General features: G+C 33.7%; 2 pseudogenes across 1 annotated transcript; both read left to right on the top strand.

Moving 5' to 3' along the window:
• The first annotated feature begins 41,280 nt into the window (after nt 1-41,280).
• LOC149575300 (thiol protease aleurain-like) lies at nt 41,281-43,221 on the top strand (annotated as a pseudogene).
• Nucleotides 43,222-64,504: 21,283 nt separating this feature from the next.
• LOC149575299 (mitogen-activated protein kinase kinase 9 pseudogene) lies at nt 64,505-66,743 on the top strand (annotated as a pseudogene). Its single transcript, XR_016360148.1, has one exon. The product of XR_016360148.1 is annotated as a mitogen-activated protein kinase kinase 9 pseudogene (transcript).
• The last annotated feature ends 5,346 nt before the right edge of the window (nt 66,744-72,089 follow it).

Below are 72,089 nucleotides of genomic sequence, written 5' to 3'. Positions count from 1 at the left end.
TCTCTACCTAGCTAATAATGTTTCCAAATTTTTATAGGTTTCATCTTCTAGGAGCAGAGGGAATGCAACACTATCAGAATGACATAATCAATATGACATATTATGTTATAATGTGAGAGATTATGACTAGAGAGGAAACATTAATTTGTATGTTCATGTATAAAATATCAAGGTCTCTTCTATTTGTTATTACCTATATATGGGATGAAATTCCCTCCATGTGTATAAGAGTAGTGATTATTTTATTATATTATTCTTTTTAATTTTTAGAAAAATAAAACAAAAAGGTAGTGGCTATTTAGTGAGGACATTTGTTTCTTCTATATAACTCGCTAAAGTATTCCCTTTGATATGTCTAACCAGTAAATTTATTTTTTAATTTAATTAAAATATTTAGTTTCAAAGAGCATAGTAATTGTAGTATCTAATTATTGACATCAAACAAGATCATGTTACAAAGCCTATAAAAACAACATAAATATATATTTCACGCAATAGTCTCAAATTTGATGTCTTTTGTGATAATTTTTGGCAACATTTCAAATATGCCTTAATCATTTTGAAGTGTTCCTTTAATTGTGGCATCCAATCACTCCATCATTGACACTTTTATGTCGTTTACACCATGGATGAGGATTTATTTTGTATGGATGGAATGTTTCATTACTAGCATGTTCTCACTTCTAACTAGTACTTTTTCTTTCTTTCTTAGATGCACTTAGTGCAATTATCCTTATCACAATACTTGTATGACTAAAGGAGAAGATGAGGTGATTAAGCACATTCTAATGGTTTAAGTAATATTTGTTCATTTAATGACCAATATTCTTGACAATATTATACTAATAATTATGACTTTAAATTTTTTATTGTTGACAACAACTAACTATTAGGCTAAAATAATTTAATTGTGGGAAAGCATATAAGAAGAAATAACAAATTGAAAAACATGGTTATCAATCACATAACATTTGATACATGTGAAGGAGGCCTTCTAATAAACACCCGCCATCAAAAAAGACCCAAACAAATATTGTTCTTTAATAAATAAAAGTATATATAACAATAAACTTTTCTTGCATGAACATAAGCATAATCCACACCACCTCTATCGAAAGCATCTAATTTACACATGACAATTAATTTCTAAAACTAAATAGTATATAAAATTTGACCGAGTCTATTTGCCTCATCTTGTCAAGATTTTCCATGTCCTGATTTTTCCAAACTATGAGCTGACTATATGGCTTGTTCTCAATCAAAAAGCTTAGACAAGTGCAAATATTGTTTGAAGGTTGATTAGCACTGGTGTCCTTTTTGTTTGAGGAGATGTCTTCTACCTTAAGAGACTATGATCACCATCAATTCTCCTTTGCATCTTTAAAAAATCTTATATTATAAAATATTTTTGATGGAAATTCAAATGCTTTTTAGGACTCCCAAGGATTAAAATGATGCCTAATCCACCTTTAATATTTGTTGATGCATTTTTTTGAAAAAATTCTTGAGGTCACATATTTTGCAGGTGTTTTCATCTTATCAAGCATTCAATATCATAAGACTTCATTGTAATACTTGATTGACATGTAGAAGCATACACAGACACCTTGTTTTTGAAAAAAATCATAAATTGTACCTATACAACTCAATGAAAACAAAAGAAAATTTATTTATTATTCATGTACCTTGAGTCATTCTAACAATGGGAAAATGAATAAGTGGAGCAAAAATGCCTCACTCCTATCTAATAAAGAAGGAAAAAGAAGGAAAAAGAAGAGGAGAGACTAGTAGAAGAACATGCAAATGTTGGAAATACAATAGGAAAGTAAATTCTGAAGGGTGGGGGTGTTGGGGAGGGGGGCAGGGTGAGTCAACACTTAAAACTTTCAACCTCTAAAACTATTCACCACACATCCATCTCACAATCTATGCAAATAAACTAAAATACCAAATTAGACATATATATCCATAGCATGAAAGTAAATATTCAACACATGTATGACACAAGATATATGGTTACCTAGAAACCCTCCAAAGAGAAGGTAAAATTGGGGTGAGGATGACATCCACAAATCTTCACTACTGTAGTAATAAAGTATATCCAATGAAGGTTACAATGTTTGACCATGAAACATGGTCTACCTTGTGAAAGGTCTACTCTATTAAAGGATTACAAGATTGTTAGATCTTACCCTGCTAAAGGATTTTAAAACCTTGTTAAAAGTGTGTCTGGTAAGAGGACTTTAACTTACAATGAAGTAAGCACACTATTAAAGGATTTACAATAGCTTGTTAAGACTACTCTATCAAGAGATTTAACTAATTCACTTGTTAAAATGTCTCAGCAATGATCCTTTGGTTAGCAATCTATTGCTTGATGTCAGATCACCTCTATACTAATGTGTACTTGATCCTTTATGATCAGATGTACCTCTATTGTTCTCTGATTCCTTTCCTTTGTTCTCCTTTTAAGTCATTCTGCAATGTAACTTAATTCATAACACTTTTATCATCATCAATGCTCTATTTTTACATGCAAACTCTCTTCAATTCTCCTTGGCATTCCATTTCATTCCTTTTAAAGTTTAGGGTTTGTCTTCCTTAAGAAGACCAAGGTGATTTAGGGTTGGGTATGAATCAATGGTAGTGATTCACCCATATTGCTGCTTAAACCGTCCCTTTTTCTAATTGGATGCCTGTAATGCATAAGGATTCACAATTAAAATTCATCCTTATCAACAAAGATCGTAAAATAATACTTAAGTCAGCTAAAAAATGGTTTACATAGTAGATTGTGCTAAACAAACAACTATGTCAAAATTGTGTTACTCAACATTTGAAGTCCCACTCGACATATACTATCGTCTCAAGATTTGAGTGACTTGGCACTCATTGTTTACTCGGCATGCACTATCTTATATGTTATGTTCGACATATGTTACTTGTTTGGCATGAACTAAGTAAATGACTTAAGTGTATAGACACTCATTTTTCAAAACCAATCTAAGATCAACAATCTCCCCTTTTGACATGAGTGTCAAAAACACTTGGTCATGCATTAATGATCTTATCGTTATGAGGATAACATAGATAACTGGTATCTATTTGGCTTCTATACAAAAATTTCAAAATATTAAAATTTTGTAACACGACTTAAATTTCATAACTCCCTTTGAATTGATTTTTTTGTGCTATACTTTGTATCTAAACAAAAATCTTTCTCTTGTTGAGTAGATTGTCTATTTTATCTCTATCTCTGTCTCTCCTATACTCTTTCTCATTATTATTCCTCCTTTGCTCTTACTCCCCCTTTTTGACACTTATGTCAATGGGTTATACACTAATAGTCTATTTTTTCAAAAATGGTTTATGGATCTCTAGTATAATCTTTAGACTTGCATCCCAATTATCACAAGCTACCTCTAATGAATTGATTTGGATGGCCAGCTTGAAAACAAGGTGTACTAAGCCTTCATGTGTAGAAAGATGATAATCTTTCTTCATGAGAGTTGTAGCATAGGCTAGTTCCTTATGTAGTATCTCTACGTGTGAAGTCAATGTAGACTGAATGCATATCAGTTTGGCCCTGCTATTGGCTTCATCTACATGTAATGTTGTTAACTGACTTTGGAAATGTAGGAGGGTGCTAAAGTGTTTCTCACTTTGGGTTGGAGGCTTTGGTAGAGTTATGCTAGATGTATGCATAATGCTCTCCAAGTTTAGGATATGACTCCTAACTCCCCTTGTGAAGAGTGTAGTATCATTCAATTTGGTATACAAAGAGAAAATATTCTCTAGTATCTTCTTCACATTCTCTATTTTGGTTGCTAATTCAACCTATGTCAGTGTAATAGGACTTGATATCTTTTCATCAACGTTATGTTGGAAATTTCTTTCAGACCATTCAAGTAGTTTGACATTAGAATCTACGTCTGTGTCATTTAGCTTCTCCACTAAGCTGGTTAATTGTTCTATTATTGGATTGTTTTCCTTCGGAGTTGGCAGACTGAATGCATCAATAAAAATTTCTTTGATATCAATCAAATCTTGCTTTTTCCTATGCTCTTATCTGAGCAATTCTTGTTGATTCTTCTTTGCAAGGGCTTCCTAGAGTATGCCCATCTACTCAATAGTAATAGTTGCATAATCAAATTTGGGAAACTCAAATACTTCATCCAGATTTACATCACCAAATAATGTAACTTTAGATTCCTTATATTCTTGGACTTGACCTTGAGGATTATAATGGTGTAGTTTCTATGCTCGGCCTCTAAAGAGCTTGGCTAGGAGGAGTGGTAGATTCTGGTAATGTTACCAGTGTTTGTATTGCTGATTGTTCCTCTGGCTTTGTTGTCAAATTTGACTCTTAATATGTGTCCTTCTCTTTCTCTATATTATTAGTGGCACCTTTATATTGTGTTGTAGGTGCATAAGTATCTACTTAAATTGTTTGAACTTGTGTTCCTTTAGTCTTCTTTGTCTCATCTTTCTACTTTCCAACTGTCTCACTCTTGTCATGTACATTTTTCTCTATAGTGACTAAGACTAGAGTACTTTGTGCTAATGTATTGATGGTAGGAGTAGTTGTGTCATTCCTTTGATACACCACAAGGGGTAATGTTGGTTGTATCATTGTGAATTGAGGAGGGGTTGAAGGTGTAATTTATTGCTATACTTTCTCCCTTGTAGATACCTTATTTGCCTTCTCAATCTCATCAACACTCACTAGTACAAGATTCTCACAAAGTTTGCCTTAGGTGGCGGTTTCCTCTAGTATCTTCTTCAAGTCATCCTCTGTGAGGGGATTGATGTTCTGAGTGATAATATCAGAAACATCCATTATCTTTACATTATAATCTTCTATGTTCACCTCATGTGGAGGACTTGCACTAGGCACTTGTGTATCTTGTACACTTTGTTCTATTGGCTACTCATCATTAGCTAGTGTTATGTGTCTATGTTCATGTCTATGCTTTCCTCAACTATATCATGTTTAGTGCCTTCTTCTTTTTCTCCTTTTTCCTCACCTACCTTAATCGATGCCTGCAATATTGCCTAGGATGTTGTCAAACCATATAGTGATTTCCACATCAAAGTAGTCTCTTGTATAACATCCTTAATGTTATTTTGTAATATACTAAATTCCTTGTATTTTGGTGCAAATTTTCAAGTATATTTCTTAATGGATTTTTCCATTGCACCCTTACTTAGTTCTAGCATTACTTGGGAAAGTGCAATTTCCCTTGTTTTTTTTTTAGTATCCAGGCAATAGTGCCAACTCTCCTTAACTCTCTCATACAAAATCTGGGGCATGGAGTTGGCAAGTTGAAGAGGAGCTTTTTAAATATTGCCATCATGGCATATATTGCCTCTTCAACTTGATTCTTTTCAATTTTCCCAAGATTGTCAAACTCAATGTGAGAGAATCCATAAATTAGCATTATTTCTAATATTCTCATATAGATTATCCAAATCTGAAGAAGAACTATGACTTACCACTTGGAACATGATGTTATCATCAGATTTAACTAGAGCAACATATTTTCTCCTTGGTCTCTTCTGAGATTCTTCACCCTTGCTAGCTTGACTAGCTCTCTTCTCCTTTGGCTTGGCCATTTCCTTAGCCTTTTGTGTGGTGACCCTTGTGCTAGCCCTTGTTGTAGGTACTGTAGATTAAGTAGGTTTTACAACCTTCTTTGGTTTCCTTACTACAAGTGCATTAGCTTTTGTTTTCTTCTTTTCGGTAGCTGCAGATACTTCACTGGCTTCTTCTCCCTCGACACCTTCTACAATTTCTACTTCCTCTTCTTGTTGGTCCTCTCCTTGACCTTGGGTGATAGAAAGTGGTGCTTGGACCAATGCATTCTCTTGTTCTTCTTCTTCTTCTTCTTTTGTCCCTTCACCAAATTTCTTTTTCAGTACCTTCACCATCTTATTCTTCTTTCTAATGACTGAAGTAGTCTTCAAGTCCATTGTGATTTTTTACTTGGCCATATCATAGTTCCCAAAACCTATAGCCTACTTGTCCACTTCTCCTATAAGTAATGTTGTTATTTCTGCAGAGGCTTCATCAATGTTGATTCCATATACCAATGGTCTTAACCATCTAACTCTAGGAACTGTTGTCTAGACATATGTATAGTCAGTATGAACTAGGAAGCAAACATCATGAAAATGTTTCTCCACTAGTGAAACTGGTATCCTCAATCTTTTCTTCATTGTCTTCTTGAAGTCTTTGAAGTAGCTTGTCATGACTCATTGAAAATTATTAGCTAGTTGCTCAATGAATTCACCTATTTGCACTGCAATAGGTCTGTTTACCTTCCATGCAACTTTACCAAAAGTAGGAAATGTATTTTGTAAATAAAAGAATATATCCAAATTTTCATTGGGAACTTTTGGTCTTCCTTATGGCTCCCAAATTCTTAGTCAATTGTTGCAACTACAACTCAACAAGGTCACATGTATGATATTTCTTCACTATCTTGTATCCCACATCCATTGCAATACGTGGAACATTGTTAAGCCTGCTAGATTGGTAGAACTTGTGTGCTATAATCCTCACTACAATTTAAGAAATTAAGGGATTTGCAATTGTATCTATTGTCATTGCTCATTTATTCCATACAGCCCTTGTATTCCTTTCAAATACCTCTTTTTCTTCACTTCTCAATATCTTGGGCCAATGTAGGGTTGGATACCCTGTAACTCTATGCCCATTTTTCTTGGCGATTTTCACTTGTCCATTCTCTAACCATACAGAATTATCATGTATCCTACTCAAAACTATTTTTATCCATTTTGTCTTGAAGACGTTGGGGAAATCTAGGGCATGGGTTAACCCTTTCTTCTCAACAATTTTGAATTCCTTCTTTAACGCTCCATTTTCACACAATTTACCATATGTCTCCATAATTTCCATGTCTCCTATGCTTCCAACCTTAAATGTATAACATCATCTAACATCCTAAATCATCAAGACTTGCAGTGGTATCATTGACAACGCACCAGATGGATCTTGTTTATATGCTATGTTTGAAATAACTCTAAATTAGGTTGTTTAATCTCATTAGTTATTAATTGAAAATTCAAAAGTTCCTTTCCCTTGGCTACTGAAGAATTAGATGCCATTTCATAAAAGTAGGTTTTTGCAAAAATTTAAACTATGTAGCTTAGCACACGATAAATACCTTTGTGAATCTACAGTGATGGTGATGAGCGTTTATTGAATTTGTCTGTAAAAGCTCAAGACAATTTCTCCAATTTGTCTTTAGGTCTCCCTCCTCTCCTTCAAATTTGAATGATGTCAAATGAGTAGAAATTGATCATACAGACCTTAAAACCTTGTAATTAATGCTTAGTGCTTACACAACTGTAAGCTCGACTTCAATAAATATTTCAACTCACTTGGCTTGCATGAAGTTTCCTTTTCACTCGGCAACCACTATAAACTTGGTCAACACTAAAAATTTTCATAGCTCAGCACCAACTAATAATTTCACTCAACAACCATAGTGGAACTTTTCATGCTCAACAATAACATGAAAACTAACAAAACTTAAAAATTTCTTCTTGATTTTTAACAACACTTTGCATCTTTCTTCATGCATATGTAATCTTTTCATAACTAAATCCTTGGAACTGATGCAAAGTGTGTCATTTTAGATATCAGTCGCATTTACTTGTTGATTGCTTAATTAGAGGAGGTGTGATCACCTTACCCATTGAATGAAGTGATCCCTTCTACACTTGATGTGCTGCAATATTCCTTTCTCTTCCATGTCTTGTTCATTTCACCTCTAAAATTATCAACATCTACCTTTCCTTTTCCTTTGTTGAATAAAATATTTGGTGCCTTTGACCTTGTTGGACAATTTTTGCTTATGTGACTAGTCTTCAAATAGGTAAAACATGTGGTTTGACTTAACCATGTACTGTAGTCACTTCTGAAATGTGTTTTCATGCAATTTTCAGCAACATGTCCATACTCTTGACAATAGTGAAAACTATACCTTGTATTATAATCCCAATTATAAGATTTTCCATTGTGCTTTACCTTTGTCTACTTATTTGATGACCATTTAGGCTTGCATCTGCACTCATATGCTCTATGTCCATACTTCTGACAGTTATACCAATGTCCTTCAAATCTTTGTGAGCTTATGGTCTTGGTTCTACATTCATGTGCCTAATGTCCTTATTTGCTACATTAATGGCAATGACCCATTAAATTCTACTTAGGATTCTAATTTGTAATCTTTCTCCTACAAACATTAGTAGTATGACCTATCTTACCATAATTATGACATGTAGGTTTGGAGTTCTTACTTTTGTTACTTCTGTCATTGCCACTTTTGGATGATTATCCTTCTCAGTACTAGTATATCCCAATCCAGAAGTATCACTATTGGATCTAAGGGATCTCATCAATTGTTCAAAGTATTTGATGGCTTCACTAGGTTTTTTGAAACTATCAACAAACTCCTTTTCTTTTTTTTAGGTCATTTCTTAGTTATTCATTTTGCAACTTCAGCATTGTGATCTTAATATCTTTTGCATTTAGTTCATGATTTGCAGTCATCATTTGACTCAAAGTTTCCAATTGCATGTTAGCAATCCTAGTTACCTCTGATATTTTCTCTTAGAGTCTATTGGTTAAAATCCTTTTGTCATCTTCAATCATGACTTTGTTCTCTTTAGCTTTCTTTTTCTACTCAATCACCTCACATAAAAATACTGATTGGATCTCTTGTTCTCTCTTTAAATTTATGACCTCTTCGGTTAGGGTTTCATTCTTTTCCATTATATCTACAACTGTTGCATCAAATTCATTGGAGTTTCCATTTGCAAATAATTTAGTAGTGTCAATCTCTTGGTATTGTATGTCATGCTCTTGAATAGCAATTTCCTTCCTTCTCTTCAGTGATCTCTTTAACTCATCTCTTGCTTCATTCAATTGATGTAGGGCAAATTGCATTTAAATTTTTTGGTTCTCAATAGTCTTTCCCAATATGTAGACTTCCATCTCCAAGATCTTTCCTCAAAGCTACAAAGCTTTTCTTTCAGAGAACCGGGCTTTGATACCAATTTTTGGAAATACTATAGGAAAGTAAACTCTATTGGGGGGGGGGGGGGGGCGTGGGGGGTTGTAAATCAACACTTAAAACTTTTAACCTCTAAAACTATTCACCACACATCTATCTCACAATATATGCATATAAACTGGAATACCAAATTAGACATATACATCCATAGCATGAAAGCAAATATTCAACACATGTATGACACAAGATATTTGGTTACCTAGAAATTCTCTAAGGAGAAGGTAAAACTAGGGTGGGGATGACACCCACAAATCTTCACTACTATAGTAATAAGTGTATCCAATGAAGGTTGAAATATTTGACCATGAAACATGATCTACCCTATGAAAGGTATGCCTTGTTAAAGAATTACAAGATTGTTAGATCTTACCCTATTAAAGGATTTAAACACCCTCCTAAAAGTGTGCCTGGTAAGAGGACTTAAATTACAATGAAGTAAGCACCCCATTAAAGGATTTACAATAGCCTGTTAAGACTACTTTGTCAAGAGATTTAACTAATTCAACTATTAAAATGTCTCAGCAATGATCCTTTCGTTAGCACTCTATTTCTTGATGTTAGATAACCTCTATACTGATGTGTACTTGATCCTTTATGATTAGATGTACCTCTGTTATCCTCTGATTCCTTTCCTCTATTCTCCTTTTAATTGATTTTGCAATGTAAGTCAATTCATAACACCTTTATCACCATGGATGCTCTATTTTTGCATGCAAACTCTCTTCAATTCTCCTTAGCATTCCATTTCATTCCTTTTAAAGTTTAGGGTTTGTCTTCCTTAAGAAGATCTAGGTGATTTAGGGTTAGGTATGAATCAATGGTAGCGATTCACCCATATTGCCACTTAAACCTTCCCTTTTTCTAATTAGATGCATGTAATGCATAGGATTCATAATTAAGATTCATCCTTATCAACAAAGCTCATAAAAAAATACTTAAGTTGGCTCAAAAAAGGTTTACCACATAGTTTGTGCCAAAACAAACAACTAGGTCAAAACTTTATTACTCGGCATCTGAAGTCCCACTCAACATATACTATGTGCTTGACATCTTAGTGACTTAGCACTCACAATTTTCTCAACATGCACTATCTTATATGTTATGCTCAACATATGTTACATGTTCGGCATGAACTAAGTAAATGACTTAAGTGTATAGAAACTCATTTGTCAAAACCAATCTGAGATCAACAATAGAGGGAAATACAAACAAGAATTCATAAGATTCTAATTCCATTTTTTAGAGACAATTTGAAATTGTAACAACATAGGTGCATCTAGACAATGTAATATTGTATACTCATTATAGTCGTATTATTTATATGACTTGAATCAAACATAGTTGAATGTCTCTTTTCATCTCCAATTGTATTTCTAACAAATTTTGATAAGATTCTTACCTATAGATGTATACAAAATACATGCAATGACATGGTATCTTATCATGTAATAAAGAGGTCAATTTGAACATTCTAGGATCGCTTCGAAATTTTTCCATTAATGTTTGACAAATATTTAAAATATTTTGAATGTTCATCACCTTTTCCTTTAAAGAAATGTATCCTCTTATTATGTCTTGACTAAGGTAACACCTTAGATCTAGTGTTGCATGTTTTCAATAAGTCTATCTCAACTCTTTTGTACAATAGGATATAGGTACTAATCCACCACTTTATATCTTTCATAGTCCTCAAAAACAAAAAGATATATATTTAAATTTCACTTTTGCTTCCAGTGATTTATTGTGTTTGTTTCCACTTTTTGAGTTTCTAAAAAAATAGAAAGCTTAATAAAATGGTTTCTTGAATGCTTACATGGTGGTATATTTGTTTATTAGATACTTCCACTTATATATTCAAATTGACACATAGGTATATTGTTGTAACAATATTGGATATATTGTGTTGTAGGTATAAGTTTGTATTAAGGGAGTGTTCAACCAGTTTATCATTTATTGAAGTCATCTTGGGGGTCCATCCCCTTAGTCTCATAAAATCATAAGTGAAGGATGTCTTCAAAAATTTCTTACGAGGCTTTAAATATGATAAACAAAATTAGAAAGAGGACATCCAAGCTTTGATATGTTCTTTTTTGAGTGAACATCTTGTGGGTTGAATTTGTGCATTCCCTTCAATAATTCCCTTCCATAAGACAACTCTTTATGGAATATTGTCAAGTGGTACATACGTCATCTAGTGTATGACATGTCTTCAAGACCTACTACACTATAGAACAAAAATGTTTTAGTTGCTGAGATAATTTTGTAGAAATTATTAGCTATGTAATGTGAGGTAGATATGGGGAAGAGTTTTGTACCTTGATTTGTTATAGAGTTATTGGAATTGTACTTACTCTTTTATTTTCTCATTATTGTACTGGTTGTTTTGTATCTTAGCATATCTCTCAAAGGTAAATATTGGTTGAATGTGAAGGTTGTTTAATGATTTGACTTCCGATATGGTGGTGAATGCCAAGCCTCACCTCTCTATTTTGCCAATGTCAATTATTTCTTTTTGGAGTGTCAATTCCTCAAATGTGTGGATGGTTATATCCCATTCTATTGTGATTAGTATTTTCCTTCAGCTTTCCATAGATATAGGAATAATAGCTATATGTGTGGCATCATTTTGGCTCCATAACGACCCTTTGTAATTTTTAATCCCCTCTATAACATACATTGGAGCATCAAGTGGCCTAGAACCATGATTGTAAACAATATCAATCACTTCATCAAGAGCTCCATTTACAAGAATTGTGTCCATATGTTCATTGTGAGCATGATGTAGAATGTGATTTGTAAAGTAGTACATGGCTTTATAGTTGTTCTTCACTAGCTGCATTTTCTATTGAGTTATGGTTATTGGTCGGCATACTTTTTGCAACTGGATAGTTTAATAGTTTCAACATTCTTTTATTATGTAGTTTCACCAAATAATTTTTAGGAAATAGGTGCATCGAGTTGTCAAATTCTTCATTCTTACTTGATTTAACATATTTATTTATGAGAGTCATCAAGAGTTTCTAGTCTTCCTGGTGTGGCTCCACATTTCATATATTCTACAATACTTGATGAAACTATGTCTGTGTTGTATTTTCACAATTTTATCAAAACATTATTTGTAAGGTGATAATACTATTTGTCCTTGCTAGTACTGAATGAGGGGGAGAGAGGTGGAAAGGAGGTTGAGGGGGGTGAATCAATATCGAATCTAAAACTAATTATTCATCTAACCTTATTAAGTATACAAACTAACAACCACTTGAGTGCTAAAACAATTGTAAATACAATAAGATATAAAAAAGTAAATTCACACACAAAAAAATCATCAATGGACACACAAATTTTGTACGTGAAAACCCTAGATGAGAGGGTGAAAACCATGGTGAGGATAATATACCCACTAGCCTTTTACTACAGATAAAAGGCTGCTCAATTAAGAGCTAAAACTTATTCTATCTGAGAACTCATTTTGTTAAGAATGTCAGTAACTTGTTAGGATTACAATTAGCCTACTAAGGCTACATGGTTACAGGATTTAGCACTCCTAAGAGGCATATTTTTAAAGGATTTAGGATATGTTTACTGCTGAAGCATGCTTGATTAAGAGATTACAAGATGATTACAACTATTAGAGAGAAATCAAATATGATCTAAAATGGACAACACTTCTTTCTTAATATATATCCTCTTTCTGCTAGGCAAACTCTATGATATCCTTCTATATCACTCTATTTTTTCTCTTTTCTTCTCACCTTGGTCTATAGTGCACACTTCTTCTTTCAGTTAGATGTAGCTTTGCATCTCTATATTCTTCTTAGTAGCTTCCATCTTTCATTTTGTTCTTCCTTCGTACTAGCTTAGTCTACCATTCACTCCCTTCACTTTTTCTTCACACTTGTTCACCTTTTCTCACACCATCTCTTCTATTTCTTCAACATCATTCCATATATACACCAACTACATTTGAATATGTGAAGTCTCCTTTTGTCTATGGGTTTTGAAACCCTAGGAGATAAACCCTCTTAAATTAGCTATTAGAGATTTTTTCAATGCTCCCCTCAAGATTCATGGTAAGGGTTGACTTGCCTCTTGTGTACTATAAGTTGAGAGTTTGTATCGAGCATTGATAGATTAGTCTTTTGGTGCAATAACAACCCCACTCTAACAAGTGTAACAGAGCTTGGTCAGAGGTTTGAATCCTCAAACCCTTGGGTAATTCTAAGGGGGAAATTGTTGGAGATTTGTTTAGCTCTCCAGTCGGGATTTGTGACAAGGGCTTAACTACCTCCTCTATACTATACATTGAGTGCTTGTAACATGCATTAATAGATTAGTCTTTTGGTACAACAACAACCCCACTCTAGCACTAGAAAATTCAAAATTTGAATTTAGATTGTTGAGTGGTTCATGAGAAACCCATGGCACCTATGACGTAGGGTCTAGACTAGTAGTGTCGTCTGTCTATTTTGGGTTTCACCTCAATTTACGTTTCCTTTATGCACTCTGTTGTTCTTGTCAGAATACAAACCAGATTTGAGTCCTTGCCATACCTAATTTTCCATGTTATAGTGATGACTCTTCATGCTGACCGTGATAATCTTTTCCTTGTCTCATTCTCTTGTGTGGACTGATGAAGATGTCTATCAGTTCTCATGACATATTGTATTCTCCTCGATCGGTTGTCAATCAATGACAACACACTTACACCAACTACTCTTTATTATGCCAATGTGACTAGTTGGGTCAACAAATAATTATGAATTGCTCCCATAATTTCCTAGTATGTGATTGAGATGTATATAATTATAGCCTATTCCATGGTGAGTGGTATTTGCCTTCAACTTCCTAGTGATATATAAATTATCGGTACAAGTCTGGGATCATTTTGGTTCCATGACAAATCTTTATAATTTTTAAGCCTTGCTACAAAATACATTGGAACATTAGGTGGCCTAGAACCATGGTTGTAAACAATCTCAGTCACTTTACCAAGAGCATCTATTGTTCCAAAGGACTTGAGCAATACACAATACAAATCCACAAAGCCCTCGAATAGTTACATGTAAAAACCTGTCACAAAGAAGAAAAAGACAAGAAGATGCAAGGGTTTGTTCTGAAAATATGCAAATTGTATTCTCAAAAATAAAAAAGATAAAAGATAATTGCAAATGATCTATCCTTATAGAAGGAGATCAAAACCCGAAAAGGGTAACAAAAAAGGTAAAAGGGTAACCTAAAAGGTAAATGCTATTTTATAATTACTAAATAATTATTAAATGTAAATACAAAAGGTGCATAAAGTGAAACCTTAAGAAGAGAGAAAATGTAATTTAATAAATGAAATTAAATTAACCTTTTTCTCTAACACCTTTTTAAAATGAGCAACAATGCAATTACAAACAATGAAGAAAGAACAAGGAAACTACAATGCAATGTTGAAAGCAAACTTGGGTCCCGGTAACAAGGCTTGATTAGGTACCCAATCACAATCAAATCTCTATAAAATAGAGGAATAGAGAAAACCCAGTGGGAAAAAATCTACTCCAAAAAGATATAAAAAAGAATGCACAAATGAAACATCTTAAGAAAATCTCTCAAGACCATAAGTACAATGAAAGTCTCCATGATAGAAGCTCAAGACTCCATAGCCCCCATGAAATGGAAGAAATCCTTTGTTAATGAACATACCAATGTGGCTCCAATATAAAGGAAACAAAGGTAGTGGACAAGGATGATAAAACCCATGTACATAAGGTGTAGCTAGAAGTCCTAGCTGATGCGCAAAGGAGAAAGCATGAGAATCCTTAAATGGAATCTCCAATGGAGGTGGAATAATAGGTGTGTTGGATCTATTCCTCTGATATATCCTCAATAACTATAGTAGGTGGCTCAATGACTAGAGTTACAATAGTATGCAATGTTGAAGAGTAATCCTATGCAAGAGATGAAATCTAAATAGGAGGTGGAGGTCTAGATGTCACAACACTAGTCTTAGGAAAAACACATAAGTTCAAGTGACCTAACTTCACCTCAATGGACTCTTCTGAAAAAAGAGAGTGAGTCTCTGATAGTGGAGATCATGGACCAAAATGTGAGAAGGAATATAGGTGGGAAGCATGATCAATAGTCCCTATAGCAATAATATTTCCTATTTCACTATCTTTGATATGCACTGAATCCTGTGCAAACTCAATTGTCTTCCCTATCCCATTGTGTGTAATCTGATAAATAGAGAGAAGGTGAGAGAAGAAAGACAGAACACAAAGTACATCATAAAATGTACTATCATCAATTTCAATAGAACCTTTCCCACATACAGTCATAACAATGTTGTTCCCCTTCAAAATGTGTGGAGTAAGAGAAGCATCAAAAGAAGAGAACAAATCTTGAGAAGATGCCATATGGTGTGTAGCACCTGAATCTAGTAACCATCTAGAAGAATGAAGCATAGTGCTTGCACATAGCACATAGTGCATGACCCTTTCCTATATCTTTACTATCTGACTGAAATGATGATGAAGAAGGAGGTTTGTGAGAAGTAGAAGGAATGTCAATGTTGCTCTTTCGAAGGAGATCTATCAAATCTAAAACCTATTTGGCATAGCCGTCTAACTTCTTCTCATAGAAATGTGACTCATCATGATTAGGCTTAATACAATAAGCACATATTGGAGATTTGATTTACCCCATTTAGGAGGAGGTGGCCCCAATGAACTGTGAATGTTGGAATCAATTTGAGACTCTGTAGAATGAGATTTCTAAGTCTTCTCCTTCATTCTTGAAGATGGCTGAGCTACCAATGCATGACTCTATGAGCTTGTGAGAGAATCCAACTAAGAGAGCTTAGCTTGCTCTCGATTCAACCGATCGCAAAAAACCTCAAAGGATGGCATCGAAAATCTATTACCCAAAGCATCTTTGGTGGAATAGAAGGTAGAAGAAAAATATGAAAGTTTCCATGAAGCTTAAAAAGAATCAGGTAGATACACTCAGTGTTAGTCTTCATTTTCCCACAATCCTGCAATAAAGATCTTAGTTGTTTGAATTTCATCAAGAAGTCCTTAATGGAGGTAAAAGAATTTGGTATAAGAGAGGTAAGCTTTGACTCAATCTGAAGTGCCCTAAACTCATTCACTATACCAAACAAGCCTTCAAGTTTGATCCACATAGCTAGAGGGGTATTGCACCCATCAAGATGAAACTATAGACTATCGGAGACTTCTAAGGAAATCAATCCTATTGACTCATCCATCTTGTTCTTGTGTTTCATGACCTCAAAAGGCCTCTATAAAACTAGTTGTACCACATCTAAACAAGACCACAACCCTTTTGACCAGTGAAGCCTTGTCATCAAGGTCTTGCATGTGTGATAATTATGAGGGATCAAGAGTTCTAGACAAGAAGAGGTCTCAGCCATTGTTTTAGAAGTGTTGATTTTTTTTTAATGTAGTTCTAGTTTACATAAGTAAATAACATAAACAATAAGATAAAACACCCCCCACAATGCAAAACATTGAACCCCAACGTACTAGAAGGAATGTTTAAATGAGAGATTAGCAAAAAATCTTCAAAAATGAATCACAAATACTTGGTACAAAATATTGGTGAAATCATAGAGAATCTGGAACATGTTCGAGAAGAGCTTTTAGACACTTTTTTCAGATCGAAAAATAAAGCTATAACGAAGAAATTATGCCCCCGGAAGATAGAAGTCATCAATAGACTTCAAGTGCAAAAAATAGGTACCAAACTAAAAAAAATTCCAAAAATACCTGATCCATCATCTTTGTCTTGGAACCAGCTTTCTGGTGCTTCTTTTGGATAAAAAAAAGGCACCTGTATACTTGAGAGATCTCAAAAACACTAATATGGCCCCCATAACTACTTTAAAAAGATTTTTTTTTTTTTTTAAAATAAATAAAAAATTACCACCATTGTGAGCGAAGCGGTGGTGGCGGGCCGGTGGTTGGTGGTGGTGGAGCTATGGAGGCACAGGAGTACAACGATGACCACAAGTCTCATTCGACGGTGGTGAGATGCAGATTTTTGATGATGGTGACCAGAGTGGAAGTAGTGGGCTAGAAAACAAAGCGTCGGAGGCCAGAAGGCCATGACTAGTGCCAAAAGACACCTCATGCACTATAAAATGGGCTTGCAAGCTAGAAAATGGCTTGCGATCCATTTTTCGTATTTTTGTATTTTGTTTTTTTAAATCGCATTATAATGCGTGCAAAGGGTCATATGGCTCAGTTGGGCAAAAAAAATTTGCTTCCCAAATCAACGCTATCCAAAATGGATGAAATTTATATGAAAATAGGGGTTTTAATGCCTTCTGGATCCATCTGTGAGGTCTATTTGACGTCAAAGTGCTCCTAATTTTAGAGACCCCCCTATATTCACAAGAAATACCCAAAAAACTCCAAGTCTATTATGTCAAACTCTTGTTCTCCTTTTTCTCCAAATATTGAACAGGCTACACCAGATCTGGGTCTGATACCATGAAGGATTTGAGCAGTACACAATATAAATCCATAAAGCCCTCGAATAGCTACATGTAAAAACCTATCACAGTGAAGAAAAGATAAGAAGAGGTGAGGGTTTGCTCTAAAATATGCAAATTGTATTCTCAAAAATGAAAAAGATAAAAGATAATTATAAACGATCTATCCTTATAGAACAAGATCGAAACTTGAAAAGGGTAACCTAAAATGTAAATTCTATTTAATAATGACTAAATAATTATTAAATGAGAATGCAAAAGGTGCATAAAGTGAAATCTTAAGAAGGGGATAAAAGGTAATTTAATAAATTAAATTAAATTAGCCTTTTTCTCTAACATTTATGAATTTAGCATGACAATTAAGTGGCATTGCATTACCCATATGTTGTTGTTGATGAGTTTGGTATTCTTGACACATTCCTTTGTCCAAGTTTATTGGATACCCATGTGCACTCATTTTACCTTTTTGTCATTCCCAAACATTTTGAACTTCTTTACTTTTTTACAAGTATTGTTTTTCTTGTTGGGGATTGTTCTAGTTATGTTCCATTTTTTTTCATTTGCCTGCGAGCAAATATTTCCTCCTTATTGTAGGCATAGTAATCTCGACTTCTCTTATGACTTTGCAACCTCGTCAATTCCATTAGCTGGTTTTCCTCTCAATCTTTTCCACTGCAAGAGTCCATGTTATGCATGGAGGAAATGTTAGCTATATAAGTGTATATGCTAAGACAAATGTTCGAAAACACATGCACATTTCATGAATACAAGATGGGTGCAATATCGAATGAGTTCAAATTTTAATTCTAGGAAAAATAAGTGTATAAATGGAAGACTTCAAATTTTACAATTTACCAATTTAATTTTGTTTAGCTTTATAGTTAGATTGAACATTTTTATAGGTATTCTTTTATATTTTTAAATCATATTAATAGTTCCCACTTTTTCAATATAAATAGAAATTATATCTTACCACAAATAATGCTTACTCTTTTTAAAAAAAATTAAAGGATGTCTAATTTTTATTAGAAAAATAAAATGTAGATATCAAAGTAAATAATTTACAATTTAAAATTACAAACTTAATTTTTTTATATCTTTTAGTTACGTTGAATATTTGTAAAGGAAACTCTAATTATAATTAGCAATCAGAAATAATATTCTTTTTATTTTTTACTCATGTTTAAAGATTAACAATAATTAGAAGTACAAATGCCAACAAAAAATTATTAAATTTATCTATATATAACCATAGCTTCAATTAAATCTTAACCCTATCTAACTATTAGGTATTTCTTCAAATAGTTACAATATGTATTTTATGTATAACTGCTTCACAAAAATCTAGTGTAAATCTGATGTTCGAAGTCAAACATTAATTTCTTGAGCTATTTCTTTTCGAACTTTTTATTTTATCCATTAAGAAACTTCAATATTTGTGATCTTCATTTTCATCCATAGATCACTATTTTCTAGTCTACCGCTGAAGAATAAGTTTTGTATTATATTATTTGTCAATTTTTGTTTGGCAATGGTTATACATTTATTTTGGCTATTATAATGAGTTTTGGCTGTGAATTTATCTCCAACATTTTAAGGTTTTACGATTTTCTTTAATTGAAACGATCATCAATAATTCATAGCTTTCATTTCACTGTAGCACATGCAATGGTACTTTACCCCACAGATGAGGTATCATTGTAGAGTGACTATGTGTGTAAAGGACATGTTGCAAGTAGCTACAGTGAATCTCTTAAACTCTGTATTGTGCTCCTAGAATTTGGTGGATGTTTATAGTGTGAATCTCAACTTATATTCCACGCAGCTTATTTTCCTTGTTTCTTATGTTGTACATGGGATAATCTATCTAACCCCAAACCAATTTCTAATTTACAAAACACCTCAAGTTTCTACATATAACTACTCAATCAGCTTCTTATGTTGAGATTAAATTTTGTAATCCCCATCAATGGAGACTTTCATATATCATTAAAACTCTCAGGTAGAACTAGTGTATCCCATTGAATCTTATCCACATTCTTGCATTGAACTTAGATTGCAAAATTTCAATAAAAAGGCACAAGGGAATTGCAACCAGTGTAAAAAGAATAACCACATAATACATGCCCCGGTCAATTTAGAGATTAATAAACAAAAAATGATGAAACCAAGAACATTCAAAAAATATAAGTTCCTATCAATCTAGAGAGCTAAAAATTAGAAATTGGGGAAAATATGACCAAATTGGACAACATATCCGTATGAATATGAAAAACCTTCAAATTTGTAGAAGCAAAAATAATGCAAAAATAAATAAATGAATGCCAGTAGAAGATCATTTTTCAGTCATGAGTTTTTAGGGCCTCCTAGAGCAAGTACTTGGACACTCAAGAGCAGCAGCTCTCAAGGTCCTTATCATCATGGCCTTAGCCTCCATTAAAATTATTTCTCTTAGCTATATCAGATGTTTTGTAATGAAAACTATTTCTGTAGTCTTTTTATGTTTCAGATTAGCATTACAACCAAAACGATGCACTCTGATCTCTTGTACAAACTTCAATTCTTTCTTAGTGTGATGTTTAAGGGTAGGTTAAAATTAGAATATGGACCAACTGTGAGTGAATGCCACGTGTCACTCTATTGAGTGGCTTTATTTATATTTCTTTTCATAATAGAATCTTTCTTAAATTTTTACATTCATATATATTTATTGCACCAAGAGACATTACATGAGTGGAACTTGTAAGGTTTCCCCTTAAAAATTAGATATTAGCCTATCAGCCAATGAACTATGTCATAAACTGTTTTCAATCATAGTATTTTTTTTAACACATTAAAAAGAGCAAAGACTTTAGTTGGAATTCTACACAGACATGATAAGTATCTCGAATAAGTGCACATAGTGGCTTAGTATTTGGCTTTAGTTTTTATATAAATATAGTTTTAAATTAATAAATTTACTATGGTTTATAAAATATTTTAATAAATAAAATATTATATATTTATATTTTTCTATAATGATATTAATTATAATTATAATTATAATTTTATTTATTAATATAATTATTGATATATATGTTTTATTGCATATATACCATGTGATACTATTATATTATAAATAAATTATAATATCATTATAATAATAATATTTCTTAAATGATTATATAATATAAAAAATATTTATTTTAGTATTTTTAATTGAATGACAAAAATTATATTATAAAAAAATGTGATATTAAAATATAAAAATATAAACCAACTCACTTACGTTAAATTTTTTATTGAAAATGAATGACATTCATCTTTAAAAAAATCAACTATACAATCCATCAAACCCCACCAATATAAGAGTTAAATGAATTCACCCAATCAAATCTTAGAGAAATATTTTATAAAAATTGTAAAGTTAAAAAAGTCAAAACTGAGTTGTTACAAACTAAAAAAATTTAATCACTAGTTAAATCCTAAAATTCAAAATGTGTCACAATAGTACTTAGCCTACTAGAAAATACTAATAAGACATATTTCTATATTTAGCAATTAAATTAAAATAAGAATATATTAATATTTTTGATTTTTTAATATTATTATTACTAAATTTAAAGTACTGTCTTGCGATATACACTTTTGATAAATGAAGACATATTTTTCAACCTTTGTAGAATAACAAAATATATGATTGATTGACAATTTGACATATGATGACTTTTGATTGAATACAATCTTTTTTTCCTCACTTGTTAACTTGGGCAAAAACAACAAGTAGCACATCTAAAACAACATGGGCGAAATCGAGTTTGATTCTTTATTGATTTCCTTTGTTCTGTTAGCATGTCACTTCTCTCGATATATTTTTTGAATTGCACTCAACGTCTTCACTCGGTATTTTTAACACATTTTTTTAATGTAAAGGTCGAAACTGTACAAAATTATTTGATAAATCATGATGGGCACCACCATTTTTGGAGTAACCCATGCAATGAATCAATTCATTCAATGTTTTTGAATTAAAAGTAGCCAAAAGTAGGGGGCTAGCCCTTTAAACAAACAAACTAGTCAATAACCAACAGATAACCATTAACCAAAACTACCCCCTACCACTTAAGAATAAAAAAGAAAGGTTCAAAACCATAATTAAAATAGTATCAGCAAGCCTAACATACATACTACTTGTATAAAAACTAGTAAAGTACAAAAATATATAAATAAAGGCATCACAACCTTAAACCTCTTCAAGTCCAACAACCAGCAGATTAACAACATAGAAACAAAAAAGAGATAACCATTCAAGCTTCTTAGCCTCCTTCCTCCCCAGGCGGATGTTTGCCCAATCTTTTGCAAGGAAGTCAAAGAACATTTTTGTATCCTCCTTTGGTAGGTCTCCCTCCATGTCCTTAAGTAGGTTCAGTGCGGTGGTAGCTACATGTGTCACTTTGACAGTGAACTTTGTCAATAGGCGCATTCTATCCTCTAGCACATCAATTCTTTCCCACACCTCATTGGCAGCCTTCTTTGTGATCTCCACATTGATCTCCTACATATTGCCAGGAAAACCATCTACCTACATCATAGCAACTTCCTACACAATTGGGGGGTTAGCATTATTCTTGAAAAAAGCCTTAACAATGAAGGAAATTGTTATGGGGGAGGGCACTCTATCCTCCGTATCAGAGAAATGGTCCCTCATTAGGTTCACACACCCCAACCCAATGGTTGCCTAAACATGTGACACCTTCGTTCTCTCCTTCAGCCCCTCACTTGAGCCAGATCAAGAAGAGTCCAAGACCTCCTCTTCCTCCTCCTCCTCCATTCTCCCCTCTCCAAAATTTGATTCCTTCTCTTTCATCCTCTGTTTGGGATGTCCCGTGTCTTCAGAATCTATTTCTTCCTCTTAAGAGGCCCCTGCTTTAAGTTTCCTCTTAGCATTAGACTTAGCTAACCTTCCCAATCTCCTCCTATTCCCTCTCCCCTCCTCCTCCGACTCCTCTGGTTCCTTCTCTTTCCCTTTGTCCTATCTCTTTTTTTCCCCAAAGGGTTGGGCTTCAAATCCATAGAGGACCCGCTAGGAAAAGGTTGTGGGGTAGGGTCTCTGGGACCCGTGATCCTAAGGGGAACTAGTTGGGGTCAAGGGTTGGGATGGGCCAGAATATCAATCTCCACTATCCTAGGGGGGACCAAGGCAAGGTGGAACTGATACAACTAGAACATTAACCCTTGATATAAAATGGTAAAATTAACACCCTTTCTCATTTTTTCTGTTACATGAGTAACCATGTCCTCTAAATCATGTAATAGAAAGAATGAAATGGAAATCAAATCATTGTGGCAAAAATTATTTAGGAGAGGAAAGTGGTAGTAATAACAGACACCATACCTTCCTTCCAAAGTTAGGTACTTCATCAACATCAAATAGACCTTATTTCATGGCTCAAGGAGCTTCTCCTGCATAAAACCACCTTTGTGTTGAATAGGTTCCAACCCATCCAAGAAGAAGCATTGCACACTCACTTCATTGGCCACCCTTGTCACCTTTTGCCACTTCCTACCCTTCATGGCCAAGCCCGTCACCAGAGAAATGACTTCCTTAGAGATATGGAATGAAATGTCATTTATCATAACTTTGTGGTCCTCCTAGGAATTAACAAATTGCATGGAATAATTCTCATCATGCCTATTACATGCCTCCATAAATGGAACAAAATTGCCTTCCGTTAGCATATACCACACCAGTAGCTTCCTCGCATTCTCCTCAATCATGGACGGATCAATACGCATAAGGTCGCCACCCATCTTTGCAAATTTCCCTAAACCTCTCTTCTCCTTCGGAACCTAGAAACACTTGCTAAGAATGACTTCACACTTAAGCCAAAAATCCCTTAGGCAAAAATAATGGCCATTATTATTAGTAATTAAAGTACCGTCCTTAGTAGAAATTAATGTCACGTGTTGAATGCCTATATCTTCCTCCCAGTCTTTTCCATCATTCCCAATATACACTAACCATTTAAAATTTGAACCTTTTATCTGTCTGGCATATGAGAACACACATAGGAAAATCATTAAAAAACCTTTCTTCTCAAATTTCAAAAATCTTTCTTTTTCAGGCCATGCGAATTTATTATTGTACACTCAAAAGGTGTCATACTTTAAACCCTTCTCTCCAAACGATTCCATGAGTTAGGAATGCTTGGATGCCATCTTAGAGCTCCCTATCCACAGAGTGCAAGAAGGAATGATTCAAGTATGAAGGCTCTCAGCTGAGCTTTAGAGATACAATTCTTGCTAGTAAACCATGCAACATGACATTCTTTGAGACAAGAGCAAGAATGCAAGTGTCTGCAATGAGAACTCTCAAAAATGTAATACAAATGGAGACTAAGCTAGAATGAATATACAAAATGCAGCTCTGTTAACAAGAATGAAAGTGTTAGGATAAACCACAGACAGAAATAAAAACTACATGCAAATATAACCAATAACAGAAAATAATAGAACACACAAAAATGAACACAAGGCACCAAGATTTAACGTGGTTCACCCAATCCCTAGGCTACGTCCACCAAACAGCAAGTCCGATCTTATTACAATCCAGTGATTACAACCTGATTACAATCCGTAATCCCTTACAGCTCAATACCGCCGCAAGAACCAATTTCGTATCACAACATTATTAAAAAATACCCAACCCTATGCCCTTTTATACAAGTATTAAACCGCTTTAGGGTTATAACATGTCGGCCATATGTCGGCCATAATATGTCGGCTACCATGTCGGCTACTGCCCAAATTTTTTTTTTTTCGGGGCGATGCCTCAAACCCCACTATTTATGAAGTATGTACAGTACTTTCCTGATCAGTCACCACAATCTAACAGAAAGTATTACAATCCAAACTAGTTATGTTATGTGATCTTAGATTATTACAAAAAGAACTAAACTACCATGCAAGATGCTTCTAAACTAGTATGCAATGGTGATGAGAGAATGAGACAAGGAATGAGAAGTTCTCCACAAAGCTCCAAGGAGACTTGTTAGAAAACTTGTAGCATAACAATATTCAAATGAGGATGTATCCTTTGAGGGGGAAAGCTCTCCCCCTTTTAAAGTCATACGAATGGTAGAGATAAAGATGGATTTGGTGGATGATCAACGATGGAATTCGAAAAAAGGAGTGATCCATGTGCACACACAAGTCAACCAATAGAATATAAATTTTGTCATATAAGACAAAAGTCACAAAGCCTTTTCTTTTAATTTGAAAATTAGAAAAGGACTTTATGTGTGCACTTTAAGTGGGTTAGAAGAATAGGGTCTTTTATTTAATTCAAATAATGAACTTAATATACACAGTCAAACTATAGGTTATAATCAAATTAATTGATTATTAGCGATTTGGTCTAGGTAAGTGATTAATTAAATTAACCAAAATGCTGAGAAGGGGGCTAATAGTCTAGATGACCATTTTTAGGTGATTACATTTGCCCCTTATTGATTAATGTGTGATTGATCTAGGAACACATTGCATCAAAGAAAATAGAAGCCAAGTAGGTAGCGATAGATATAGATATCTGATTCTGAAGAACAAAATGCAGAAAGAGATAGCACATCTTGAATGTACAGCTTGATAGTAGTAGTACTAAGCGTTAGGAGAAAGATGATGTTAGAATTCAACAAGAACGATAACACCTATAAAAGTAGATATATCAAGAGCAAGTGAAAATATCAAACAAATGCTCCTAAGAAATAGATAGCTATAGTAAGTGATGATAGAATATTTCCTGGCCCCTTGGGATCAAAATAAAAATGAGATAAAGGGATGCAGGAATGAGTAAATCAGGATATAGCAATGTCCAAGATGACAGATAGATGATTAGAACCAAAGAGTGACTATTAAGGAAAGACCGAATGCCCCAGTTTGATTAGAGTTGTGCACGAAGGATACAACATAAAAATTAGTTCAAATCGAGTAGAAAGATGATTTTGGACATGAAAAGTGAATTTGAGTAGATATGAATCAAAAAAGTGATGAAGACATGAAGAAATGAAGATGCTCCAACAATGATTCAAAGATTAGACCAAAGAGGATCGGCTAACTGCTTAGAAGAAGGTAGAATTTTAAAATAAAATTTTGACTATCAAGATGAACTTAGATTTTGATTTCAATCCTGAAAATGGATCAAGGATGTCAAAATTAGCTAGGGGTCAAAAGGTTATATAGATTTGATGATAGGATAGCAAAGAGACGAAGCGGAAGATCAAGAAGATGAAAAGACATGATAAAGAAAGAAAAGAAAGATGTGAAAGTTGTTAGCTGATATGTCTGTAAAAAAGGATGAAGAGAGAGCTCTCCCCATATGCATGAATGAAAGACTAGACTAGAGAATGAACCTATAATGCAAGCTAAAATGCAAAGTGGTTTACCAGCAAGAAACACATAACATTTAGACTCTTATTTCATCATTAAGCATTTACTAGGGACATCATGAGATCATACAACCATCACTAGTATAATTATGAGGATATGAATATGATCAATATCAGATAGGTATGTGGAAATCCAATCTAAGAATCATAGACATATAAGTCAAGATGACTACGTGATTAGATTCCCTAAGTTTAGTATAGCCAGATTACACCTGTATTAAGGCATAAGCATTAGGATAACCCTCAAGTGTAGTCTTGTGAAAATAGTCAAGGATGATACGTTTGTGAGTCAAAGTGTCAAATAAGCCTGAATACTCAAAAACACCTTTAGAAAAATGAAGTATACCCTCAAGTAGAAATTAAGAAAATATGCCCCATGCCCCTAGTCTTCTAGTCAATGACATCCTTGAAAGACTATTAGGGAGCGAACATATAGAAAATAAATCAACATAGACATCACACAAAGAAGATAAAGTTTATCATAGCTCAGTCATTCAAATGTTTAAGTGTGTGTGTGTAAGTCACTTAGCCATTTCTTCAAGACTTGATTCTGATAGTGAGAAATATCGCGACATCAGATACCATAGGCAAACTTATCAGAAAAGTGTTGAGAAACATTTGATGTCATGTTGGGGGTAGTGTTGAGAAAAATTATTTTGTGAGTTGCTAAAGAAACCCTAATTCACAAGGAAGCCTTAATAGGCTAAGTAGCAGTGCCCTCAAGACGAGGACAAGAAACAATCCCAAGCTAGGAAATGTGTAGCGAAATGGATGATTGAGACTGATAGACATAGGTGCAAGGGTCTCAAGTAACATCTGTTTCTAGGTTTTCACCACTTGACAGATTTTTTCAAGACTTTTTTCAAATTTTTTATATTTTTGTATTTTTGATTTTTTTGGTGATACATCAAAGTGCCTATGGCTAGGTTTTCACTACGATGATAATTTGTTTAGGACATTTTCTGATTTTTAGAATTTTTTCAAGATCATAGATATGCACAAGATAGCTGAGAAGTGAGCCTCTAAGCATAGAACTTTTTCAAATGTAGGACATTGATAGGCTCTGCAAGTTCTTCGCCTCCAGGAGTAGATAGTTGATAAGCACCAAACCCAAATACTATTGTGATAATGTATGGGCCTAACCAGATAGGTTCAAACTTTCCCTTCTACTCTCTATGTTGTTGATTTTTGGGATTCTCTTTAAGCACAAGTTCACCGACTTAAAACCCATGTGGGTGAACTTTCTTGTTATATTGAGTAGACATGCACTTTTGATAAGCCCTCATGTGATCAAAGGAAATCTTACGATGTTCATCAAGAGTCTCTAATTCCTGTACTCGCATAGCTCTATGGTCTTCATCAGTTATCAACCCATGTATGGAGACTCATAAGGAGGGGATCTCGACTTCTAATGGGAGGACGACCTCCAAGCTATAGACTAGTGTGGCCCCTATAGGAGTACAAATGGTAGTTCTGTAGGCCCAAAGTGCTAGATTTATTTGTAGGTGCCAATCTTTCCCAAAGTTGTGAGCTGTGAAGTGTAATAATTTCAGCAATGTTTTGTTGGAGGCCTTAGCTTGGTCATTCCCTTGAGGGTAGTAGATAGAGGACCAATGTTGTTTGATTTGAAATTTCGTGCATAACTGTTTGAGATCCTTATTTTTTAATTGTCCTCCATTATCAGTAACAATGGAGGAAGAGATACCATAATGACAAATGATGTGGTTCAATATAAATAGGGCAACATGTTTGCCTATTGCAACAGATAATGGCACAACCTCAACCCATTTGGTGAAATGCTCTATTGCTGTAATGATAAACTTGTGACCACTAGATGAACTTGGGTAAATTTTGCCTACCAAAACAAAGGCCCATTGTTGAAATGGCCAATATGTCACAGAAGGAATCAACCCACGTCCAGAAGCACGAATTAAGTTGCCATGAAGCTGACATTTTTGACAAGACTTGGCATAACAAACAACATCAATTTGCACGGTAGGTGAGTTGTTAGTACACATATGGACCCAGGTTTTAAACTTTCAATTTCAGGTTTTGAACTTCTCTAAAGTACTTCAAACTTGGTTCAAAGTGGTTCGAATTGGTTCAAAGCAGTTTGAATTGGTTGAGTTTTTTGGAATGGGTTCAAATGATTCTATAGGCTTGTTGGTTCGATGTGGCATAACAAATGTGTTCAGAGAATAGTCATCAGAAATGCAAGGTTATAGTCAGAATCTTCAGTGCAATATTTAAGTGGTTTAGAGATTCAAGAAGTTCAAATTGCTTCAAGGTGGTTCAAGTTTTCATAAGCAAGTTCGAGTTTCAAGCTCCAGATTGTCAAATTCTAGAATGCAGATTCAAAAGATCGACATCCCAAAGCTCAAAACTAAATTCAGAGTTAGTTTCAAGATTGAAGCTAAAAATGCAGTTAAATTTTCAATCAACACAATAAATAACTAGATCACAATAATGGGCTAAACTTTGGCATCAAAATTAGTGAACCCATTCAATTTTAAAACTTTCACCAACAATGAGAAATATTTTGAATTAGAATGAGAGCTATGGTCTATATGTGGGTGTCAAGATTTGCAAATAGTGTTGAAGTCAAATTTCTCCTTCTTATGAAAATATCGTAAAGTGTTCATGTGTAAAGTGTGTAATCACAAGCGTGAAACTCTAAATGGGTTTTGAAATAATTCAAACTCTTGGCTGCATACATAAAATTCCTCAATAGGGAGCATCAAGTATGTAAGGATACATAAGAAGCGCATTTGTTGAAAACAAATTATTCAACAAAGTTTGGGGTTTGTCCCTGTTTTGAGCTCTCAACACATGCTTTTTATAAAGGTACACCAGGCGGCTTCAAATATGTCTTGAGAAAGCCGATAGCAATGGATGTATGACAGAATATATGTTTAAGTGTCAATCTACAAAGAGTGATTACACCAATTGTGGAAGAAATAGACATATGTTTTGACAGAATGCCTACGATAAGACATTGGCCATATGTTAATCGGGTTGAGAACATAGCGCTCGATGAATGAAGTGCAAATTCGGGTACTCAGGTGTACATGATGTGGTTTAGCTGTTTGTATATCGATATACCTGTTAATTATTGTTAGTTGGACAGCTGTTATTTCTGACCCGGAAATAGCAGCACTATTTATGGGTAGCTTGGACAGCTGTTCGTCCTTATCTATGAATAGCGGTTGTATTTATGGGTGGTTTGGACAGCTGTTTGTCCACTTGCCAAAAAGTAGTAAATGGTTATTATTTACTAATTTTAGAGATTCCCTTTTGGACACCTTGCAACCAATTCTATTATTGGCTGTTGAGTTGTCTTAATCTTAGCCGTTGGTTTGATTTAATCTCGGTTGTTGGTTTACCAACGAGAGTAGTATAAAAAGGGGTCTAGGGGGCATTTGGAGAGTAAGGCAGGAAGCTTTGGTGAAGCTGTTTGCAGTGTTAGCAAACAGTCTTGCAGTGTTAGGAAGGGCACAAGAGAGAAGCTTTGGTGAAGCAGTCTTGCAGTGTTAGCAAGGGCACAGAAAGGCAGGAAGCTTTTGGAGAAGCAGTTTGCAGTGTTAGCAAACAGTCTTGCAGTATTAGCAAGGAAGCTTTTGGAGAAGCAGTTTGTAGTGTTAGCAAACAGTCTTGCAGGGTTAGCAAGGAAGCTTTGCAGGGTTAGCAAGGAAGCTTTTGGAGAAGCAGTTTGCAGTGTTAGCAAACAGTCTTGCAGTGCTAGCAAGGAAGCTTTGGAGAAGCAGTTTGCAGTGTTAGCAAACAGTCTTGCAGGAAGCTTTGGATGTGAAGAAGCTTTTGTGAAGCAGTTTGCAGTGTTAGCAAACAGTCTTGCAGTGTTAGCAAGGGCACAAGGAAGAAGCGTTTTGCAGAAGGAGTTTGCAGTGTTAGCAAACAGTCTTGCAGTGTTAGCAAGGGCGCAGTGTTAGCGCAGGGATAGCAGTGAGAAATATCAGCAGGAGAAATTAGGAGGTTGTCGGAGTTCTGCCAGTGTGAGGCAAGGAATTTTGTATCTCTTGATTTGCTGAAGTTTAATATAATTTCTCATCTGTAGAACTGGTTTTCCCTTAGGGGTTTTTCCAGGGACAATTTGTCCGAAAATATTGTGTTGATTCTGTTGCGCATTTCTTTCCGTATTTTAAGTGAAGTTGCAGTTGTGTTATTTTTCGATATTAGCTGGGAGTTTGTTTTCAGCAGTTTAATAATCATTTGTGATAGGAGATTAATAATCAGTGACTGCAATAGTTTGATTTTTCACAATACCAAGCACATTCAACATAAAAGAAAAGTGCCAAGTATCATAAAAGTAACCCGAGCTTGAAGGGCTGTGGATGACCGTGGCGGTTTGATCGAGTATTTCAGCAGGAAGAACCCACAAGATATCACAAGCTTATCTCAATATCTTGATACACAAAGATGGAAGAGCACGACATTCACACGACATAGTTAGTTCATTTCGCTGTCACTACTACAAAGTGAATCGTTTTAAGACGTTTTTTAAAGACAAAAAATTATTATCGTCTTTAACTTTGCCTTCATTTTCTTTTTAATTTATGTTTTAATTTTAAATTATTATTTTTTGTCTCACATAACGCTAAGTCTGAGCGGGAAATTTATTTCATCGAAAGATGAAAGAAAGTTGGAGAGGCAAACTAATTTCATCCCGCCCAGAAAGATACACGGCAGAAAAAAATGTGTAGAAGCCAGTCATGAAAGGTGTGCGGATAGATTGGATGTTGCAGAGTTTGATGATTTCTTTGCTACATGGAAATTTGGGTTTTGAAAAGGCCTATGGATAGATAAGGCTCCGCTTTCGGCTGTTCACGCATTTTTCGTACATCTTAGTTTAGGGGTTTTTAAAAATCCAGGGGGGTTTTCAAATCGTAACCATGGTGGAGATCTAGATTTGGTCGGAGTAAGAAGGGTGATATTGTAGGGCGGAAAGTGGATAAAACCAAAGTTGATAATCCTAATTTCATCGCTTCAGCACAGAATAATAAATTTGTTAACTCAACCTAATTTTTTGAAGATGGATTTGGGGAACAATGGTGGGTTGGGGGAAAACGTCAGGAGAAAGAGAATTCTTGCGGAGGTATCTCTTTTGGGATAAAATCATCTTGGTTCTAACATTCACAAGCGGATCCACTGTAAGTAGTTTTGAATTCTATACCCCCAGATTTTTTCTTCCTTAATTTAGATATGCAAATAAGCTTTTAAAAAGCCTTTCTTTTTGTCTGGGACAAGTCTGTTATTTGCTTATCTATGGAAGCGTCATTTTCACCCTGCCCTGTTCAGAACACTTGGTCCCTACAACATGTTTGGTTTGTACTTCCCCAGTTGCCATTAGAGCCTCCAGATCTGGATATTTTGCCTAAGATCACCGGATCACAGAATTCCTGTTAGGCACTGTAAATTTGATTTTTTCATAAATTGATAATTATTTTACCATTCAGACTTGTGCGCTAAGAGATCCTAATTTTGGCCTCTAAGGACCCTGCATTGGAAATATGTAGGCCTCCAGATCTGGATTTTTTTGCCTAAGAACAGACAATCCCTGTTAGACACTGTAAATTTGATTTTTTTTTTAAATTGATAATTATTTTATCATTTAGATCTGTGTGCTAAGAGACCCTTATGTTGGCATCTAAAGACCCTGCGTTGGAAATATAGAGGTCTCTAGATCTGGATATTTTTCCTAAGAACACAGAATCCCTATTGATAATTATTTTTTCATTTAGATTTGTGTGCTAAGAGACCCTAATGTTGCCCTCTAAGGACCATGCATTGGAAATATGGAGGTCTCCAGATCTGGATATTTTGCCTAAGAACATGGAATCCCTATTAGGTACTATAAATTGATTTTTTCTTAAATTGATAATTATTTTATCATTCAAATCTGTGTGCTAAGAGACCCTAATGCTGGCCTCTAAGGACCCCGTGTTGGAAATATGTAGGTCTCCAGATCTTGATATTTTGCCTAAGAATAGAGAATCCCTAGTAGGCATTGTAAATTTGGTTTTCTCTTAAATTTATAATTATTTATGTGCTTAGAGACCCTAATGTTGGCCTCTAAAGAACCTACTTTGGAAATTTGTAGGTGGTGTTTGATGTCAAGGAATAGCACAATATTCATATAGGTTTTGTAGATCTAAGAATATCATGGATCATGGGAATTCATTTTTTGTTTTCTAATGTGTGTGCCCTAATACTAACAAAGATATTATTTTTACTAAACCTTCTTCTAAATAAACAAAATGTATATGCCCTTATGCATATATTATTTAAATTAGCTGTATCACACACTCAATTAAACAGGAGTTGGGTTTCTTTTCTTGTGATTGTTGTTATGTTTTAATCATAGATTCTTGAGACAAAGACTCGAAATGTTAGGTGGGTGGGAGGTAATTTGTAATTGGCGGTTTACCAGAAAAACCCTAGGCTATCTGCACTTTCACTATGTTTCCTCCCACCCCTGTGAGGATTTCTTATGATGTCTTACCCCAGCAGAGTATTGGATGTTTCCATGAGCCTCTTGTGCAAGAATCTAGTTGGTTCGATGAGCAGTAGATAGATGTCTAGCTCAAGCCATTGAACCAAGGACAAATTGATCAACATCAAACAATTTTTCCAATTCCTACTGTTTAGGTTGATCCAACTCCCTACTATTGAGGTTGATTCAAAGTAGTATAAGTAGGAGACACGTGTGCAAAATAGGAAAAATTATTTATGTTGTATTTACATCTTCCTTCTTACCAAGGCATATTATTTATTGATTTTAAATTTCAATTATTATCAGTTTCTTTTTGTTTCTAGATTCAATTGTGTGTGATTTTGGAACATCAATATTTCGAATCACACCTTGTGATACTTAATTAGGATGAGTAAGAGAGTTGTAAAGAGAAAAAAATGCACCCAATTGAATCTAAAAGCAAAGAGATATGACTCATATTTTACCATAGAATTGCAGTCTATTTGATTTTAATTATTCTTTTTAAATTTTCCAAACAAAATTACTAGTTGAGCTCACCATATCATATTTTACTATACATTTATTCTCAATATTTATTCTCAAAGCATAGTGACATGGAGTTGATAGCCATTTTTTTGTTATCGATATCTTGCACATGCATCTGCTATGAGTTTTAGAAAATGGATTTGTCAAGATGGAGGGCTAATGTTATTCATGTTACAACAACCACTAACAAAGTGGTATGTTGTTTAGAATATTGACACTTTCTATTTGAACAAAGAATCATGCATCTAATATTTTATGTAGTTTGTAACATGACTTAAAATATGTCATCAATTTGAGAATATCAGTACTCACAACAACTAGTAACAAGAAGCTTTGGTGGGGCTTTTAGAAAAGAAAGTTTCCATAGGATTTTGGACATGGGAGGGGGTAAAGGATAATAGAAGCTCTTATTTTTAGCTTAATTGGGACACTTAATTGGGACACTTAAAGTCTAATAAAGAACTTGAATTCTCTAATAAAGTCTAATAAAGAACTTGAATTCTCTGATCATAGACATTTCAAATTTCTTCTTCATGGATTCAACAAAGTTAACACTTTGTTTGTCATCTCCGCCAAAAATGAAATCATTCACAGAGATCTTTGTAATCAGTAGACTTGTTTATGTCTCTTGCTTCATGTATAGGTTACAGTTATCATTGGTTCTTACAAACCCAATCTTTATCATGTATGAGTATAAACTCTCATACTATGCTCTTGGTGCCCAGTTCATTCTATACATGGATTTTCTCAATCTACACACTTGGTTCTTTCCTTGTTCTTTCTCAAATCCCTCAGGTTGCTCGATGTAGATTTCCTTTTCCAAAACTCCATTCAAGAATGCACACTTTACATCCATCTCATATACCTTGAAGTTTTTGTTTGCAACAAATGCTAGGATCAGTATCCTGAAACATTCCAAGCTAGACACTGGTGTGAAATTTTCTCCATAGTCTATACCTCCTTATGCATATCCTTTACAAACAAGCTTGACCTTGTTTCTGACCACTTCTCCATCTTCATTCATTTTGTTTCAAAACACCCACTTTGTGTCAATGTCAATTTTGTCCACTAGTCCAGCCACTAAGGTCCATGTGTCATTTTCCATTATTTGGTCAATTTCTTCTTTCATGGCCTTCCTCTAATCTACATCATTCAGTGCTTCTCTTGTAGCTTTAGGCTCTATGTGTGAGAGTAAACAGATTGTCTCTCTCGTCTTTCTCCTAGTTAAGAATCCAATATCCTTGTCTCCAATAATTTGGTCTACTAAGTGATGTCTTCTTACATACTTAGCTAGCATTGGTTCCCCTTCATGTGCTTCTGTTCTGTGCTCTTCGGGTCTAGCTTCTTCTTCTTGAACTAACACAACTTCTTGTACATATTCTACCTCAACCGGTACCCTTTTCATTGTATCACTAAGTAGAATCTACTCGAAAAATTTGTAGTATTTTAGTTCCCTTTTTTGTCTTCCTCATTCTTCTTGGAGAATTCATCCACCTTGACATTGGCAAATTCTACAAATTTGTTTGTCCAAAGACTTAGACACTTGTAAGCTTTTTTGTTGGTAGAGCATCCCAAAAAGATACCTTCATCTCTCAGGCTCAAACTTTCTTTGGTATTCAATCCTCTTGATATAACACTTGCTTTGAATACATTGAAGTAGTTGAAAAATGGTGTGTTACCAAACCATAGCTCACATGGAGTCTTCTTTGTCCATTTCTTTACTTGTATGTGGTTTAAGGTCTACACTGTGGTGCTTACAACCTCTCTCTAGTAGATCTATGCAACATTGTTTTGGATTCTTTTGTGTTCTAGCACAGTCTATGATTGTTATGTTGCTTCTTTCAGTGACACCATTCTTGTGTGGTGTTCTGGGGGCTGGCATTTGCCTTTCGATTCTGCACTCTTCACAGTTTCTTTTGAATTCTTATGAGGTGAACTCACCTCCCCCATCTGACCTCAAGCACTTCAATGCCCTATCAGTCTCTCTTTCTGCCTTTTCCTTGTACACTTTGAACATGTGAAAGGCTTCTGACTTTTCTTTCAAATAAATAGTCCACATCATTCTAGAAAAATCATCAGTAAACAACATAAAGTATTTGCCTCTAGATGCAGTCTTTATCCTCATGGGACCACACAAGTTGGTATGCACTAGCTCTAATGCATGTTCAGAAGTAAATGACTTGCCTGAGAAACTTAAACTTGCCAACTTTCCTAGTTGACAGTTCTTACACATCACATTGTAAGGTTTGGTGATTGGGGGTAAACCCCTTACACAATTCTTCTTGCCTATTTTGACAATACTTTAAAACTGAACATGACACAACCTCCTATGCCATAACCAACTGTTATCATTTCTAGCTACCATTGAAGTAGTACTAGGAATATTGAGTTAGAAAATGTTACCTTTGCATTGTTCTCCTATAGAAAGTAGCTTAACGCCTATATCCTATCTATTTTAAACACCTATTTTAAAGCTATCTAGCATTCAATAAGTGTAAGTGGTAGGAATAAAGCTATGACAAGTAATTCTCGAAAATTTTGCTAACAAGCTTTTTAAATTCTTCTAAGTTTTAATGGCCCACCCCCTCTAGGGCTGCATTACTGATTTGTACCTACCTGGTTATGTTAATGTCCAAGGTCACAAATAGAGACTCTACCTAATCTAGGACTGCTCTTAATTTATTATATGCAGATTTCAGGTAATTGGTTTATGCACAAACATTCCTTGAGTTTTCTGTACTGCATATTCAATTCAGGAAATGAAGAATTGAATGGGAAACATGGTGAACGAGACCAACAAGAAAACACACAAAAAATCTACGCTTGCCTTGGTAAAACCTAGAATCGATTGAAAGTCCAACAAATAGAGTAGTAAAAATTCTAGGTTAGAAGCTCACCAAACTATTTCCATCTACAACAAATCATCTTGCTTCTTTTGCATTTAGTTTTCTATACCCTTCATAGATAACATGTCCTAAAGCTGTCATTGCATCAAAAGAATGTTCACGAATCCTGATTGGAGCACTGAACATTTTTCCAATAATGTCCCCTCAACGTTACCCAATAGTCTAAGAATTCCCCTTAGCATTACCCGATAGTCTGAGGATTTGAACCTGTGACCGAGCTACGATACCACTTGTTAGAGTGGGGTTGCCGTTGCACCAAAAGATTGATCTATCAATGTCTGATACAACCACTCAACTTATAGTACACAAGAAGCAATTAGGCCCTTGTTGCAAATTTTGAAAGAAGTGTTGAACATTTTTCCAACAAACTAAACCCTACATGATGTTTTAACTTTCTCCCAAACCTGTACTTATGATGATTCTTCAAGCCAACATAAAAAACATCGACAGAAAAAAAGCATAAAGTGCTGGGAAGTTGTCCTTGGTGCTCTCTTAAATTTACTAAGGTGATTGTGATAGGCTCTGCCACGAATGAATCCATTTGTGAGGCCTACATGACATATTCAACCAAGATTTTAAGTTGGATCATGCCTATCATAGTCACTGTGATACAGGTAACATGTTTGACCATGATTACAGATCTGGCTTTGCACAAATCTATCATTATGCCACAGATGACACGTTCAGCCGTGGTTGAATCCATTTCTACATGTTTGTTCTTTAATGTTGGCAGATCAAATGAGATCCATAGAGACTCCAGACTGTCCTAAGGGTATCTGTGCATTTTTTCAACTTTCTATAATTGCTTGCATCATTCTACATTTTCTATCTTATGTTGGATTGTGAATGAGTATATACAGTTAATGTCATAGGAGTCATACGAGACATTCAATTACATGAATATAGATGAAAAATATGGTACCTTTTTTTCCCCAAATTACGAGTAAACAAAACTTGAATCAACCTGCACATTCAAGAATCCCTTGCAGCTAGCCACAAGAACCCATTTTTATATCTCATTTAGGCCATGGATAGTTTGAGGTAAAAGTTCCTATAGAACTAAATACATACAAACTATCTCCTTTGTTGGATGTGGTGTACCACGAAGTCTGCTGTACTTGGGAGGAGAACAAAACATTTGGAAGTTCTTTCATACAGGATGTCGCATCTAAGTTTTTTTATGTTAAATTATTTTTCACAACACTGAGAAAAAACAACTTTTTATCTTTTCATCGTATTTGAGACCAATTAGGAAGTTCATATGTTTTACGACGACATATAACAGTTCTCTAAGTTCTACAATAAATTGCCATAGTAAATCTCTTGACTCTTAATCATAGTAACTGAAGATAGTTATAAGTTTAAATAACTATTTAAGGACAATAAAGCTATTATTAGCAGATTTGAAATGTATGGTTTTAAGTTTTAACCTTATAAAATGATTGAATCAGGATGCCCTTGTCCCTTGTCACCTCACACATACTAAATAAGAGTAGATATTCTTACAATGTTTATGGATTTAATTGTGTCAAGAAATTTAATATCAAAATCTTCACACAGTTAAATCCACAAACAATGTAAGCATTACTATGGAATGGAAAGATCATGGTTGTTATAAGAGTGGATATATATAGGAGGAAGATCCAGTAGGTATTCTGCTGTTGTGCCTAAATCAGGAGATATGAGAAGCAGAGTACCATAGGGCCTCCAAATTAGTTTAATTTTTACCAAGGCACAGATGTTCCTTAACAATGCGTTTGTAGGGATTCAATTAAGACTAGTTTTACATGACTGTGACTTCAAAACATTCTATAAGCAGCCAATATATTCAGCTGAATTTCATTTTCCCTACGAGTGATCTTGGATAATGCATTTCGGTTATCCAAATAATAATTTTGAAATTTATTGATATAGACTTCAAATCTGCTCACACTGATGAAACAGAGGCAGGTATTCAAGCATATCTACATTGCAATCTCCAAAGGATCTTCCACATTCAAAAATTATGTGTTTCTATAACTTGAATTTTATGCAAGCATCAAACAAATCGACAAAAAACATTGTAAATATTATATAGATTGAGTTACTCTGCTTTCAGAAAAATGAGTGTACACGTAAAACTCACAGACGGGCTACCCTTACTATCTCTTCTTGACAATTTTTTTGTAGATTCTAAACCTTCCCATCAGCTATCATGCATTCCCAAACACCCAACACATGTAAAAGTGCAAACCCAACTTCCAAAAACTTTTCCTCTTAGTTTAGATTTATAGGGTAGCCAGGGGGGATTGATACCATTGAGCTGTGTATCTCTTAAACGTTCATAATTTCATACCCACGCGCACACACTCAAACTCCTATTCTTAACAAGTAAAAACCTCATCAATAACTATCAATATATTAGTATAAACATTTTAGATCATATTCAATGATCCATTATAAAAATTTCTTTATATTCTTAGTTCTCTCATCCTGATGATGGATCATTGGGTATGATCCAAAATGTTGATGCTAATAAACTCACACATAATCTTACGCAGAAACATGAATATAGCATCAATAATTTAAAAGAAAAAAGAAGAGCATAACTAATGAGAAGCATCCGTCCCTAAATTACCTACAAGATATGTGTGAGGAGGATAAAGGACAACGATTTTCATAGTTCAGAATCCAAATTCAGAAGAACAAGGACAGGAATAAATCACCATAACTTCATACCATTTGGACTAAATACAAAGAGAGTATATCATATATTGCTATAATCATGTCTTGCTCTGAGCAGCCAAAATTTTACTCTCGCACAAACCTTATACACTAGGTGTATTTTTTAGAGATTGCTCCATATAATCATACTAACCTTCCCATACAATAGTAGAGCCCAGTTCCATCCCTATCCTCTACAAACCTTCGCAGCAATTTGAATCATCACAACAATCTTGGCCTTCTTGCTGCTCTCTCCAACTTAGCTTCGCCCTCCTATGAAGCCATTCAAGAAAAAGAGCTCTCCTCCTCTCCTTTCCTATCATCTGAAGATTCCTTTCATCCTCACCTTCGTATGAAATGACAAATTCCTGAGTGGGTGAGTTGTCGACCTATTCTTCGACCTCTGGCTCTTCAGCGATCTAACAAAAATTATGCAAAACACAGCAAGCAAGTATAGTCTGGGCAGCATACTTCACATCCACATTCAAATTCTCAAGTATCTTCCATCTCTTCTTTAAAACAGAAAAGGTGTCACCAAATTTTGCCTGGCCCCTGAGAAGATCCTCATCAAAGTGACTCTCTCAAATTGCGTTAGGATTGGTCTCGTAAAAAGGAGTAATCATAGAGGCACTTAGAGGGAAGGAACCATCTCCCACAACAAAAGGCCTTAAAATTACCCCTCCTCACACTTGAATTTTTGGCTGCCGCAAGATCTCGCCTACCCTGAGCTTGCTCCAAATACTACTAGCCCTGAAATGAGTAGCATTATCCAATCTTCCAGGAGCATTGCAGCACACATCCCAAAAGACCTTATCTGCATCACAAACAACTTGTAAAAGCACACTGTAAAACCCATGGGTAGACAAATAATCAGTGGGCCTGTAAGAATTTCTCAACTTAAGCTGGAGTTTGATATGAGTTCCCCCAATAGCACCGCATATGTTGGGAATCCCAATAATAGATTCAAAATTGCTACTCAACCTCTGAATCCTTTCCTCTATAGGAATCACAATGTATTTTGAATATAATTTATTTCTGCTTGCCAAAACTCTGGTGATGATCTTGGTGTACTTTATAACTGTAGAAGCCCCAAGATTATATAATTCCCCTATTTTTCTCGGTGAATCTCCATGCGCAAGCCTATGAATTACCATTGCCATAACTTTCTTAATATCCACCGGCTCCCCCATGAAATCTGTATTAGGGTTTTCAATATAAGGCATGATTTCCTCTGTCAGATATGTGAAAGATGCAAATCCCATCCTGTAATTCTTAAGCGATTCTTTGTCCCTCACATGGGTGTCCATGAAGGTATGATTCTGGAACCCTTCCCAGGCTGTGCTATTTCTAGGAACTTTCCAACACTCTTTGCCCATGTTTGGGAGACACGATGATGTGTAAAGAAAAGCGTAGAGGACTAAGAAGATCGATGAAAGAGGGGTTTATGGCGGTAGATATTCTGAGTGAAGAGGATGGTTGCTTGATGGGATGTCACTTTCGAATGACTGGGTGCAGAAGCATAGGAGTAGGAACTCCAATAACTCCATCTCCTCCTAATTCATTTGCTTTGGGCACACTTTTCTAATGGTAAAAGTGCACTTAACTAGGACGATCTTCGATGAAGAATAACAAATTCCTCTTTTTTGCTCTATTATATATTGGGGACTCACATAAAGAAGAGTCCATACATGTGTTTTCAATTAAAACCACATAGAAGCATCCATGTCTTCATGGGTTCCACTATTTGCCAGTGCTCGTCTCTTCATAATCGATCATTTTACTTCTAGAAGTTGCTTCCCCTAAATTTTTCAAGCAATCAGGTGGACTATATACTGATTCATGAATGCATAGCCCTATTTTATAGCCAGCATCCATGAATTACTCTAATCATTCTCTTCGTACTCCATCATTCCAAATACTGGATTCCAGTAACCTATTGCCTGATTTATATCCCTTAATATCGTTGGGGAAGGTGGATCCCATAAATTTCTCCTTGTGGACATGGGCTCTCAGCCAAAAGAACATACTAGCATTAACAGAGAGGGTAAACATTTAGGGATAAATGGCCTTCAAACAGAGGAATCACTAATTGATAGCATGATTGTTCTGTTGAGAATTTAAAATTCAGCCCACCAGGTCTGCCGAATGAATCACTGAGCTCGAAATTAGATGCCAATCAAATCCGAGGGAAAAGATCTTCAATTTTCTCATTAGAAAGCTGATTTTGTACTCCAGTCTTCGTTGTGAGGCTGCGGAATAAAGAAAATAATGCCAAGTTGATGAATTTGAAGCTCCAAAACATATTAAGGGTTTTTCCAGATTGTTTTGAAGTGTCATTTTGCTTTATTTTCCTTAAAAATAATCATCTTTTCTACCGTGGGTGGAGCCTGGGAAATCTTACTATCTACTGCGTCGTTGTTTGGTTGATCATGATCTGTTCCTGTTGCCATCTTACGGATCATGGGTACTACTTTAGATGCAAGGTAGATCCAACAGTTGTATAAAGATGGCTGTTGATCAAGGCATTGGATACTAGAATATACTAATGACAATATGTAGGTCAGGCGTTTGGCCTAAGGAATTTGCATCTAGGAATAAGAAATTTAGACCGATGGCAGGTGCAAAATTAGAACCCAATGCGAGGTTCTTAGCCCTTTCTGTGCTCTAGAATATCTTGATACTTCCTAATTTGAAGTTGGTTGGCTTATTGAAAAAATTATTTACTTCTGGATTTTGAGCAATTAGCGTATAAGAAAGAAGCAAGCAATTTTATGAATGTCTCCACAGAGGAAAAAGAATAAAAGTAGTGAAATGTTCAGGAGGTAAAATTGTAGACAATCGGGCCAAGAGCAAAGTAAGACTTCGTTAGCATTTTTTTGCCATAGGAAAGAGGAAACTAGCTATTGCATTTTTGTGTGCAATAGGCAAAGATCAATTAGAGAAGATTTTGGCGTATTGTTTGTTTTATGTGTAGACTATATGTTGTTTATGCATACAAGGGTTGTAATGTAGAAGTGATAGTTTTATATTAACTATGCATTTGCTTATAGAGAGATTGATAAGAAAATATAGATAGATGCAAGACAAGACTATTATAGAAAGAGATAAGGAGACATTGATTGAATGAGTGTGTGTGTGAGAGAGAGAGGCGAGGGCTCAAGGGAAAGATAGATGTCTATATATAGAAGGAGATAAAGAGGGATTGGAAAATGATTGGGAGGTAAATAGAGATATTGTAACGCCCCGCCAAGGGGTCCAAAAGAATTAACCTAAAGTTTTAACTAAGTTTGCCAAACTTTTTTTTTTTAAAGAATAACATACACATCAATCATAAAGTAGTGGAAGCAACAACATACAATCACACAGAAGCAAACATAAAAGATTACATTCCTTAAGGATTCCAAGACGTTCAATCACATTTAAATTTAATTAATATTATATCATAGGAGAACAATGCAAAGGTAACATTTAGAGGGCTAGAAAGTACAAAATTAATACTAGGAATACTAGAGTGACAGGACCAAATCCAATATCTGATTTACTATAGAGAGACTGGAGAGAAGCTGGCATAATAAGCCCAGTGAAAAATCAAGGACACTGTGGATCTTGCTGGACATTCAGGTTTGCACAATTTTACATTTCTAATTTTTCCTCTAATGAAACCCATTAAGGATAATTTTTCTATGAATACATGAAGAGACTTCTGACTGAGGATAATTTGAACTCTCCGGTGGATGGGCAAGCTTTAATGGGCAACCTTTAAGGTGTTTCTCCTAATATTACTTAGATGCAAGCGTTTGTATGAATTATTATTCATAAAACATGGATCCATGAAGTTGACTCAAAATTTTATAAGGTTCAATTCTTATAACAATATTATAATAATTGAATTTTTGATTAAGAGAGGGGTTGTTTAATCACAAGGTTGACTTCGAACTGTTTGTCAATCTCTTAAGTCAGCCTCATTTTGGTTGTTTTTAAAATAAAAAATAATATCGCAATAAATTTGATCTATTCTTATATAAATGTTAATGTTACAGCACCACTGGAGCTCTTGAGGTTGCCTATAAACAGGCTACAGGAAAGTCCGTGAACCTGTCTGAACAATAGTTAATTTACTGTGTTGGAAACTTCAACAACTTTGGTTGCAATGGTGGCTTTCTGTCCCAAGCATTTGAGTATATTAAATACAATGGTGGGCTAGATACTGAAGAGGCTTATCCTTACACGGCTGAAGATGGCCTCTGTAAATATGATGTCAAAAGTGTTGGTGCAAAGCTTCAGATTATGTGAACATTACTGAGGTAATTATCCATTATCATCTTAATTACAACCAAAACTTATATTCTGGAATCGTTGTCTTAGAATACAATACTGATACCAAAAAGTCATATGCAGTTTTATCTAAAAACTCAAAATTAGGATATAAGTCAATTAATGGATTTGTGCTCGTTTACAGGGAGATGAAGAAGAACTTAAATAGGCTGTAGGTGTAATTTGTCCTGTTAGTGTGGCAATCCAAGGAACTCAAGAAATTGCATTTTACAATTGAGGGGTCTACACAAGTACACACTGCGCTCAAGGACCCATGGTACGTATAGAGCACACTATTGTTAGTTTGCAAGCAATTATAATTTAGTGAAGCTGTATATGAACTAGATTGTGTGATGGGTTTTTAATTATCTATAGAGTGCTTTTTGAAATAAGAAAATGATTGATCTCGTACTGATGGTTATGGTTTGGAATTGTCTCACATTCTGATCTAGGGACAGTTTCATCGAATTCAGAGACTCTGAAAATCTTTTATCTTTGATCAGTTTTAATTATTAAGCTTGAATAGACAAGATTTTGAATTTGAGTAATGTGTTTAGAAAAATATGAATTATTTAAATATACAATTTATAGAAATAGATAAAAGTAAAAAAATTAAGAGTTTTTTTTATCAATTTTGTTTTTCTACAATTTATAATGATTATTTTTACTGTCTATAAACTTGATTGTACGTATTCTTTTGTATTGACACTTTTAATCATATTCATGATCTAACATCAGATTTTGTAGATATCACGAATAGAAAACTTGATATAATTCTTAAGATTAATACAAGAAAGAACACAATACAAGAAATATGAAGAAATTTTATTGAATAAAGAGAAAAAAATAAAAGATAAAGATAAAAGAATTTCAGCTCAAAGGAGTTGACTAGGAAGGAAACTTGTTTGTGGTTGTAGGACATAAACCATGTTGTACTACAATATGACATTAATTGCTAAGTATTTTTACTATATATGCTCTTGTTGCACAGAGATTTCTTGATTATACATTTCTCCTCATTCAACATTTTAAATGATTTACTGGGAGATCTACTTGGACATCGTTTGGGAATAAATAGTAAAGAGTGATGTGAATTTGGCATGATTTTTGAGAGTTGAACTATCTTTACATTGTTGTTTCTGGCATTGCCTCTTACTATGCAAGTTTTTGGATGCAGTTATATTACCTATTGAGAATAATGTTCCTATCAACCTATCGTAGTGGTGAGATGCCTTGTAAGTACTATTAAAATAAGGGACTCTATCAATGGCTAGTGCTTGGCTGCAAAGGTTGTGTCATTTATTTGAGAAGATAGATAGAATATCGGTAATTTAACCCAATTGTTGTTCTTCCTATTTTGCAGGATGCATAATCCTTTATCCAACATGACATGAATGGTAATTTGAAGGCTTTGTTAAAAAAAAACTATCCAATTCGCAAAACGGTTGTAAGGAGTACAATCAGTAAAGAGCTGATTTGGTGATTTCTTTATCTCATGGTGAGTTCTTTACCCTTGGCAACTTGTGTTAATTTTTGCATCAAATGTTTATGATTTAACAAACCCCTGCACATGTATTATCTCTTTTATCAGACCTAGTTATTTCCTATAATGTCCCATCCATATCTCCTTTTACTTATGTATGGCCCTTAATTCCTCTAATCCATGAATACTACAACAAATATCCTTTTATTTAAAAAAAATTCTGGGTCATGTTTAAACATTGCATTTTAATCTTTGATTTTTTAATAAAGTTTTCTATTTTAATCAAATATTGTACAAACTTTTCTAATATAGTCTACCTATTAGTATCATTCAATTGAACAAATACAAACTTATAATGTAATGTTTAAACAAATCCAAAATTTATGAAGATAATATTATATGTTCAAATGTTGATTAATTCACCCGTGATATTAGTTATAAATTGTTGGTTGTTTGATTTTGTTTGAAGTATCAACACAAAGAAATAGGAGTGTTGACATCCTCTGCACCTGTCTCATACTTTGGCCATATAAAATCTCTAGACATCTTTGCAGAGATTCTTTGTAGTCTTTGAAGTAAGTCTTCCAACATTTCTTTCAGCAAAGTCTATTCTTTTGTCATATATTTCTATTTAGATAGAATACTTAAATTTTGACCAAGGATTTTCTCGTAACATGGGAGACATTCATTTCTAGAGGAGATATGTGATAAATATTCCTCGTGTCATTTCAACCAAGGATTTTCTCATAACATGGGAGACATTCATTTCTAAAGGAGATATGTGATAAATATTCCTCATGTCATTCCCAATCAAAGAGAAAAAGCACTGACCCAAGCTTGTTATGATGTATCTAGGAAAAATATAGTGTCTAGTCTCACAATTCTTCCATCACACCCCGTTAAAAAAATCAACTAGCTTTCAAGGTTATTGCAAGCTGTAGTGGCTAGGAATGTCTCCTCTTCTAGCCCAATAAAGTGCCTACCCAACAATAACTTAAATAACTAAATGCTCTCTTGGGGTTGTTTGCAGTTTGGTAGATTCATGGGAAGTGAGCTCTCCAACATAAAGACTTCCATACACTGGACCACATAATATCTTCTCAAGACTATTGCTCACGTAAGCACCATATTTGTTGAGGTATAAACTGTGTTAATGCTTTCACTCATAAATTACTATCTTTGTCTCAAGTGGGTTTATACATTATTGAGGGTTGTATGAACTTATGCAGGTCAGAGATCCTTACAATGACCACAAATGCTGGTAGAGGCTAGAGGATATGGACACTGTCAGATCTTATAAAATGAATGGCTAAAATCTAGGCTTAGATGTTGCATCCCTTGTGTTCTATAGAACACATCCTTCCTTTTCTAGGAGGCTCCTTCATGCTTCCATCATGGTAAATTTTAGTAGCTTCATGAATTCAATCTTACTAAATTCTATGTTTTGTTGGGTACCTCATCAACCTCCTTATTTTAGATTTTTTATTTCACTGATAAACTCAGAGGACCTTATAGTAACTTGCTTAAGTCTGCAGTCTATCCATTCTATTGCTCTTCTTTTGGGTTAGAAGTAAATGTAAATAAATGTGGTATGCTTTCAGATTATACTATAGCAAAAATTTAGTTGAATTGATTTTCTTGGGTATTCTCTTAGGATGAATTGTTGTGGGTTGCTAAGTGGATATATAAAGTAATAAAAAGTACCAAATATTTGATCTACATATGACTACAATTTTAGAGTTCATTAATTGTTTTGCTCCCTTCTTGTGTCTCTTATTTGCAAAAGCTTAGACTTAATTTTTCTTTTTAAAATGGCGCTAGCTCAATGGACAAGCACCTGCATTACGAGCAGGGGATGGTGGTTCAATTCCATTGTACCTTAACATGAATTAATTAATTATATTGTAGTTTATAATAAATAATATGATTGCTTTAATTTATTAATTTGTTCTATCTTCTATCTAATAATCTTAAGAAAGACAATAAGTGAAATTAAAGACATAAATATATCTATAAAGACAAATTAAAGTTGTCTCTAAGAGACAATAATAGTGTTGTTCCTTATTGTCTTTAGAAGACAATAATTTACGACAATAGTTTAAGACACTCACTTAAAGACAATATGTAAGACAATACCCAACTTTTTTTTTGTCTTGAATTATGACAATTCACTTAAAAATTGTCTCTAATATTGTCTTAAAACCCCCCTTCATGTTGTAGTGCGTCAGCCCTCATTCCTCTATAAAAGCTTATTCTTCATGTGCCCGAGCCTTGAAAGAGAATGTTAGTAAAAGACATTGCCTGTGTAATCGTTGTTGAGAGTAATTCCACTGGAGGTCAGCGGACAAAGCAAGTTGCAGCGACTTATCTTTACATCATGCTTGTGCAGAAAGCCAGTATCGAGCATACATTTTCTCAGTGATGTAAGACCACTATGACCTCTTTTATGTAACATATCATTGGTATTCGTTATGGATGTCCGAGGAGAAAGAGAAATCCCCATCCTTATTCCACTAAAGTTAGCATTCGATGCAAATGATCAGTATGTAATAGTTTACTAGCCCGGTCACTACAATCTCATGGATAGAAAGAATTCATGATGCATGATAATTATCCAAGAGTTAGTGGACACATATTTGAGGGTGATGATGAATGGTTCAATAGAATGCCAATGTCGTCATGGCTATCTTCTCTGCATGAGATGCTCGAATCATCTCACTAAGTGTCCTCCTATTATATTTTAGAGCATTGAAATATGGAGAAGGATTGGGCTCTTTGAAGCCATCAATCATAGATATGCACTTAATGGAGAACACTGTATGAGGCACTTTAGGGAATCCATGTCATACATAATTCATGAAACATGCAATCCTTTTCACAACAAAATATTTTCTCTAGAAATCGGTGCTAATATCAACCAGTTTGAGAACGAGAAGGTTTTGGGTATGGACCGCGAAGTCATACTAAACAACAAGAGCATTGGTTAATAAACGGAGTCTTATGCTCAAAGAACATGGAATGCATTTGAGGTGGCACTCCCTGACATATGTCATTAGATGTTGCTATCTAATATTCAATTGGGAATTGAGGATTACAACTATAGGAGATTAGAAATATTAAAAGGAAAAAGGAAAGTCATAAGGTTTTTCAAGATTCAGTTAGGGAAATTGAAAAGTTTTCATGGGAAATGAGAAGATAATAAAGAGGCTAGCAAATGACAAAGAGGGGGGGTTCCACTGCTATTCTTTCCCAGAGATTGCAAACTATGTGCTACAACAGGGGAGAATATTTTCCAGATTTGTTTCATTTCTTGTGAGAAAGAGAGAGGGCAGAGTTTATTTTCTGAATTGTGTACTAGAGATAGGAGAAATTTTGATTTGTTAATGTAATGTTAAAGAAAAGAGTTTTAGTTTTCCTTTTAGGTAGTGATTTTTTATTGTAAAGGTGTAAGAGGACCTTTTTTGTCTTTTACATTCAAAGAAGGGAGACTAGAGGATAATTGTATCAAAACTTTAATTATGATGCATTTTCCTTCCACTGATCACAATCTTTGTGTTGTTTTCAGTTTTCTCTGAAATACATTTCATTGTCACTGTTTTCGAATTATGCTATCACTTCAAGATATCTTCTAAAGTTCTGATTCCTTGTTTCCTCAAAAGGATGAAAAAAAAAACCTTCTTTGATCTTGTTTGCTTTGTAATGCAACATTTGGGCAAGTGAACTTTGTGCCATCCACTATTCTTTGTTGTTCTTTTCTTTTCAATTTCTTAGTTTCCGCATCTACTTTGTGTTTATGGGTAGATGTTTGTAATCCTTTCGTGCTTTCTGGTTAAACGCATCCATATTCAAATTCATTGTAAATCATATATAGGGAGCTGTACCTAGATAAATTCAGAGGGCACTTACACTCTTTCAAAAGTAAAGTGACCCAACTGTTAGTGTTGATTAGTCTTCTTACTTGGGCATTTGGAGTTATATTTGCATGTATTTTCTTTGAGGACAATTTGTTCACTAACACTAGTAATAACCCGTCCTAAGCAATTTTCGAGCAAGTGCAAGGCCATTAGAATGTGCCCCACAAATACCGTTGTGGACTTTAGTGAGTGCCTTTTCGAACTCTTCTAGCTCTAAACACCTAAGCAATGTTCTATCTAGACTCTTCCTATAGAAGTCACCAAAGACCAAAGTGTAATGTGAAGCATTATGGAGGAGTTGGCATTTTTGGTTGCGCATGAGGGTTTCTCGAATAACTTGATCACACAGGTAAGAGAAGATAGTCACATAGCAAGAGGAATCATGACCTACAACAATGCAAATCACTTGGTGATCTGAGAAATCATAGGCGGGATGGCGTAGTTCTTCCACTAGGAACTCAAATCGTGATTCATGTTCTTGTAGTTGGAGGATAGATGCTAGAGTGGCCATAGCATTGGCAGCCTTGTTTTCTGCTCTAGGAATTTGTTGGGATGTCACAAAAGTGAAATAGTTCCTTAGGGCATCTATCAACTTCTTGTAAGGGATCATTGTTTACTTGGTTTATAACCAGTTGAGAATCTCCATAGATGTGCAATTCAATTATTCTCCATTCAAGAGCCATTTTAATCCCATTTGTGAGTGCCTCATATTCTACAATGTTGTTTGTACAAGGGAATAAGAGTTTGTAGGATTTTGGGATTGTATATCTATGAGGGGAAACAAACAAGACACCTACTCTAGCTCCATTCTGTGTAAGAGAACCATCAAAGAAAAATTTCCAAGTTCTCTCAATGATGTACATAATTGAGTGTTTGGAAATTCAATTTGCATGGGTGTTGTATCCTCTAGTGGAAAATCAACCAATTGGACAGCTATGGCCTGGCCCTTGATGGCTTTACATTTGACATACTAAATGTCAAATTCTAAAAGAATCATCGTCCATTTAGCTAGACAACCAGTAAGCAAAGCTTTGCTTAATAGATATTTCAAGGGATCAATTTTAGCAATCAAGTGAATTGTATGTGCCAACATGTAATGTCAGAGTTTTTGAGAAGTGAAGACCACCACAAGACATGCTTTCTTTGTATTGGTGTAGTTCATTTCATGAGCAACCAAAATTTGATTGATATAATATATAACCCGTTCTTTACCTATTTTATCACTTTGGGCTAATAGTGCTCCTAAAGAAGAACATATAGCTAAGATATACAAGATCAAAGGCTTGCTTGGAATGGGTGGCATTAAAACTAGAGGTTTTTCCAAGTATCCTTTGATTTGGTCTAGACTTTGTTGGCAGTCGTCATTCCGAATATGAGTAGAAAATTCTTGTTAAAAGCTTGAGCTTTATCAGCCAACTAAGAAATGAATCTTCTTATGGATTGTAGACGTCCTTGTAGACTTCTAAGTTGACTAATATTTATTGGAGGAGGCATTTCCATGATATCTTGGACCTTTTTAAGGTCAACCTCAATACCTTTTTTTAAGATGATGTAGCCTAGCAATTTTCCAAAAGTGACACCAAAGGCACACTTTTTTGGGTTTAGCCTAAGTTGAAATTGTTCCATACGGTCCAATATCAAATTAAGGTCTTCGAGATGTGTGTCTCATTTTCTAGATTTTTCCAGTGTGTCATCAACATAGTCTTCCATATTTTTATGCATCATATCGTGGAAGATGGTGGTAATTGCTCTTTGATAGGTAGCACTAGCATTTTTGAGCCCAAAAGACATGACATTCCAATAGAAAGTTTGACCAGGAGACAACTTAAGAATTTTACCGGTAGTCTTTAAATCTCCCTGCAGGTGGTCAATAGTCCTCTGTGCTAGAAGTTTAGTGTTTGTGTCTAGTTCTGAATCACTAATCTTATCAACCATATTTTCTAGTTGCTCAATAATAGGTTTATCCTCATTAGGTGCTAGAAGGCTGAATGCATTAAGAAATATTTCTTTGATGTCATATAGAACTTGTCTTTGCTTATGCTTCCTTCTAAGTAACTCTTGGCGCTTCTTTCTTGCTAGAGCTTCTTGTAATATGCTAATTTCCTCTATGGTGATTGCTGCAAGATCAACTTTGGAAGTTCAATCACCTCATCTAATTTGACATCTCCATAAGATGTGTCTTCTCCAACCTTATATGTATCAGAACTAGGCCTTGATGATTGCAACGGTGTAGCATCTACACTCAGCCTATAAAGAGTTTGAATAGGAATAAGAGATGCAGAGATTAGTAGGGTAATCAATGTCTGAATTGCTATTTGTTCCTCTGGTTTTGTAGTCAAAACTAACTCTTTAGTCCTTTCTTTCTCCTTCTCTATTTTGTCTTCTTGTTAACCTTGTACCTGTGAGTTAGGTGCGGGACTACCTTCCTAACCTATATGGACTTGTGTGCCATCCTACTCAATTGTCAATATTGCTTGCACTGAAGCATTTGTCACTGATATGTTGACATTTTATGTCACTATGTCCTTTCTTTGATATACCATAATGGGCATTGAAACATGAGTGTCAGTGGTGACATCCTGTAGTGCTTCTGGACTTTTTGTCTATGTAGATGTAAGGGGTACGCTTGATGTGTCAGTGTTTTATTTCTCCCCTACTGATACTTTGTCAATCTCATTTATACTGACTAATACATGATTAGTGCATAATTTTGCAGCTAAAGTAGAATCATGTACCATCTTTTCAAATCATCCTCTATCAAAGGATTGATGTTCTGCACTTATTTATCCAATAATATTATCTTTATGCCTCTACACAAATCAAATGCTACTTAAATGTAGAAAATAGGAAAAAGTCTCCAATTGGTTGATTAGATAAATATTTTGTATATATCAATTAAATTAAAAATTGAAAGACAATGATTTTATAGTTTATAATTTAAAATTTATTTAAATACAAAATATTTATCTAATTAGATAAATTCTATAGAATATGTACCAATCAAAAACTTTATACTATATAAACTATACCATAAAATATTTTCAACAATAGTACCTTTTTCACACATAAAAGAAGAGGATAAGACTTTAATTGGAATTCTACATAGACATGATAATGATCTCTAATAAAAACATATTTTATATTTAATAGTTAAATCAAAATCAAAATATAATTTAGCCTGTTGGTGAAGGAGGTTTGAACTTGCAATATTCATGTTTATAACACTATGATGGATAGAATAGAGAAAAAACATATTTTTAAAGATTTAATTTATGGAAACTTTGCCTGTTGTCTAATTTGACTTTTTAATTTTATTTTTCATTTCAATTATTTTATTCAACTATTATAGTAGCTTCAATTTGTAAAATAAAATCTAGTTGTTTTATCACCATTAAAATACTTATAAAGTAGGTGGAATAAAAAATATTTAAAATTTGAAATATTTTTCAATTAAACTTAATTGTTAATAATTGATTTTTTAATGTTTAACTATAATTTTTTTTAGTTAAAATATAGCAATATCATAATAATAAGTTTATTTAGTTATATAGAATTTTTAAAAATAATTTTGTATTAAAATAAATTTAATAAATTTATTTTCATTAAAATAATATATGTATTTTTTATTTTATTTTACAATTGTTAAAGTTTAAAAATCTTGTGGTCATTGTATAGTGAAGTATAGATTATTTTAAAAAATTAATATGTTGATAAAAAAAAAATTTAAAGTTTTGTAAATAAATAAATAATTAAATTATTTTATCACCTCTTTCAAACAGATTTTTCAAGTTGATTTTTTATTTAGTCTTTGATCTTGTATCTAATATTTCCGAAGTAACTCTTTATCAATATGTTGTAAGCTTAATGAACATTATTTATTTTTGTTTAAATTAGGATTTGTGACCCTTTTTCTTCATTCTAGAAAACGAATCATTCCTATCTGCTTTTCGTTCTTTTAATTTTATTACGCCGAGAGGCGTTCTATACAATGGCAGCACAAATGCCCAGCACGGGAATATGCCAAGATCCTGTCAATAAAAAAGAATTGGGAGCAGTTACAAACTTCCAAATTAAATATTAAAAAAGAATTTCTGAAATAATAGCTGGCCGAAATAATAGGAAGCTAAATGGAGGCCGAAATAATAGGCTTGAAAAAGTAGGGCCCGAAAAAGTAAGACCCGAAAAAGTAGGGCCCGAAAAAATAGGGGCGATTTTTTTTTTTGTTAAATATAATTTTGCATGCACATTCATGCTTTTTTTTTTGCGGGGAGTGGGGGAATTTGAAACAAATTCGTGGAATGTGAAGAGACATCTGTTGGGGGATATGAGGAGCCTCTCAGAAGTTATAAAACCAAGGCTCCTCATTTCATTTTCATTTTATGTTTTTGCAGGAAGGAAGAGGTGGAGGTTATTGGAGGATTAGATTGGAGTTTTTGAATAGGAGTAAATTGAAGTTTTGGAGTAACATTTTTGCAGGTGAGATTTTTATTTTTTATTTACATTTTCATTTAGATTTAGATGTAGAAGTAAATTGAAATTCAAAATTAGTTATAATATTCTACTTTGATTTATATTTCAATTTTAATTAATTTCATTTAGATTTAGAATTTTGTTCATATGACCGAAATTGAGGCCACTGGAGGACCTGTGCAGAGTTTTTCGTGGAGATAAGCATGTGGGTACTGAATCAAGGCACATTAGGCCTCTTGGAGATGTAATTGCGGTGACTTCCATGGCTTTTTGAATCGAATAGGGCAATCTAAACAATCTCAGATCTGAAATTCTTTTTTTCCTTTTCAGCCGAAGACAGAACAAAGATTGCTTGCAAGAAATTTTGCAGAGTTTAAGATTTGATTGCTTATGGCCGACTATTCTTGGTAACTGATATTTCTATTGTATATTCTCGTGCCCAGCACAGGAAGTTTTAATCTATACAATTTATTTTGTGCATTTAGTGCACAAACTAAAGAATGCATATGCAATCAATTTTTTTTTATCAATCTTTATGATAGCTTTTTTTTTTAAATAGAAAATAGAAATTATTCTTTTATGTATGTAGAAAAAAATTAGAAAGATTTTATGTATGTAAAAAATTAAAAGAATTCTATATACATCTAGATTTATTGAAAAGAATTCTATTTACATCTAGATATTTTGATTGAAATAACCATAATGTAAAAACAAAATATAAAATAGAAATGTTAATATATGTATGTAGAAAAAATTAGAAAGCTTGCATGCATCTAAAAAAATTCTATTTACATCTAGATTTTTTTAGAATGGAAAAAAATGGATAATAGAAATATCAGTTGCATGTTTGTAGAAATAAATTAGAAAAACATGTATCTAGAAATTAAAAAGATTCTATATGTGTCTAATTTTTAGATTTTATTTTATTCTAAACTAATTATTGATGGATATATATTTTAAAAATATTTATGTAGTTTAAAGTTTAGATTTTAAATAATTTGTATGCAAATAGGAAAAAGAATAAATATTTTATATATATATATATATATATATATATATATATGTAGATTAATTTCTATTTTTAAAATTTACAATTAAATGAGTACTTTATTCATTTAAAGTAAACAAGTTTTTAAGTAATATATTTTTATTTTAGAAATATATTAATCATAATGTTCATTTATTATTACTTATTTAATATACTTACTCTCAAATCTAAGACAATAGAAATGATATTTTATTAACTTTGAAATAGGGAAGTGTTAAGCAAGTTCGTTTACAAAAATACCAAAAATATATTTGGTCTTTGATCAAATTGGAGTTAATATTAGAAATATAAATATGATCATTAACAATTAAGCTAAATTCAGTTCAAAACAATAATGTTATTTAAATTTAAATAATTTTTTTTGAAAAGAATTATATTTACATCTACATATTTTGATTGAAATAACCATAATGTAAAAACAAAATATAAATAGAAATGTTAATATATGTATGTAGAAAAAATTAGAAAGATTGCATGCATCTAAAAAAATTCTATTTACATCTAGATTTTTTTAGAATGGAAAAAAATGGATAATAGAAATATCAGTTGCATGTTTGTAGAAATAAATTAGAAAAACATGTATATAGAAATTAAAAAGATTCTATATGTGTCTAATTTTTAAATTTTACTTTATTCTAAACTATTTATTGATGGATATATATTTTAAAAATATTTATGTAGTTTAAAGTTTAGATTTTTAATTAATTTGTATGCAAATAGGAAAAAGAATAAATATTTTATATATATGTAGATTAATTTCTATTTTTAAAATTTACAAGTAAATGAGTACTTTATTCATTTAAAGTAAACAAGTTTTTAAGTAATATATTTTTATTTTAGAAATATATTAATCATAATGTTCATTTATTATGACTTATTTAATATACTTACTCTCAAATCTAAGACAATAGAAATGATATTTTATTAACTTTGAAATAGGGAAGTGTTAAGCAAGTTCGTTTACAAAAATACAAAAAAAAAAATTTGGTCTTTGATCAAATTAGAGTTAATATTAGAAATATAAATATGATCATTAACAATTAAGCTAAATTCAATTCAAAACAATAATATTATTTAAATTTAAATAAAATAAGCCATGTTTACTTTGAAACATCAAACAACTAATTAACTAATACAATAATTAAAATAAATGAATCTATTATGACATAGAAAAATATTTTCGAAGTATAATTTCTTTGTTTTTGAATCAATATGAGTTTTTTTTTCTACTTGAAAAGATAAACCATCCTAATTGTCATCCTTAGTTAACCCTAACAACAACCCCTACCTTAGCCCTAGCCCCAACAATGATGTACAATATAACTATAATCCAACATTAAACTATAATTATAGCACTAAAACATATCCCTATTGATATAATGAAAATCTCAGTCCAAACCATAATCTAAACCAAAAACCTACACACTAATATTGGTTATAGTCCTAACCCTAAAATCTAACCCTTAACCATAATGTAAAAAAAAACTCCAAAATATTGATCAAAATCCTAAACCTACCTATATGGATAACCATGATATTAAACTCTAAATCCAGTCCCAAGATCCTAACCATGGTGTAAACCTATAACCGAACTCTTAAAAAATTTACTAATCCCTGATCCTAATCACATTCCCAACTTTAAACTTGAACCATAAACCATAGTTGTAACCATAATCATAAACTTACACAAAACCCTAACCCTAAAGGTACAATCATAAAATTAATCATAGCTTAGACCCTAATCCTAGCACAAACCACAATCATGACCAAATATAAATCTTCACCTTACCCCTAATCATAATTTCAATGTTAACCCTAACATTAGTTTCAATCCTACCATGATATGAACCCTAATATAGAATTCACCTTGATCCTTACCCTAATCTTAAGTCTAATTAAACCCTGACTAAAACCTAATCTAAATGATATATCTAACTATAATCCTAACTGTAATTATCATACAACCCAATGCTAACCCTCATGTATATTTAATCCCTAATCTTAACTCTAAATATTCTATAAACTCTAGAATTGACCTTGATTCTAACCATAACCCTAAAATCTAAATTGTAACCATAGCACAAAAGGTGGGGACCCCTGCTACATGGCACAATTCTGGGTCTTGGAGCCTTGCGAAAGCACTACAGAGTGAGGAAATTTCATAAAGGTGACATGTAGTAGCATGATGCAATTTTGGGCTTTAGAGCATTGCAGAAACAATGCAGCTTAAGGAGGCGCTAGAATGGAGACTCATGGAAAGAAGAGGAAAGACATTCATGTCGCTGGCAAAAAACTATGAAAACAGATAACATGATGTCTTAACCTCCCACAAAAAATGCAAGGTTGATCCCAAGGGGGAATTTGGTTTCCCCAAAAATGAATGATGGTCATCGATGAAGGTCTTCCTCTCGAAATAGACGGCATAGATGCATCGTGAATCCTCACCAATGAAGGATTAAGTCGCAACCGTCGATGTAGATTCTCCCCTCAAAAAGGATGACTGAGATGCAACGAGGAAACTCCTCCCAATGAAGGATTAAGTCACATTCGTCGATCAAGATTGGCTTTATTTCCAATGGATGACTAAGATGTAGTGAAGAGATTCCTCCCAACAAACGAAGCAGATAGCACAAAAGGTGTGAACCCCCTCCATGTGGCACAATTTTGGGTCTTAAAGACTCATGAAAGCATTGTGGAGTGAGGAAATGTTGGAAAGGCAATGCGTGGTAGCATGATGCAATTTTGGGCTTCAGAGAATTGAAGAAACAATGTAGCATGACGATGCATCAGAATGGAGATGCATGGCAGCATCTTGTGCAATTCTAGGCTTTAGAGTGTTTTGAAGACACTAGCATATAAAGAAACGTTAGAATGGGAATGCATGGCAACATCTTGCACTTTTGGGAAGATGGGAAGATAGCTCGCGAAGAAATAAGAGTTATCGAATCTCGCAGCATGAATCAACCCGACCAAGAAAAAATGATCCAGCGTGCTCAATGAAGAAATCGAGCCAACACAAAATGTTAGCCGCCAACTTTAGTGATGTTAACCCTCTGCAAAGAACCTATCCCATTTAAGGTCTCTCAGATCAAACATCAGTGATGGGTTGAATAGGGGGGAAAAATAGCACACAATGCCCTCCTAAATGAAATTCTAAATGTAACACTAATAACCACAGTCCTACTTCTTTCCCTAACCTTATCCATGAGCGTGGGAATATACATATTATTATATAGGGCACCTTATATAATAATAAATATAATCTAAAATCCCAACCCTTACTCCCCTCCTAACTATAATTGTGACCATAAGAAAACTTCTAAATATAACCCTTCCTCTAACTCTAACCCTAACCCTAACCCTAAGTATAATTGTAACCCTATCCCTACCACTAACTGTAACCCTGAATCTAACTCTACCATAATTGGACTTTAACCCTAACTATAACTATAACCCTAAACCTAACTCTAACCTTAACCGTAACCATAATCGTAACCCAAAACCTAACCCTAATCGTAGCTAGGATTCTAATACTCTGTCTACCCCTAACTCAAACTATAGCCCTAACTATACCTCAAACTCTAATCGTAACTCATATTCTAACCCTAAACCTAACCCTAACCTTGACCCTAACCCTAAGCCTAAGCCTAAGCCTAACCCTTTGTCTACCCCTATCTCTAACCCTAACCCTAACCCTAATCCTACCCCTAACTCTAACCCTAAATCTAACTCTTTCTGTAAATCTAACTCTACCATAATTAGACTCTAACCCTAACCCTAACTTTAATCCTGACTGAAACCCTAACTCTAACCTTAACCCTGACTCAATCCCCTTACCCTAACCTTAACATTGATATAACTCTCTCTATATATAACCCTAACTCTAAATATAAACCTAACCCTAACCCTAACCCTAACCCTAAATCTAACTCTAACCCTAACTGTAAGCGTAGCCCTACCCCTACCCATAACTCTAACTATAAATCTAACTCTACCATAATTGGATTTTAATTTTAACCCTAACCCTAACTCTAACCCTAACCTTGACTCAAAACTCTAACCCTAACCCTAACTCTAACATTAACCCAACTGTAAAATTAACTCTATTGGTAACTCAAACCCTAAAACTAACCCTAATTCTAACCCTAACTCTAACTCTAGCTCTAGCTCTAACCCTAACTCTAACCATAACTCAAACTCAAACCCTAAACCTAATCCTAATCCTAACCCAAATTATAATGCTCTGTCTACCCCTAACTCAAACTATAACCCTAACCCTAACTCAAACTCTAACCCTAACTCATACTCTAACCCTAAACCTGACCCTAGCGCTAACCCTAACCTAGAACCTTACCCTAACCCTAACCCTAACCCTATCTATAACCCTAATCCTAACCCTAACTTTAATCCTAATCTTAACCCTAATTCTAATCCTATCTATAACCCTAATCCTAACCCTAACTCTAACCATAAATCTAACTCTACCATAATTAGAATCTAACCCTAACCCTAACCTTAACCCTAGCTCAAACCCTTACCCTAACTTTGTCCCTAACCATATATCTATGTATGACTATAACATTTTACATTACAATATCCCAAAAATAAAATATATATTTTTATCTAAATTAAACTCCTTATATTAAATTTAAAATAATATTTGACTCAAACCTTAACCGTAACCCTAACCTTAACCATGAGCATTACTCTAACCCTAACCTTAACCATAAACATAACTCTACACCTAACTCTAACCCTAATTCTAACTCTACCATAATTGGACTCTAATCCTATCCCTAACCCTAACTATAAGCATAACTCTAACCCTAGCCTTAACCATGAGCATAACTCTAACGTTAGCCTTACTATAACCCTAACACTAACCCTAATCATAACCATAACCATAACTCTAACCCTAACCTTAACCATGACCATAACATTAACCCTAACCTTAACCATAAACATAACTCTAATCTAAACCATAACCATAACTCTAACAATAACCATAACCATAACTCTATCCCTAACCTTAACCATAGCTCAAACCCTAACCCTAACTCCAACCCTAACTCTAATGCTAACCCTAACCCTAATTCTATCCCTAAGGTTAACATTAACTATAATGGTAACTTTGTCCCTAACCATATATCTATGTATGACTATAACATTTTACATTACAATATCCCAAAAATAAAAAATATATTTTTAATCTATATTAAACTCCTTATATTAAATTTTTAAAAATATTTTGAAGCATAATTTTATACTAACTTCATACAACTCTAATTAAAAATTAATTAACAATTTTATAGTAACCTTATCAAAATAAAAAATAAAAAGTAAATATTTTTCCTATTGCGCCGCGACTGCCACTAGCTATATATACCTCTATATATATTACGCCGAGAGTAATCGTTCTCGAGGCGCCTATTTTTATTTTCATTAATCCCAACTTTGATTAAAATAACTTTGGGATTAAATAAAAATAGGCGCCTCGAGAACGATTACTCTCGGCGTAATATATATAGAGGTATATATAGCTAGTTATTATTAAATTAAAAAACTATCTTGTCACGTGTACTATTGGTAACTGAAGAGACATTTCTAGAGAGAATTTGACATATAATGACTTTTGGTTGAATAGTGACCGGGCGGAAGTCATCCTGCAGGTGCACGACATTGCGGAGGGTTAGGGTTTCCGCTAATCACGGAATTGTTTGTTTGAAAATAAGAAATCCGATCACAAATTTAACGGTAATAGCCGTAGATCTCTCTTCCAGAATTTTTTTCATATAATCAAGCTTTATGGAAACTTATTATATTATATTATATAAATAATGAAATGAGAACGAAACTGGGACCCACAACAACACAATTAGGAATAAGCAGTTAATAATGTTTACAAGGTTCGATATATTTTGTCATCAGCGATGCGACATGGTCACAATAATACAGTTGATGTGACAATTTTTATTATTAAATGCAGAGAATATGAGTGGAGGGGAATATTACTGTTTTTGTCCATGGATAAAATGTCAGCATTAGTAGGCATCTTCTATTTGCTACTATTTGTAGGTGGAAGATTCTCTACAAACGTAAAAAAGAAAAAGAAAGGAGATGTTCGTTGATAAGATCTTTTTTAACGCAATATAATTTAATTTTAAATTTTAGTTATTACATTCATTGAGGAAATTAGTTAAGCCCATTTTTTAAAATGTAGTTATAAAATGATTTTAATCATTGAGGAAATTTTGTACTCAAGCATGCTTAAACTAGAGTAGTACTAGGATGGGTGATCTTAGAAATCTAGGCGCTGCATCTTTGTGAGCATCGCCTATATCCAATGAGTTCTAAGTGTTCCATCCATTCTCATTAGAGATGGGCTCGTGTGAATCACTATTCATGAAACATGGGTCAGCATGTCTTTTGATACATGCATAAATAGCTTGTTGAAAGGCCTATATTTCATAGAGTTGATGTCACAATTTTTAGCAACATTAATATATGCCTCAACCATTTTAAAGTCATCCTTCTATTGTGACATCTAATCACTCCATCATTCAGAGTACGTAATTTTATTAGAGATGAAGATTTATTTTCTATTATAGATGGGTTGTTTGATCACATGCATATTTTTCAAATTGTTGTTATCTTTTTTTCTTTCTTTCTTTCTTTCTTAGATACACTCACTTTATTTGTAAATGACATTTATCTTTACCATGACATGTATATGGGTAGGAAAGAAAACCAAATGTTTGAGCACGTTCTAATAGTTATGATAGCATTTGTTGATTTAATGTCTAATATCTGTTAAAAAAATTGCACCAATAATTGTGACTTTAAAGTTGGCACTGTTGATAATGACTACCCATAATTAAATGAAAATCAAACCAAAATTACATTATCATTGTCCAACTCATTCAAGTGCCCATTGAATACCATACTTATCAACTCTATCATCATCATACTCTCTTCAAATCCTCTTCATCAATCAAATGATATAGCACTCTTGTGAGCTAGCATAATGTCTAATCAACTAATACTTGACATCAATGACAACATAACAACCGATATGACACTTTTACACACATTCATAGCATTCTCAGTTACATCATCGGTTGGGGCTAACACAAACTTAGAATAGAGAATAGCTTCAAGGAACCATGAGCTTGAACTAACCCACTTGCAGAAACCTTTTCAGCTATAGACCTAGGTTGGGGATTTTCAAACCTAGACACTACCCTTTCAATTCCTTCATCAATAAGTGTGATATCCCTTAGTTATAGTAAGAAACTCATCAAGGGTGCAATTTTATTTTCTTTAGGCAATTCGAGACGTGGGGTAGCCATACAAATTTGTAGGTCTTAATTTTGTGTCACTAAATGGGCTACAAAGAAGAAACCATACGAGTTTCTAAATTATTGAAGGAGAAATAAAAATAGAGGATTTGGGTAAGAGATACAAACTCACCATGATTGAATTTACGAGAATCTCCTAATACTTCTCCACTTCCTTTTAACTCCAAGAAAATACCGTGAGCCAAATCATGACATTTTATCAAAGAAGGGATTTATGAGAGCTTAGATCTAGACAACATGCTCATTGAATGATAGGGGAAAGTGTTGATTTGACAGGATGTCATAATCTTTAATGAAAGAATTTACCTTCGCATGTACTAAATGTCACTCCACCACCACCTTTTCCAATTATTATTTAATACATGTCCTTTTACCTTTTTCAGAAGGAATTGAATGTTCATGTATGCCACATGTCTATGAGTGGCTAGTTGTAAACTTGTCAACTTTGAAATTTTGAACCATGAAATAATTGACCTTTAGAGGTCAAGTTCCATCCACCAATGATATTGGGACATGGCACTGAAAAGACCTCCCTCATAACAATCATGGCAGAATTTTGTCTTATCAAACGTTGAACCCAAACTAGCATGACATGAGGTGGTAAGTTCAACTTCACTTTAAGAATGCCAAGGTCCACTTAGTGATCACAAAACTGCATGTTCAGATGAACAAAACATGCAAGGATGAAAACATGAACATTGAATCTTGAACCAAGCGGTTCAATAGTTCAAGTTCGACACTTGGGTTCCATGCAAGATAAAAACAAGGCAGAGTACTGCAACATGGAGTAAGTGGCGACCTTGAACATTTGAACCTTGAAACAATAAGGTTCAAGTTCAAGGTTTAGAATTCCATGGAGGGTCTTTTATGTTAAATGAATTTTGAAAAAGGCCAAGGTAAAAAAAAACATGTAACAATACTATATTTACATTACATTTCAAATTAAATATATTTAATCTATTTATTCAAGTTCAATTTTTTTTTTTCACAACTTACTCTTAATAATATTTATGATTTATAATCAAATATTAATTCACCTTGAAATAATTATGTAAAAATGAAAGTCATGAAATGTTGAAGAGCTTTATCATTGTAATTCAAAAAGTACACCGATGCATGCCTAGAAAAGTCATCAATAAAGGTGAGCACACACTTTTTCATTGAAGATGAAGGAGTGGTAAATAGCATGAGGTCACTATGCACGAACTTAAGGGGAGTCAAAGCATGCATACCCATACCATTAGGAAATGAACCCTAGGATATTTTCCAAGGACACAACTTGGACAAGCTCCCTCTAAACAAGAGATCTAGGCATTCCAATCAAATGCATAAAATTAGATAAAAATACATAATCTTTCATAAAGCTCAACATTACTAAATAATTACCTACAAATAAGTCACATGAACTCTAGAGAAAGATCTTTTACGATAGATTTTGATTATTTAATATAAAAATTAAAAAATATTTGAACATATTGCAAAGCTAGAGTTAGTCTTTGATGTATAAATCTTAGTGTTAATTCCGACATTGCAATTATTTGATTACCAACTCAAGCATTGCTATTTTTGGCAAAAGGTAGGGACTTAAGTTGCATCACAAGTCTTGTACATATTTTATAGCACTGAAATATTAAGAAAAAGAAATTTCAAATTCTATTGTGTTTATTAGAATATTAGAATAATATTAAATAGAAATTTCTAATCCTCTTGTTTACATTATAGCACTAGAATAATAATAAATAGAGATTTTTGTATTTCAAATGAAAATAATACTATAGCACTAACTTAATTAAAATTTAATGAAATGAATAAAAAATATTTTAGAAACAAGAAGAATAAAACAAAGAAGCTTGAGTCACTACATTTAACACTAAAAGTTCAAGAGTAAACAAAATTAACGTAGCAAATAGTGGTCACTTGAAACAATAACACCTAGAGCAAGCACTTGGACACAAGCTTTGACGAATTCCAAGCCTCAAGAGTAGTGGCTCTCAAGGTCTTTATCATCATGACATTAGCCTCTGTTAAAATGATTTCTCTTAGCTATATCAGACATTTTGTAATGAAAATTGTTTTTGTTGTCTGTTTATGTTTCAGATAAGCAGTACAACCAGAAGGATGCACTCTAAACTGAGAAAATGTGTCCAAATGCCTTTGTAGTCTAATTTGGGGCTCCTTAATTTTTATTGGATGACTTCAATATCACACACTAAGGCTTGATTCCTACACTAAACGTGTTAAATAGACAAAGTTGAATCATTTTTCCAAGGTATATGATGTTTAAGGGTGGCCATTTTTTATAACACTTGTATGACATTTGGGTTAAAAGTCGAATATGGACCGATTGTGAGTGAATGTCAAGTGTTGCTCTACTAAGTGGCTTTATTCAAACATTTTTTTCATAACTAAACTTTCTTAAATTTTTGCATTCCTATGTATTTATTGCACTATGAAACATTCTATGACTAGGGAGGTTTCCCTTAAAAAATAGCCTATGGGCTAATGAACTATATCATAAACTCTTTTCAACAATAGTATTGTTTTTCACACATTAAAAAAGAGCAAAGACTTTAGTTAGAATTCTATAGAGACACAATAAGTATTTAAGATCTCGAATAAGCCATATTTATATATTTAACAATTAAATTAATAGGCATAATATAATTATATTTCTAATTTTTTAATTTTATTATTACTAAATTAAAAATATTGTCTTGCCACCAGACCTAGAAATTGACGGTCACCCTTGCCTGTCATATGATTTTTTTATAATGGCTAATTTTTTCTTATGCCTTTCATTAGATGTTTTAATAAAAAAATTGATTGTCAATTTCCATTTTAAATTTAAATATTCTATAAATTAGAAAATAATAATATTAATTATTAACATATGCAAAATTATCTATGAATAACTTATAATTATAAATTAGTACTATATACAAAAATATGAAAGAAACAAGTTTCTAAGTTCATGTATGTTACTTTAAGAAATTTTAAAATTTTATATTTTTATAAATAAAATTTAAAATTTAATATATTTTATTTCAATAAGATTGTAAATTAATATAAATATGCATTCACCAAAATAGAAACATAACTAAACAAGAAAAATATAGAAACATTTATCATATAAAATAATATATATTTAAACCTTAAATATATATTATAAATATTATGAAATCATATTTATGTATAATACTAAATATAATACCAAGTTATCTACAAAAAAATATTGATGGTTTAGTAATAAATTTATGTCATATTGACCGTTCGTTAGAAAAATAGCCTATCAAATCATATGGTCTTACAATTTCATCAAATTTCAGGGCTGCTTGCCACTTCTACTTTCGTTAAATGAAAGCATATTTTTCAGGAATATCATTGACAATTTGACATATGATGACTTTTGATTGAATAAAACCCCTTTTTCCCCTTTTATCTTGTTAACTTCGGCAGAAACAGCAAGTAGCATATCTAAACAACGTGGGCAAAATAGAGTTCGATTCTTTTACTTCATTGATTTCATTTGTTCCATTAGCATGTCTTTTCTCTCGATATTATTTTAACTACACTCAACGTAGTTCGATTCTTTATTGATTTTTGATTTCACCATGTCTTTTCTTTCGATTGTTGAATTGCACTCAACGTCTTTACTCCGTATTTATAACACATGTTTTTTTAAAGGTGGAAACTCTACAAAATTATTAGATAAATCCGGATCCATTTGTGGAGAAAGCATGCGACGAATCGGTTCCTTCAATGTTAATGAGGCAGCTGTTTTACGCGTCACATCTGCACGTTGATAATGCATTAAGACGCCACTACCTCTATCGTTTCCTTGGATTTTTCAATTCCTACAACCCCAATATCCCCCCGAAAGACGTCAGCGGCACCGTCCAACTCCCATAGTGGAACCCCTTTCACTTTCATATAAAACAAGGGATGATAGCAACCTCTACCACTTACATACTCCACCTCTCTCCCCACTTCACATGCCACGTCATCGGCTACTCCGTTGGTGCTTCCTTTGCCGCCTCAACTTTCCCTTGCCGACGGTCCCCTGCCTCCCCTGCCACTCATCTTTATAAGAGCGTGCCCCCCTCCATATCTCTCCTGGCAGCACCCAATTTCAACTAGTTTAATTCTCCATTTCTGATAGAAGAGAAGAACCATCAGAGACTGCAATGGCGTCAAAGAAAATGTTTGGATTGAAGCTTCCAATCCCCGCGCAACACCCAAAACCCCCTCTTCCCCTTCCCCTGCCTCTCCCTCTGCCGAAGCCGCCACAGGCACTTTCAGCGCCACAGAGCGTAGAGAAGCTCTCTGATTTGGAAAGAGTGGGAAAGCTCGGACATGGCAGCGGAGGCATTGTTTACAAGGTCTTTCACCCAAAATCCTCCACTAATTATGCCCTCAAAGTCATCCGCATGGATGCCCACGATTCTTCCCTCACTCCCCACATGATAACCAGAGAGATGGACATCCTCACGAAGATCGACTCTCCCTATGTTGTGAAATGTGAGGCTGTGTTCCACGAGGGGGGAAACATGAATTTTGTGCTGGAATACATGGACAGTGGATCCCTTGCTGAGCTGTTGAAGCAGAGGACACGGATCACCGAGTCCTGCCTCGCAAAGGTCGCAAGACAAGTGTTGGAGGGATTGAGATACCTTCACAGCCACAGGATTGTTCATAGAGACATCAAGCCCGCCAATCTCTTGATCAGCAAGAATTACCAGCGAATCAAAATTGCAGATTTTGGGGTGAGTAGGATCGTATCACACGCCGTAGATTCCTGCTGCAATTCATATGTGGGAACGTGTGCTTACATGAGCCCAGAGAGATTCGATCCGCAGAGCTATGGGGGGAAATACAATGGGTATGCAGGGGATATCTGGAGTTTGGGATTGACATTGCTGGAATGTTATGTGGGTCATTTCCCCTTTGTAGCGGCCGGAGAACAAGCGGATTGGGCAGCACTGATGTGTGCCATTTGTTTTGGAGATCCGCCCTCTGCGCCTGCGAGTGCATCTGCAGAGTTCCAGAGTTTCATCAGATGTTGTCTTGAGAAGGACGCGGGAAAGAGGTGGACTGCCTCGCAGCTCTTGAAGCATCCATTCGTCAGCAGAAGTACTTCGCAGTTACAGCAGCCCTGCAATGTGAAAGTGCCCTTCCAGTCCTTCAACATCTCACAGAATGTGTGAATTCTGCATGAATTTCAGGGAAATTGGATTGATTAAGCTCTGACCCACCATTGCCATTTTTCCTCACAAGAAAGGGTGAAATGAGGAAGCAGAGGCTGAACCGTGCAAGTGATTGGGTAGAAGCTTCGGCATTGCCGAGGGTTAGGGCTTCCGCTCATCACGGATTTTGGCGGGTAGAAATTGTGCAGTCAAGAGTCACGACCGCCGGTCAAGTCAATATTGTACAATTCACTTTTATTTTTTAAATGTGAAAAAATATATATATATATTAAAGATTAATGCACATATTTGTGATAATGATGGAAACTAAATGATAGATGGATGTCGGCATCTCGATCATCCACCCACGACGAGGTTATTGTAAAAGGAACTGCTAACTTTGACGTCACGTGTGACGATTTAACACGTATAAGAAATGTGGAGACAAATTTAGCCGTGTGGTATGTGGGAACATTCGTATTTCAATAAGATGACGCCTACCTTTAAGTTCAATTTTTTTTGTCACTGATCCAAGAGGGAAAAATGCACCTTCTCATAATGAGAAGTATACGCATATAAAGAAAAAGAACAATAGTCAGTTTTAGTCCCTTCCTTTCGGGTAATTATTTTGGAATGTATGTATATAAGGTAAGTGACTAAAATAGTGCGAAATGAATAATAAAGATATATGAATAATTTAGTAAAATAAATAATACTAGGTAACATGAAAATTATAAAGTTTTAAGTTTAATATTTATTTGGAATATAATACGTTTTAATTGCTTTTTTTTTGATAAATAGTTCTTTTCTATTAATTAAATAATATACTTAATTATAATTCAAATTTATATATATTAAAACTTATTGATATACATTACTCTAAAATTAGTGATAAAAAAGAGAAAAGTGAAAAAAGTTATTCTTACTTTTAGAGATACACTTATCTTTACATTATAACTTTGTTTTAGATGTTTTTAAAAATATGAACTATATTTTTAATATATTCTTGTTAGGATTTTTTAGCACTTCATGTTTTTGATTAAGTAAAACAAGTTTTAACGAGTGCCTTTAGATTTTTTAGCACTCCATGTTAATTGTAACCTTTTAATTAAAAATAATAATTAACTTATGATAAAAATAAAATATTTTAAATTTCTACTTTAAAAATAATAAATATCAAAATCATCTACGCTAAAAATCTCCTTCATTGGACTAGCATAAGATTAATAATATGATATGTTTATGGATTCGATTGTGTGTATAATTTTTAGCATCAACATTTTGGATCACACTTGGTGATCCATCATCAAGACGAGAGAATGCAAGAATAGATTGGTAAAATGTCCAAATTAAGTTTACAAATTATAGTGTAAAAAGTTTTGTCATAAGAGAACTAAAATACCAAACCATTGGCAATTATTGAATTTAATACTCCTACCAATTATAAAGATGGCATGATAATAAGTCTACATCAACGATTTTTAATTCAACCTATGAGGTTGTACGCTCTCTCAAAACTATAAACAAAATTTAATAGCAAGGCTTAAGGAAACTTTATCCTTTGGATTTTTCTCCCATTTTCCAGTTCTAAAAAATAGGATTTTGTTCTGACAAATGAATTTATAAATATTCCAAAATATTAAAAATTATGATAATTGCTTACCAAAAAAATAAATGAGAGGGGGTCAAACAAAAACATTAGTTCCCTACCTTATATAAAGCAGGGACTAATAAAAACATGGGACAAGTGCATATTATGTTGTCACCTAGTCATTGATGAAAACTTGGAATACCAACAACACATTTGAGAATGATTAGTTCTCTAGTTAACTAATTGAAATTTAAAGCCACATATTTTTCTAAAACATCTAACAATTCAAATGTACATTCACATGCCCGAAATTTGATGAATGATTTTAAATATTCGTTTATTACTAATATTAAAATTTTAAGTCATAATATAATAGATTAAATTATTTTTCTAATTTTAAGGTTCGAAGTAGAGAGAAAGTGATTCTAAAATGAATATAACACTGTCAAAATAGCCCATATTCTGTTATAATGTCAAAGGTTATGGTTGAAGAGGAAACATTAATTCCTATGTTCATGTATAAAATTACAATTTTAGTAGTAGGCCTCTTCTATTTGTTATTACCTATATTTGGGACAAAGTTCCATTTACAAGGATAAAAGGTAGAGGCTACCCAATTGGGAGACTGAATTTGTTAGTCCCTACTTGTATTTGTCCTTTATCAATTAATTATATATCGCAAAACTTAATGAACTTCTAAAGTTAAAAAATGTTCTATTTTTAAATTAATTTTTAAACATTAACTTTTTTTTATTCGCTGATCCTAATTTTACTATGGGTTTTATTTTTTGCCTTGGGATTCCCAATTTACAACCACTAAAGATTTGTATAAAATGTGTTAAACAAAGCAGTTGAGGAGGGGAAGTCGTGGCCCTGGAAACTCCCAACTTGTACGTCACCTCGCTTTCATATGATAAACAACCTTACTTGTCTCCCGCCCCCTCACCCATGAAATTGGGAAGCCATCCTACACCTATACAACCTTGTAGAGTGTTAGGGTTTCTGCTCATCATGGAAATCGAGGGTCCTAAAGTTTGCAGTCAAGACTCAATTAGACAATATTACACAATTCTTAATAGTTTTTTAAAATAATTTAAAAAAAAAAGATATAGTAGCACTTGCATCTTTGAAGGGTGTAAAGGTTACGCTATTAATGCACTTGAATAGGTAGGAGCTAATGTTTTGGCTTGTTCATGTCTAATTAATGCTTATGAAATGGAAATTATTAAACTTCTAAAATTTGCAACAAGTTTATATTATTTTATTTTAAAGTTATTTTTTAGCTAATAATTTATTTTAAAAAATCTAAGTGAATGTGTCATATTAGCTTCTAAATGTGATCTTCTACCATCGATTCATTTATATTATATAAACTTGTGGATTTCGTTTCTTGATCACATGGATTATTTTTTCCCATGGAAAATGTATGTGTATGTTTATGTTTGTGGATCTCTGTGTTCAAGACACATCCGATTTTATTATTTTCTAATTCCTTTTATATACATGGGGATTCATTATTATCTCATAAGCATGGTATCATTATTTGACTTATACTTTCCTTTTGATTGTGTGATTGTGTGATTTTGATAGTGATACTCACTATTATTAGCCATTATATATCTTATTTAATCTTTTGAAGCCTTTGCCTAGTTAGCATCAAATTCAATGTATGTGAGTTGTTTATCTCTTCTAATCTAGTCATTGAGTATAATAGTAATTTTGGGCTCACCATTTTTGCAAAGGCTTTTGGTATATCACATTACATAGGGTGAACCCACAATAGTGGGTTACACTTTTTTGGAGGAAGAAATTCCTCTAAAAAAGTGCAGAGGCCAAAAATCGTATGAGGAGTTTCGATCGAAACTAATTTTAAAAGTTTTGATTGAAAAACTCGATTTTCGATTGAAACCCATGTAAGACCAAAGTTTCGATCGAAACTATGGTCAAGTTTTGATCGAAACTTTGAGACACGGGTTGCTACGCGAGTTTCAAAGTTTTGATCGAAACCCTAATCTACTTGAATAAATAGGGGCGCATCCGGTTGTCTTCTCATTATTTTGATTGAAAGTCAGAGAGAGACCGACATCCGCCTCATCAACCATTCGAAAAAGGTATGAAACACTTGTTTTTTCCCTTTCTCTGTTGTTTTAATTAAAATTTATGTGTTTTTAGTATTTAAATATATGTTTCTTTGTATATTTTATTATTTTCTTGTATATTTTATTATTTTTTATATATGTTTCTTTGTATATTTTATTTTACTGTTCATGCTTAAGCCTCTAATGTCATTGTGGATCTCTTAATGCACAAATAAAATATTTTTTAAAGATAATTTTTCATCCATATTAGATCTAAATATATAATATTATCTTTTAATTTAAAGTTTATTTAAGTACACTCTAACTATTTTACCTAATCTAAACTCTAAAACTAGCCATAGTTCCATGACCTTTAAAAAAAATTTCTAACATTAATTCTAATCATAACTGAAATGCTAACCCTAATTTTTAAAAACCCCAATATAATTATCTCTCTAACCTAAGATGATGCTAAAATTAACTATATATCACTAATCCAAACCCTTACCATGTGATGTAAAACCTCAACTATAAAGCCTAATGTTGACTCTAGCCATAACCCAAACATAAAACTTAGGTATGTCATTTTAACCCAAACCCTATTTGTGACCAATCATGATGTAAACCCTAACCTTAACCTCAAATAATATTTTCAAACTATATCTAAACCTCAACCCAACCAAATTCTAATTCTCTCCCTAACTAAGAGATAATATAAACACTAATCGTAACCCTATCCCTAATCAAAGCCATAACTCTAACCCTACTTGGTGCATTATATGAATCTTAACACTGGCCTTTATTATAGCCTTAACCATAAACCATGACCTTAATTACAATCTTAATCATAACCAAAGTTACACTAACAATAATCCTAAGAAAAGTATTTCTCTAACCTAAGAATAATTCTAAACCTAACTCTATCACTAATACAATTTAACCTAACCCAAACCTTAATCATGATGTTAAACTTGACCTTGACCCTAAAGCTTAATATTAGTAGTAACACTTATGCTAGCCATCCCCAAACCTAACTATATTTTTATTCCAACTTTTAACTCTAATTTGCTAACCATGATACAACCACACCATTTAATCTCAATGCAAAACCCTAAACCTAAACTTTATCTGTGTGTGTGTGTGTGTGTGTGTGTGTGTGTGTGTGTGTGTGTGTGTGTACATATATAGATCTATATATGCATATGTGTCATGATATGTATATTTACACATATCATGTGCACGTGTGTGTATATATATGCACACATATGCACATATATACAGACACATGATAGATATATGTGCAAATATACATATGATCATGTACATATACGCATATATCTATATATACATATATATGCACATATTTACTTAGTGGACCTAAATTACACTTGACAAGTTTATGTGCACACATATGTCTAAAACCTTTGAACATTCAATCTAACTTAGATAGAAATATAACTTGCACACATGTAGTTCTTAAAAGGTACTTGAGTTACAAACATTATATATAACAATACGTGTGTTTTAAAATTTAGTTTTTTTAAGGTATATGTTCATTTATGTTTTAGGACTTCTATATATATGTACACATGTACACATGTTTAATTTTATTAAAACAATTTAGATACAAGTTTTTTAATTTTGTTAAATTGTACATACATATGTTAATATAAATTTCAAGTTTATTAAATGTCATACATTTTACTTTTAATTTTCAGGTTTACACATTATACACGCACCTACATATATTGACATGGCTGATCAACTGCCTTCTATCCCCCCCGAGTAGCCTGTCCCCCTCGAGCAGCCTATACCCAAGCCCAAGCAGCCTATCCCGGGCCCTAAGCAGTAGCCTATACCCGGGCCCAAGTAGCCTATCCCGGGCCCTGAGTAGCAGCCTATCCCCCCTGAGCAACATCATGTCCCCCATGATCAGCTACCTATCCCACCTCAGGAGCTCTATGATCGCACTAACCAGGAG

This window comes from Cupressus sempervirens, chromosome 2, assembly GCF_028749045.1.
Source record: "Cupressus sempervirens isolate cs-2001-9-10 chromosome 2, ASM2874904v1, whole genome shotgun sequence".
Lineage (NCBI taxonomy): Eukaryota > Viridiplantae > Streptophyta > Pinopsida > Cupressales > Cupressaceae > Cupressus > Cupressus sempervirens.
Note: the sequence above shows the minus strand (reverse complement) of the source record. Positions and strands in the feature narration are given on the sequence as shown.